The sequence below is a fragment of the Cornus florida genome, unplaced genomic scaffold, assembly GCF_030987335.1.
Source record: "Cornus florida cultivar Cherokee Brave unplaced genomic scaffold, ASM3098733v1 CherokeeBrave_3.0.0_Hap2_Chr01, whole genome shotgun sequence".
Classification (NCBI taxonomy): Eukaryota; Viridiplantae; Streptophyta; class Magnoliopsida; order Cornales; family Cornaceae; genus Cornus; species Cornus florida.
In genome coordinates this window covers 52,062,674-52,134,762 of record NW_026775571.1, presented here as the reverse complement: position 1 = coordinate 52,134,762, position 72,089 = coordinate 52,062,674, and the positions used below count along the sequence as shown (strand labels likewise).

Below are 72,089 nucleotides of genomic sequence, written 5' to 3'. Positions count from 1 at the left end.
TCCTACCACTCCTGACAGCATACCATTTAATATCTAAGTTAATACTGTCTATGCCCATATCCTACACCGAACTTTCTGGCCTCCATTAAAGTATATAAATAATTTATATAACATCCCAAAAGTAATTCGATACCAGTCAGTTTAAGTTATTAAAACAAACTTATTAACTTAAACATTCATCCTTCCTTGACAGCATGCCTATTCCACGTTTCTGTTTCCTGATGCCCCTTAAGATTAGCACCCTAGCATAAACCAACTATTTAAGGGTCTTAATAGGTTAATTTTAACATATTTGAAACCCCCTTTAATTTCCAGTATTTGCGTTTAACCCCAGAACTCCGGAAAAATTACAGAAAACACCCGTAGGGGTTTTTTTTCCATGGGAGCCGGCTCCTAGGCTTCTAGAGCCGGCTCCCCCTCATGGAGAGCCGGCTCTCTCTTCATGGGAGCCGGCTCCCACCATTTAGGAGCCGGCTCTCACCCCTGAGAGCCCCTCTGCCTCGTCTCTACTTCGTCCGATGATTTTTCTGCGTTTCCGGCGAAGTCCGACGTTCCTGTCCCAAGTATTTTAACATTCCTAGGGTTCAATTTAAATTCTTAAAGCCCTAGAAACTTCTCACCATCCAGCATGCATTAATTGACAAAAATCTAAAACAAAAACAAAACCGTATCCAAAAACGCCAATAACAGTTAACTGAACATATGAACAATCTAAAGTCTGATCACCTGTATCAAAATTCCATTATAAAGGTTAATTAACTTCCTAACCATCCTAACAACACCTCACATTGCATTATGAATTAATTTACAGAGGTTTAATACATAATCTAACAATTTATGCGAGGAAAGCCATCTTCAGTTATTATACGTTAACCAAATTTCAGACTAAACTAATATGCATAAAATTTGTTTTAAAAGTTTTAATTAACTTCCTGGAGTCTATTTAGAATGCACAGAACACAAGTTTACAGGAAGGAGAGAATGAAACTTGCCTTTAGATTTCGTTTTGAAACCTTACAGCCGCATCGTCTCTAAGTTTCAGAATTCTCTTATATTGCTCCCACCTCTGACCATTGTTCCATTCCTCTGTTCTTCCTCTTTAGCTTCATAGATTAATACTACGTGAATAATGTTTTATTTTAACCCTTGCAGACTACACAAGAATATACACCTTGAAGTGTATACAACCCTCTCTATGTATCTCTGTTTTTCCTCTTAAATTACTCCTACGTGAATAGGGTTTTCTCCCAAAAACCCTTGCAACATATATCGTTATATATATATGACTCCTCTGAAACCCTAATCCCAAATCCAGTAATCCTTACCCTAAGTCCAGCCCAACTACAAGTCGGCTACCTAATTACTTAATCATAACACCCTAAACCTAATTATCACCCAACATGGTAATAAACAAGTGACCACAACAGTTACGTTCATTATACATATATCTGGAATAAAATTAGCTAACTAATTAATTAATTACCCTTAAACATAATTAAGGAAAATAAATAAATAATTATGACTAAAAACCACACAGAACACACATAAAATTTCAAGTCAAATGAAAAACAAAATAAAACAATATTAATTTAAACACACAAATAATCAAGCAATTAATTTAAACAAATACAATAAACACAACTAGTCAAATAAGTACATAAGTCACTTAGATAATCAAAATTAAATTCCCATTTTATCCTTTTGAAAGCTAGGGGTATTACATTCTTCCCCCCTAACAAAATGAATTCCGTCCTCGGAATTCACAAAAATCTGAATTAATGTCTTTGCAAAAATCATTTCCGTTTTCGTGTGGCACAGCCCCTTTAGATGAGCGCCACCCAAATTCCAACCATATACAAGATTCCTATGTTTAAGAAATAGTATAAATGTGCAACTCCTAGATTGTATCTAGCAACGATCCAATCTTACCCAATATTTAATGAAGGGTAACCATCCCTCGTCCTTCCAATTCCATAGAACTAACACATAAAAGTCCTATGCATCCAGCGCTTAACAAGTTGGTAACGCTAAACAATAGGCTACTGCCGAAACCAATAACCAAAACCCGTGAAGAGTCAGTGCGATACATAAAACTGACTTTCCTCCAAAACACATTGCTTCCGATACAGAAGACCGCTTAAATAACCTTTTCCTGATAGAAAACTCCCATGTACGAGTTCAACTAGCTACAAAATCTAACTGTCGCCTCCAAACCGTGAGCACTCATTACCAAAAGAGAGCATGGTTCTCCAATGTATCCTTACATAAAGTCAAGGTCTTATTAGACAACCTCGCTTCCATGTCGGACCAACCAGTAAGAGATCGACACAATCCTGACTATCTAAAATCCCAAACATTGTCGCACGAACCTCCTTGTGCCAACAATAGCACAGATAATATCTAAAACGGTAAGTAACGCTTTCAATTACCCATGCCAACCTAGGATATATATCCTAAGCATATTTGCCATGATTAAATAGAATATCACGATCCCATTTCCCGTCTAGAGATGCGAAGCATAGTTGTTGCTCCAACACCTTCAGAAAACTCCTTTGACATAGCACCGGTTATCTTCCATATTGAATAACCACATGCTATAACCCCGTTATCAGCGCAATGTACAACTGATAAGAAATGCCAAAGTAAACTCCACTAAAGTGTAGTCCACAAGTGAACTGTCTCTATCCACTACTCTTAAACCATATGGAATTAAAATTCCAACAAATGTCAGTAATTTCTACCAACCATCCCCTCCTGATTAATCCTACTCCCATTTCGACATAAGAAAGGACTAAACCTCCAGTAATATCTAAGTATTAATTTTCCACCTTGTTAGCAGATGATACATTTAGAAACAGTGATATACCTGTCTCTATCCGTACCGGCTCACCAAGACGAACCTGATAAGTCGTACTATACTCCTATCCATTTAACTGTAATGTATAATTTATGAATTTTACACCTCAGTCACTCCGACCTTACTAGAATCAGAAAGACAACCACTCCGCCTCCTTCAGTACCCTAAACTCATCGGAGTAAGGTACTACCTCCTATGGGGTCAGCCCAAACATCCAAAGTTGACCGCCTCCATTTTCCTGGTAATGGCAAGTGTTATTATTTTCACATGTTAAACCGCAACGGATTGCGCAATAACCACCGAATGTTCAATTACCATATCGGTTGATAAGATTACCCTCGTCCCTATTACTTTCACCAGACGAAGCTTAATGCAAAGTGTGAATCACCACATCTATCCATCTAAGGCGTCTCGTGATCCGTGCTATTCGTAGGAACTGATATCTTACTAGTTCCCAAACTAGACAAAATGAAGCTGATTTAATTTTATCAGCCAATGATATCCCAACCAGAATCCTGACCCTTTTATAGAATCGGTAATCTCTCATCTAGATCCGTGGAAACTACTCTGTCAGTCCCGCTCTAGTATAAGAAGTGGCCGCAAGGATCTAATGATCTCTGACGGTCCATCTAGATTATTTACCAGACATCAGACTTCGAGACAGATATTAGATGTTCGGTCTCATCTTCAAGTCTTTGACATCTTACTTTTCTAACACGAGTAAGAGTCTATTAGACATCCCATCTAACTGCCATCGCAAATGGAAATCTTTTTATCCTCCAAATAGTTAACAATTTCCGAGCAACAACTACTTGTTGCGAACGGTCACCTAAAAAAAAAAAATTTCCATATTATTTGTGCAAATGAGTGACTCTACCTCCTCCTTGATATGCATCGCCAGCACCTCCTCCTAATGACACCCCCCCTGATGGGAAAAATTCTTGATTAAGAATTTACTGATGACTAGTAAATTCGTCTACTAACCTCAGTCGGTGTCATTCCAACAAGTACTTAAACCAGTACCAAAATCCTCTTACTGACTTAGGAACACCTGTTTAAAATTTTCCTAGAAGATATTCAGCCAAGCCAGTTCCTTCGACAAACCAGCATGACGTTACAGCTTATCCACTGAATCTATATCATTTGACTCAAAACTGCTGGTTTTTTTTTTTCTTATCCCATCCTGAACACATACTACAACCACGCATGTCTAGGTTCATTTGATTAACTAAAGTTAGATATACTAATCAAATCCTATGATCACATGCCTACAATCTTAGCATAATTAACGCTATTCCTCCAAAACGGTAATTAACTGATACTTGACGAAAAAGAAACATATAAAGCACACACAATAAAACACAATAAACTCCTACGTAAAACATCGTTCCTCCTAGCAAAGAAAATTTCTTTTAGAAATTAACTTTACCCGATTGGTTCACAATCTCCTTTCTACAGTTTCGGAGGTAATCACCCAACCTCAAAATATAGCTCAAAACCAACTCCATTTGCCTCAACAAATGCCAAAGGCTTAACCTTCACCCTCCTTATACACAGGATACAAAACCGTCTAATGTAGCTGTATAAAGCAACTTAGATCGTTATAACCTAATCCCCATACTCCCCGGAACGTGCTATATAATCTTTGCTTCGTTCTAAGAAGAACTTCATCCGATTCCCAAACCCCTGAAGAGGTCCCTTTTCTACCTCGTTTAAAGGTAACACACAAAGTTAACTATCCACCTCAACTCTATGAGTATCGTTCACTATACTATTAGCGAACAAGATCACTTTCACGTGATCCTTGATTTTCAACATTTAATACCCTTTTTCTTGAGTTTGTTGAAATCTCCTCCACTAGAATCCTCTTTGGACTCCTATTCCTCGGTTGTCTCTTTTATGAGAATAACTAAAATCGTGTTAGTCCCTTTATACGGGGACCTAAAACACACTCTTATATCCCTCATTGGCTTATACTTCTAAAAGTAGTGCCAACCGGAACTAAACCTTAAATCCCAAGTTCTGCTTCTGATAGAGAACTTGATAACGTACTCCTCTACTCCTTCGGTCTGATTTGCTATCGCCGCAGACCCCATCCTCCTTCTAGTGTCAACCATTCCATAATTATGGAATATAATTGACATCAGGAGTGCCTCCTAATGAACCGTAAAAGAGTACAACAAATCCTAATATGGCTCTAAGTTTTTAAGAGACGCAACGCGGAAGACTTCTAATGAAAGACACTCCTAAGGACACTAGAACCTGGAGTGCTCTGATACCAACTGTGATACCCCTCGATTCTAGAGCCACGGGTGATCAAGTCCGAGCACAGATCCGAGGGATACCAGACAATCAATATATAAACAAGCAGGAATAAAATTTGAATTAAGAATAAAATAACAAAACGCTGAAAGAATTCTAAAATAAAAAAAATCCTCAACTTAAAAATAATAAATTAATAACATTTAAATCCTTCAAATCCGTACAACTCGGAAATCCATCTAGTGGACCCCTAATAATGCCAACTGGTAAAACATTTACAGAATTAAAATCCAAAACCAAAATAAGAAAGAAAATCCTATGTAGTCGGAAGAGTGAGTGACTGTATCTGCATCACCACGATCAAACCCTAAGCCTGGTACTCACGAACACCTGAAAAATAAAGGTGGGTCAGGCCCACATGCAAGTTCCATCCTACTACAATCCGTACATAAACCCGATACGCAGATACATCCTAGATAGCTCGACAATATCTACAATAGTCCATAGATATATATATACATACTATAGGATGCTCACTAGCCTATAACATAGTTCAGCCTGGGTAGAAGGTGACCTATAAAACACACTTTTCAGCGGCCAAGTACCTAGACCTACCAGGAACATTTGCTATATCTAGCTACTCAACCTTTGCGATATACGCACCCTAACCATGATCAGGAGACTCAAGCTCGTATCACAGTACCATAAATATATATATAAATTCTTTCCTAACGCCGAAAGATAAAACAAGCATCCATTATGTCGTTCAATTGTTTTAGTTGATAGGACATGTATCCATGTAGGAGTTAACTATTTTAGTTAATCCATTCCGTATGTATGAAAGGGGTAGGACTTAGCTTTTTGATCTAATCCATCCCTGATATGTCACCGTCCCATACTGGTACATATAATGCAAATGATCCACAAATGATGCACATTCATTAGAACATCAAATAAATCCAGAAACCAGCATAATAGAAAACAGATATTATTAAGATCCTATTATGCATCCAGTATATGATTATAATCATTAATCCTCCAAATAAATTGTTAAAGTATTGATAAACAATTTATATTATCCACATCCATACAATTGATAAAACAGAAGTTAAACAGTTCATCAATTAACATCCATAACCTGTTATAATGATCAGCCAGAAATATGAACTAAATACATTATATTAGATATCCCAAACCATCCTCTCATACCATATTATTTAAATTGCCAAAACAAAGACAAGTAATGAAATCCTCCACAATCCTTAACAGCATGAAAGTTAGCATTTACACCACATGACGTCCCTTTGATCCTCCACTCCAAAACCTGTGCCTGATATAATATGACACTCTGAATTCCAAACTGCTCATTATATGAAACCCTAACAATATTCCCATACTAGTCCATTTAGTTCGCTAAACCAAAACTAGCAACTAAAATTCCTACCACTCCTGACAGCATACCATTTAATATCTAAGTTAATACTGTCTATGCCCATATCCTACACCGAACTTTCTGGCCTCCATTAAAGTATATAAATAATTTATATAACATCCCAAAAGCAATTCGATACCAGTCAGTTTAAGTTATTAAAACAAACTTATTAACTTAAACATTCATCCTTCCTTGACAGCATGCCTATTCCACGTTTCTGTTTCCTGATGCCCCTTAAGATTAGCACCCTAGCATAAACCAACTATTTAAGGGTCTTAATAGGTTAATTTTAACATATTTGAAACCCCCTTTAATTTCCAGTATTTGCGTTTAACCCCAGAACTCCGAAAAAATTGCAGAAAACACCCGTAGGGGTTTTTTTTCCATGGGAGCCGGCTCCCCTTTATTGGAGCCGGCTCCTAGGCTTCTAGAGCCGGCTCCCCCTCATGGAGAGCTGGCTCTCTCTTCATGGGAGCCGGATCCCACCATTTAGGAGCCGTCTCTCACCCCTGAGAGCCCCTCTGCCTCGTCTCTACTTCGTCCGATGATTTTTCTGCGTTTCCGGCGAAGTCCGACGTTCCTGTCCCAAGTATTTTAACATTCCTAGGGTTCAATTTAAATTCTTAAAGCCCTAGAAACTTCTCACCATCCAGCATGCATTAATTGACAAAAATCTAAAACAAAAACAAAACCGTATCCAAAAACGCCAATAACAGTTAACTGAACATATGAACAATCTAAAGTCTGATCACCTGTATCAAAATTCCATTATAAAGGTTAATTAACTTCCTAACCATCCTAACAACACCTCACATTGCATTATGAATTAATTTACAGAGGTTTAATACATAATCTAACAATTTATGCGAGGAAAGCCATCTTCAGTTATTATACGTTAACCAAATTTCAGACTAAACTAATATGCATAAAATTTGTTTTAAAAGTTTTAATTAACTTCCTGGAGTCTATTTAGAATGCACAGAACACAAGTTTACAGGAAGGAGAGAATGAAACTTGCCTTTAGATTTCGTTTTGAAACCTTACAGCCGCATCGTCTCTAAGTTTCAGAATTCTCTTATACTGCTCCCACCTCTGACCATTGTTCCATTCCTCTGTTCTTCCTCTTTAGCTTCATAGATTAATACTACGTGAATAATGTTTTATTTTAACCCTTGCAGACTACACAAGAATATACACCTTGAAGTGTATACAACCCTCTTTATGTATCTCTGTTTTTCCTCTTAAATTACCCCTACGTGAATAGGGTTTTCTCCCAAAAACCCTTGCAACATATATCGTTATATATATATAGACTCCTCTGAAACCCTAATCCCAAATCCAGTAATCCTAACCCTAAGTCCAGCCCAACTACAAGTCGGCTACCTAATTACTTAATCATAACACCCTAAACCTAATTATCACCCAACATGGTAATAAACAAGTGACCACAACAGTTACGTTCATTATACATATATCTGGAATAAAATTAACTAACTAATTAATTAATTACCCTTAAACATAATTAAGGAAAATAAATAAATAATTATGACTAAAAACCACACAGAACACACATAAAATTTCAAGTCAAATGAAAAACAAAAAAAAAACAATATTAATTTAAACACACAAATAATCAAGCAATTAATTTAAACAAATACAATAAACACAACTAGTCAAATAAGTACATAAGTCACTTAGATAATCAAAATTAAATTCCCATTTTATCCTTTTGAAAACTAGGGGTATTACACCATGTGAAAGACCTTGGTCACATAGACCAACAAGGTATCCTCCACCCTAATGTGCATCATGACAACGCCCAAGTACCGTTAGGCATGCCAAGACCTTTTATTCCACAACAAGGCCATGTTCCGTTGGGAATGCCTCGGCTAATTTTTGCTCCACAACTACCCATTATGCAAGGCCATCAAGGTGTTCATATAGCACTGCCGATTGTGAATCCTCTCATTGCTTTGCGTGATCATTTTGTGCCAAATGAATATAATGCACCTACATGCATTCAATTGCCCCCATTTAGAGCACATCACTATGAGATTAAACCACAGACTATTCAAATGCTTCCTAACTATCATGGACTTCCAAGTGAAGAACCTTACAAGCATTTGGATGAGTTTCTTGAAGTGTGTTCCACCGTGAAATACACGGACATGCAAGAAGAAGTGTTAAGACTCAAACTTTTTCCTTTTACCCTTAAGGACAAGGCAAAATATGGTTCAACAATCTTAAGGCTTTTTCGATAACTTCTTGGGCAAAAATGCAACAAGAGTTCTTGAAGAAGTATTACCCGATATCAAAGACCAATGCTATGAGAACTTCCATTCGTGAATTTTCTCAAGGAGATGGGGAATTGTTTCATAAGGCATGCGAAAGATTTAATGACTTGCTTAGGTAGTGTCCATATCATGACATTCCTAAGTGGCAATTAGTCCAAAACTACTTTGAAAGTTTGCCGGATAACAAAAAAGGAATGGTAGATGCATTCATGGGTGGTTCTTATCTTGATAAACATGAAAATGATGTTTAGCAATTGTATGAAAGTATGAGTTAAAATTCCATGCATAGATCCTTATCTTCCAAAAATGGTAGAATTCTAGGTGGAAGGAAGAGTGTCGGCTTCTATCAAGTTGACAATTCCAATGACATAGCTGCCGAGGTGAAATCCTTAACTCAAAGGTTTGATCAATTTTTGACCAACCAAAATTCGGCAAATCAAATGTCTTCCTCCCCTAATCATGTTCATCATTCATCTTGTATGATTTGTTCTAGTGTCTTACATTCTACTTCCAATTGTCCCCATGGACATGTGCAAAGTGAGCATCATGAACAAGTTAATGCTGCATTTGTTAACCAAGGGAATAATCCCTATGGCACACACTATAATGCCAGGTAGAGGAACCATCCAAACTTCTCTTTGAAAAGTTAAGGGGAAGGCTCAAACCCTCCCCAAGGTGGTTTTTAAGGCAAGTATGTTCCACCCCCAATGCAAAGCCAAAGTTTCGAAGGTTATAGATCTTCTTTTCAATCATCAAATGGAAATCAATTTACTAACTCTCATTTTCCTAATCAATCGTCATATTCTCAAGGAAACTCAAGGAGTCTCGCTTTTGAGGAAAAAGTGTTGACCGCTTTGGGTACTTTGGAGGCAAACACTCAATTGCTTCATTCTCATTCCCAATCCATTGCTAAACTAGAAACCCAAGTAGGGCAAATAGCTAGTACTTTGAATGCTAGAGAGAATGGGAAGATGCCTCTAAATGCCCCACCAAAGCAACAATTTGTTGTGGAAACCAATGAAGGTCACACAATTGAACATGTCAATGCGGTGACAACCTTGAGAAGTGGGAAAATTGTTGATAACCAAGTTGGAGTTCATAATGAAGAGAGTGAACCGGTGCAACCAAAAGTTGACACCCACCCTGTTTCACATTTAATTCCTCCTTTATTGCATGTGCATGATCATCTTGTTGAGAAAGTGGTGAAAAATGATTTGAAAAATGATTTAAAAAATGATTTGAAAACTTCTTATGTTGAAAGTGATCTAAAGAAAGATTTTGAAAAAGGTTTTGAGCTTAAAGCTCCATTTTCGAATGCTTTGAAAGGATCAATTTCTCTTGAAAAAGAAAAGACCAACACTCTCTTAAAGTTTAAGGACCCCGGTTCACCTACTACCTTTTGCATCATTGGTGACCATGTCATTAATTGGGCTCTTTTAGATTTAGGAGCAAGTGTTAACCTTCTTCCATATTCAGTGTATGTCAAATTGGGCTTAGGAGACTTGAAACCGACATCGATAGTTTTGTAACTTGCCGACCGATCCATCAAAAAGCCCAGGGGTATTATTGAGGATTTGTTGATTAAGATTGATAAGTTCTTCTTCCCCATTGATTTCATTGTCACTGACACGGAACCAGTTCCGAACCCCAAGAGCTAAATTCCCGTTATCCTTGGCCGTCCCTTCTTGACAACCGCAAATGCCAACATCAATCGTAGGATGGGGATAATGAAAATATCATTTGGGCATATGAAAGTGAAATTGAACATCTTTAATCCTACCCCGAATTCAGTAGACAAGCATGAAGAAGTGTGTGTTGTGGAAAAGTGTATTGACAATGAACTTGAAAAGCATGAGTTTTTGATTTTTTTTTTTTCCTAAATGAAGGAGTTTCAATAAATTATGAACGAAATAGTACAAGAGAAAAGTAAGTGCATACCCTTACAAAAAGAAAAATTAAAATAATACCATTAAATAAAGGATATACAAAACTCACAATGTAACAAAAAGAAATAGTATTACAAAATGTCCTGAAGGCATACCCCAAGAACATCAAGTACCTCCCAAAAAATACATTTTGCTAAATCCTTAAACTCTCTCATTCTATCATTAAACATTCTGTCGTTTCTTTCCCACCAAAGGAAATATAAAGTAGCTGTAAACATGATCCTTGCCATCTTCTTCCTACCCTTCCCTTGAAATTGCAACTTAAAACATTCTGCTAACTCAAAAATCCCATTACATTTGGGTAAATTCCAAACACAAGTATCAGAAAGAGAATCCCATACCTTCCTAGTATACTTACACCAACAAAACATATAATCAATATTCTCAACTTCTTTGAAACATAGATAACATCTCGATGCTAAGGTAAATCCTTTTCTCTGTAGGTAAGATTGGGTTAAAAGAGCATTCTGCATCACCAAAACAGCATGTACTGACCACCTAGGCCTCCCCCCACTCCAGCACAACTCGGCCCATGTAACCTCCTACAGTCTGTTACGAGAAGCTTCCCAAGCAGCTTTGAAACTAAATGTAGTTACCCTGTGAATTTTGTCATCCCCTCCATGAATCCTTTGACTTTGAAACATCTGTATCATGTCTTAAGTAGTAGTAGACAATTTATCCATATTCCACTGCCCCTCTATAATAAGTTCATTCATAGAGATCTTTTTATCCCTACTCAAGCACCTTAACACCCTAAGATTATATAAGTCACTGAGAAACTTACCTTCACACCATGGATCCAAGAAAACTTTTATATTTTAACCATCCCCAATTTTATACCTGTAGTTTTCTTTAACAATATCTCTGACAGTCAGAATACTTCTCCATACAACAGATAAATTATCTCTTGGAACAACATTCCAAAAAGATGCATTTCTTAAATAGCAGTGCTGAAACCAAGCAACCCAAATCCTATCCTTTAAAAGCAAAAAATCCCAAGCAAGACTTATTTTGCAGCTTTGTTAATATCCATAATTTTTCTTAGCCCCAAACCTCCTTCCTCTTTAAATATAGTAAGATTCTTCCACCTGAGCCCATGTATCTTCTTTCTATTTTCATTATGTCCCCAAACAAAGTTCCTCATTCTCCTCTCAATCAAGTTTGAAACAGCTGCACGTAAGGAAAAAACTGAAGTCCAATATTAAACCATTGGAAAAATCACAGCTTTGCTAAGCTCCAATCTCCCAACCATTGATATATTCATTCCATTCCATCTAGATGTAACCGCGATTACTTTATCAACCAGACTGAGACAATCGACTTTCCTTAATAATTTATCAGAGATAGGAAGCCCCAAATAGATGAAAGGTAATTTACCCACCCTACATCCTAAAGTTCTAACAATAGCATCCCTTCTTCTCACCATTCTAGTAAGATAAAGCTCTGATTTTTCCTTATTGATAGCTAAACCTGAGGTCTTTCCAAATTGAATCAAAAATCATTTGATAGTTAGAATAGAGGCCATGCTAGCTCTTACCACCAACAGCAGGTCATCAGTAAAAAATTGGTGGGTAATTGGAATTCCAGTCTTGACAGCAGCCTCTGAAGGAACCACAGTCCCTTTCCTCACCTCCCTTTCCATCATGCCCAAAAAATATTCAGTAATCAAAGTGAACAATAGAGGGGATAAAGGACATCCCTACCTAAGTCCTCTTTCAGGCTGGAAAAATCCCTAAGGTGAACCATTAACAAGAATAGAAAACCAAAGAGAGGAAATACATTCTTTTATCCATTTAATCCACTGATCACCAAATCCAAATAGTTTCAGCAATTGTAAAAGGAAATTCCAGTTCACAGTATCATATGCCTTTCTCAAATCAATCTTCTAAGCTAAGGTTGGTTTAGCCCTTTTAGAACCAAAACCCCTCAAAAGTTCATTGGCCATTATGATGTTATCTTATATCCTTCTATTCTGTATGAAAGCAGATTATTCACTACCAACAATCCTCCCCAAAACCTTGGACAATCTATTAGCAAGAATCTTGGAAATCACTTTATAAAAAACATTGCATAGAGATATAGGCCTGAAGTCCCCAACTGTAATTGCATCCTTTTTCTTCTGAATTAAAGTAATGAATATACTGTTTGTACCCCTGCCCAGAGCTGGTTGCTTGAAGAATTGCAAAATAGCATCAGTGAAATCCTTCCCCACTATACTCCAATATTGTTGAAAGAAACGGGCTGTGAATCCATCTGGTCTTGGAGCTCTATCAGCTCCCATGCCAAACACTTTCATCTTCACCTCTTTTTTAGAAACATCAGCCTCTAATATACCAATTTCATCCATCTCTAAAGTTTTCCTGATGTACCGAGCCTCAGGATCACAATGCAAACCATTAGTCTCAGCAAAAGCATTCTTAAAGTGCTCCACAAAGGCATTATTCATGACTACAGGATTAGTACTGGTTTCACCCTCAACTTGAATTGCTGTCACATTATTACTTGCCCTGTGTTGTTTGATTTTTTGATAGAAGAACTTAGTACATCTATCATGTTCTTTAACCCAACGAATTATTGATTTTTAAGCCAATGTAATGGTTTCATTAGAAACTGCATTGCCTAAGTTCCTTCGACCTTCATCTTCTTGCTGTATTAATATTTCATTCATTGGATCATTAACCATCAGCTTTTGAATATTTCCCAACTCTTTTCTGCAAGATAAGACTTCTTCATATACAGATCCAAACTTCTCAGTGTTCCATTTTCTCACAGCTTGTTTGCATAGCTTCAATTTGTACAACAGCTTTTTAATAGGATTACCATTAAACTTCACCTTCTAAGTCTCAGCCACCACAACTTTAACTGCCGATTGCTTGTTCCAGACCGTAGCAACCTTCATTGGGAACTTAATACATAACCCCCAATGGTCAGAGGTCAATGGAAGGGTTAAAAAAATATGAGAATCAGGGAAAACAAAAGCCCACTCCTTATTCATAAGACCCTTATCAAGCTTGGCATAAATTCTCCTATCACAAAACCTCTTGTTACACCATTTATATACACCATTTGCAGTAGGCATATCAGCTAAGCATAATTTATCAATTGTATTGTTAAAATCCTGAAAAACCCTAGGAGGATGTACCCTAACCCCTTTCTTTTCATTATTAAATCTAACAATATTCCAATCACCCAACAACAGCCATGGACCATTGATCTTTTGAACAGATTCCTCCAAATCTTTCCACAGCTGGCATCTCTCCTTAGCAGTATTTTTAGCATATACAAAGGTAACAAAAACCTTTGTATTGGTCCATCTGATTCCCACCTCCAATAAAATCATCTGATCCTTTGACTCTAAAATAGACACATTAAGTTTTAAAGGATCCCAACCACTCCAAATACGACCTCCTTCATCTGTATTACAATTATTCACCCAAACCCAATTATTTCTAATTCTATCATTTAGTCTTTGGAACTTCACACTAGAAACCCTTGTTTCCACTAATCCACACAATGAAATAAAGGAACTACTCAACCAGGCTATCATTTCTTTTTGCATTACAAGCCTGTTGAGCCCTTGAACATTCCATATCCCTATCATTAAGGGAGGGAAAGTGGTGGCACAACCCCACCTGCAAGCATTCCTCTGGTTATCCTCACCACTCTAGGATCCATCTCCACTTCTTTCTTCCTACTTTTCTTCTTTTGTTTTTGTGATACCCCTCGAATCCGAAACACGGGTTGATCAGGCCCAGGCCTAAACCCGAGGGAAATATCAACAATCAATATGTAATTGAACACATAAGACAAAATGAAATAAGAAATAAAAATAATAAGCTAAAAGAATGCTAATTGAAAATCCTTAAAATATAATTATTGAAATCCAATACTCCAAAACACCATAAGGTTAATAACTCGGGAATCCATCCAGTAGACCCCTTTAAAAATCCTAATAAAAACTAAAATAACAGAAAGAAAATCTAAAGCTAAACATAGAAAGAATTCCTACGTAGTTGGAAGAATGAATGTCTGTATCTGCACTGCACGTCCAATCTCTAACCCTGGAACTGACAAATACCTGAAAAATAAGAGAGTGGTTCAGGCCCACATGCAAGTCCTATTCTACTACAATCCATACAGTAATCTGATACGCAAATACATCCTAGGAAGACTCAACAATATCTAGAGTAATCCATATGTATATATAGAGTACACACTATAGGACACTCGCTAGTCTAGTAGGTCTGTCTCAGCCTGAGTAGAGATACCATGCAAATCGCACATAATGTGGTCATGTGTACCTAGACCTACCAGGGAACAACACCTATGTCCAGTTATCCATCCTAGGCGATATACGCGCCTTAACCATGGTCCTGAGACTCAAGCTCATACCATGGCACCATAACATAAATATATAAAGTCCGTGTCCTCCTAATATAGAATTTCATCCATCTGATATGGTGACGTGATATCTGTATAACAATTCATCCCAGAAATCCGATTGTGTCATTCAATTATTTACTGACCTGACCAACAGAAGTTAGACTTAACTTTTAGTGTTAATTTGAACCTCAATCCAGATTAGGTAGGCTTAGTGTCTGAACTAGTCCGTACCTAGTATGCCATCGTCCCATACCGGTGCACACCATCCTCTATTTACCATAGTTGACAAAACAATTAAATAGTTATTAACTACATCCCAAAATAAGCACAATTACAATCTAACATGCGTAAAACTGAATCATGCATCAAATAATAGATTTAGAAATCCTGTTCTAATCCTTTAAATTAACGAAGTACAAGTACGCATTTAACTCCTCCAACCAGTCCATAGATTTACATAGTTATGTATATTTCCACATCAAGCACTCCAAATTAAGCATAAATATTTCAAGTAACCAACTATGCTTAGCACAGTGTTACAACACGATTAACAGTATTAAATCATGTAAACATAAATTGCTAAACAAATTTCAATAAGCCATTTAAAGTAACTGTCCAACCTTCCACATGCAAGCTTCCTGTTTAACCCTATGATGTTTCATGCTACAACATAATTATATTAACATGCTTCCCAGTATTTCTACATGCTTATAACAGTTATATAGACCATAAACTGAAATCTAAACAACTTAAAATTAATCCAAACTGCACAACAGAACCCCAAACCATCGAAAAATCACAAAACCGGAGGAAAATAGGGTTGGAGCCGCCTCCAGAACATTGGAGTCGGCTCCCCCCTAGGTGGACACCTTATGTGGAGCCGCCTCCACCTTATGTGAAGCTAGCTCTACCCCTTGTAGAGCCAGCTCTACAAGCCCTAGAGCTGGCTCCACCCTTTTGGTGAGCCGGCTCTCCTCTTTTGAGAGCCGTATCCCCTAACCTGTTCGTCTTCTTCGCCTCCGACGAAGTCCAAAGTCACCATACAGTTTTTAAAACTTATTCCAGGGTTTAATTAATGTCCTAGAATTAATTAAAAGCATGCATTCAATCCTAAATACACAAAGGTTAAGCAAGATTACAACCAGTGCAAACAAATTCTTAAACAAGAATAACTTCTTACACAAAAACAGATTTATGCAACAATTTAAAAATTGATTCAAACATGCTTACAAGATCAATATTAATTTTAATTTAATCTGTTTTAATGCTTGATTAATCCCTGGGGTCTATATAGGCTTGCACAAAACATGAATTAAAGGGAAAGAATAGAATAGTGACTTGCCTTGAGTTTCAGTTTTGAAACTCTAAACCACTGTCTTTGAAACTTCTGTCCACGTTCGAGACTCCTGTTCTAAATATGAAGTGCTCTTGGTTCAATCCAGAAACACTCCATCCAGTGTATCCTTGAACCTCTTCGTCGACCTTACCAGTTTTCACTCTCTGTATCTCTCTGTCTCACGGTATACGTATCAGTGAATAGGGTTTTGTTGTGTAACCCTAAACCAACATATAATACTGTATTTATAGGCTTTAGCACAACCCTAATTCTAATACAAAACCAATCCTAAGTCGGCTACATCCGTGTAAATAAAACCCTGAAATAACTATATGTGTGCCTCCATACAGTCACGTTAAAACAATTTAAATATAATTAACTTAATTCAATTAAAACAACTAAATTACATCAGTTAAACAATTATCTAATAATTAATTCAATATAATTTATGCAAATATAAACAATTTCAAGTAATGCAAATATAAGCAAACAGCCAGTTAAATAAATAAAACAAATAACAACAATTAAATAAAGAAACAAATAAACAATTAAACAAAAATAAATGCAATGTAAAAAATATAATAAATACCAGGACTATCCTTTTGAAATTAGGGGTATTACAGTTTTAAAGAAATTCCTTCCCCAGGTGATTATAAGTTTCCACCTTTGATGATCTCTAAATGCCTTTCTCCCAGCTCATCATTTAATCCTGTACCATTAACCTCTTCCTGTAATGAATCTTCCTATTCTATTTCCTGTAATGAATCTTCCTTCTCTTTAGTAATCTGCACAGACTCTACACCTTCCACCTCTACCATGGAAGAAACAATATTCATCTCAACGTTAGTGGTCGAATCCTCCACCTCCACCTCTTTTTCAGAATTTTCACCAAGCACCTGGAATGCATTCACAGTCATAACCTGTATTTGCTTTTCTGGTTGGCCTATTTTAGATTTACCCTTTGATTTCTTCTGTACTGTAAAACCCTCCATATCATCTATTGCATCTTCTGGATTAACAATACATGGTAATAGCACCAAATCTTTTTGACCTTGATCACTTGGTTTGCTCTTCACCACCCACTTTTCCTTCAGCTTTGAAACTTTAACCTTATTTAGGGGACACATTGCTTTAGTGTGATCCATTTTCTTACATAAAGAACACACATGCGGCTTCCATTCGTATTCAGTCTTCGCTCTACATGAGAAACCATGTAACCTTGTTTGTATAATCTCTGGGAATTTTCCATCTACCTCCATTTCTGCTAACACACGGACAAATAATCCCTTCTCGTGACTGAGGGTTATATCTTCCATATATAATGGTTTAGCAATATTTGACACAAGCTTTGATATTGATACCCCACTTCTTGCATGCACAGGTAGATCACACACCTTCATCCATATGGGAACTGTCTCTAAAATATCTCTTTCCAATTGAATACTCTTAAGCCACTTCTTTACAATAATAGCATGACCTTGGAATGTATGGAATCTTGATAGGACCTGAAGTAAATGCTCCTTTGAAGGAAACCTAACTTGGAAAAAGCCATCCTTCATGGACACCACAACCGCATCCTTGTGCCATCATTTCTGCACATAAGCCTTAAAATATGGATAACAAGGTTTGTTTCCAAGCACATAACAAACAATTGAGTTCATCCAATATTGTAATTCTTCTTCGATATCTTCATCCTCAATAACCACAACTTCCTTATCTTGGCATTCACTATAATACGTCAAAGGAGTAAACCCTTTTGAAGTATTATCCATCAACAGTGAACTCCACGATGGTCGATCCAAAGGGGGAATAACATCCGGTATGACGCTACCCGCCATTGAGAAGGGTTGCCCCTCCTCCATCAAGGCTGCTTCCCCGCACAAGCCTAGGAAACCCTAGTGTTACCCTAGAATCTTTCAGCGTAGAGAGAAAAAGGGTAAAAAAGTCAATTAATGTTAGTTAGCATGAGTTTTTGATTGAAAATGGAATTTCCAAAAGTCCACCTTCCAATTTGATTTCCAAGAAAGTTGTTTCAAAAGCTAGTGTTAAAAGGGCATGGAGGCTCAAAAATTGCATTGACCAAGGATAATCAATCTCTTTTGAGTCAAATCCAACAACTTCTTTAGGGAACAATTTGTTGGGTGGGATTCAAAGTGCCTTTCACCATATTAAGGAGGGGATGCACAACAAGATATTCGATCCGGGCTAAAAAAGCCTAACATCTTGCTAGAGACGTTAAACACTAGTGCTTCGTAAGGTTTACAACCCTATTCCTCCCTCATTTCTATTTTACCTTTCATTTCTTACGTCGTCTAGATATGTTCTGGGTTCATACACATTGTTAAGGACATTGATTGAGAATGCTTGCACTTTTAGTTTCGAATTAGACATTTAGTGTCTGTTCGATTGATCTGAGAATGCTTGCATCCAATCAACTCTCGAAAGAGGGACTTTGATTGAGAATGCGTGCCTTGCCATATTCCAATTAAGCATTTTATGCCTGTTCGATCGATCTCAAAAGAGGTTCGATCGATCGAACATCATCTCTGCATCCAATCATCTCTCTGTCCCCATCGTGTGAAAATTTCCTGCATATTTCAGCTCTATGTATCGTGTGAACTTCATTTCAGATCGATCGAGATTTTCCTTAGATCGATCTTTATTCCATACTTAATTTTTTTTTTTTGAACCCATCAAAAATCACCTGTCTGTGTATTGATCAAACTTATCTACAGGTTTTCACCTGTTAGATCAATCGAGATTTGATCGATCTATGTTCGATCGATCTGAATGCTTCCTGATTGACTTTGACTTCTTTTTAAAATTCAAAAATATTTTATTTTTATTTTTATTTTTATTTTTATTTTATTTTTTATTTTTTATTTTGGTTTTTATCTTTATTTTATTTTATAAAAATATTTTATTTTTAATTTTATTTTTATTTTTTGAAAAATTTAAAAATTTTCAAAAATACTTTGTCGTTTTGTGAGTTCGATCAATCTGATTTCCTAGTGATCGATCGAACATGTCGGAGATCGTTTTTAAAAATATGACCCAAGGGTCATTTGGATCGATTTCATCATCGATCTTGACCCTTTCCTCTCTCCCTTCGCTGTTCCATCATCTCTCCCATCGCTGGCGACTCTCCGGCGACTTCTTCGACACTTCAAATCTCTCCCTTGCTCCTAGATCTACTCTCTCTCTCTCTCTCTCGGTCTCCACTTCTCTCGCTAGATTTGGTAAGTTTTGGGTTTGTTTTTAACTTTGTGCTTCAATCTTGAGTTTTCATGATTACCATGTTTAGAGCTAAGCCTTCAATATTCCATTGTTGCCATTTTTTAAGCTTCAAGGCATGTATATATATATATATATATATATATATATATATATATATTTGTATATATTTTTATTCTGATTTTGATTTAGGGGGTCACATGCCTAGTTAAGTGACCAATATTGACTTGTTGAGGTGTAAAGGGACCCACGAGCTTGCTCGAGTGCCCCCCCGTGTTGTCCACATCACAGATCTGTGACTTTCTCATTTTTGCAAAGTTCGATCGATCACATTTTTCTCTAATCGATCAAAGAAAGATCGATCTCACCATATCCAGATCAATCCAACTTGGTTCGATCTCATCTTTTTCTTGATCGATCGAATTTCAACACTTTGCATATTCATATCTCTGCACCTTCCGTAGTGTTCCTACTAGTTTATTTATGCGCAATGCCTATGTTTTCCACATTGGATGCATTTCATACTTATATTGTTTAGCATGCTTCACTTATTTGAACATTCACTGACCATACCTGGCTACATTATCACTCACATAGATTCATGTGATTCATTTTGAGTTATCTATCTTAACCTGACAAACATGTTTCTATTTGTGTGCTTTCAATTCTATATCTCCTATACCTGTTATTGACTACAATTGTAAGTGTTTCTTGTTTTACAGACCATGGCTCGAGTCAAGACAGTTGTTCGCCGGCAATATGAGCATAGAGTGCGACAGAGAGTGGAGGAGCATCAGGAGCCAGCTCCATCTCAGTCTGAGTGCTCTGTTTCTTTCGCTTCTACATCTTCATATTCTTTATCGGCCGATGAGGCTGAGCATGTACCACCTCCTTCACCACCACCAGCATTGCCCGACCAGGTACGAGATAGACCTACCAGGAGATATTCACGCCTTACAGTGGCGCACGAGTCTATCTTTGACATTACTTTATTCTCCCGGTCGATTTTGACCAAGGTAGCTTTTGATGATATTGACTGCCGAGGCATTTCAGTTATTCTAGCCCCGGTGACCTACTTGGTTTATCCGCGGCTCATCCGATTGTTCTACCAGAACCTCCGGCCAGCCCCGAGTAATTTATCTGAGTTACAGACTCTATTAATGGCTATCCCATCTGCATTACTGTTGAGTCATTGGCCACAGCTTCTCGATGCCCGCACATCTGCCTTCCCGATCTTCATTATCCTTTTCTCCGGAGGCCGTCTGATGCAGATATGGCCGTTGCTCTGACTAGCCATTACAGTGATGGTGAGACATTCGCAACCCAGACTTATTTGCCCGATGATTTATGGTTCTTCGATTCGGTCTTGTACCGAAATGTATTTATGGCGGGCCATAAGATCTAGTGACGGTCAGATTTTCTTGCAGCTCTTTATGCCTTCTATAGAGGCCATTGGTTTTATGTTCCCACACTCTATTAGAGTGTTATGATGAGATTATATGCGAGCTACATCAGTAAGGTCAGCCCAGGCGAGCCACCTTCATTCCCTTCGGACACTTGATTACTCAGATTCTCAGGGACCAGTATTATCCCTTTCACGCGGCCGAGCATACTAAGTTAGGGGCTTGCCACTATGGCAAGAAGGATTGGAACAAGAGCTATAATACTTTTATAAAGAGTTTAGAGCAGGAGGTTATCTTGGCAGCTGAGGATGTTGCAAGGTAGAGTTAGCAGAGATGGAGGAGCAGGTAGCAGCAGCAGTGGCAAATGATCCAGCAGACCCACTAGTGGCTATGAATGAGCATATGGATATAGCTTTGGAGTGGGAGCCTCCAGCAGAGTCACCACATCACTCTTCGGCAGGGTCGCCATTACATTCCTAGGAACAGAGTCAGGACGTACCTCAATTTCATGATCCAGTCATCCCTAAAGCTCCAGTTCAGGCACCCGGCCTAGGAGAGCGTATCTAGACGTTGGAAGATGCGGTAGTCTTTCTTTGATCAGATGTGGCCTCCCTTAGCACTAACGTGACCACTCTTCGTGCGGACGTCTTGGCTACACTACAGGACTTATCCAGAGATATCCGTGGATCCCGCCAACCAGACCGACCTCATCTGCTTGACCTCTATCTCTCTACCCGAATTTTTATATATTTGTGATACTTTATTGTTATTTTGATACTATTATCATATTTTTGCGGCCAATTTGTTGGCCTAGATACTGTGTTGCACCTTATACTGTTTTTATTTTCTTTATCCCATGCATGATATTTTTGGACGTCAGTTATTATATTGATATATTTATCTGTGATTGACTCCATTATCAAGTACCTTCCAGTGACTTCAGTGAGAGAGTGCTGCCCAAAATTTTTCAGGACCATTTTTATTCCTCTCTCTCTCTCTTTATTTCATTTCCTATCCTATTTACACTTGCATGCCCACTATGCACTGTTATTATCCCCTTTGTTATCTAATTAGCTTTTCTCCCAGCACCATCTTTTCAGGACCACAGTTAATCCCAAGTTTGGGGGGGGTTGTACCATCCACTTCGAATACTTGTGTCCTGACCATTCTTTACCTTAGTTGCACTAGTATACTCTTTTTTTTTGTTCTTTTTACACATTAAGGACACTGTGTTGTTTAAGTTTGGGGGTAATGGGTGTTATTTGCAGTATTTGTTTTTAACTCAAAATAATTTCAAGCATGACTTGTGTATTTGAGGAATTTTCTATGATTGGTCCATGACTAACTATGATTTTGATCTTTTGAGGACTATATTGCTTAAAATTTAAAAATTGTTTGACTTGAGATTCCAATACTCCTTGTATGTCTTATGGATGCCATTTAGGAGTAAGTTTTTCAAAAAATTGATATCATGCTTGCATTTATGGTCCACATCATCTTGATTTTGTGATTGTTTTGAGATTCACTCTAGGATTCTACACTAGTACAGGCGCACACTAGCATTCATTTATGGGGTACATGCTTTGTTGATTATTGAATTGGTTATATCCCAATTAAGCTAGTAGTGCATTGAAAGCTTTTATCTTGATAAAAGTGGATAACAAACCCTTTTCACTAAGTAGCCAAGATTCTAGCCTCATCAAGCACTGAATTTCTAGCATCAAAAGGTGGAGGGCCCAAACTCTAGGCTTTTACTTAAAAAAAAAAAAAAAAAAAAAAAGTTGCAAAAGTAATAAAAAAAGTGAGGACTTCTCCCAAAAGGTGAGAAGTGGGAAATGATTAGATGGAGGTTGTTTTGATCAGTAGCCTAGTTGATTTGAGCTTGTAAGTCTTTAAGGGTGTTTAAACACCTAGTGCCCTAAAGTTGTCTGGTTTGGTAGTCATTGACCTAACGCTCGATCTCATGGATCGCTAGAAAGCTTAATTGATCAACACATTACATTATGCTTCCATCTTTAATTCTTAGGATTAAAAAAAAAAAAAAAAAATTTGAGTGAAAAGAATAAGCGCACCTATATCAATAAAGCTTTAATAAAAGGTCCACTATTTGTCTTGATGATCGGTACTAGATTTATATGCTAGTTAGAGGGTATAGATGTGATCATTTCTTTAGTTGGCTTAGATAGTAACATACTTGATGCTGGTCCACTCAAAAAGAATTCTAAAGTTGTTTTAATTTGCATGATCATTTTCTTGATGTGTGGAGGACCATATTTGTTTGCTTGATGTTGAGATTTTGGGAGATTGCTTGGAAATGGTTGAAAAATTGCATACTTGAGGTAGTTTTCTCCCAATGCTTGTTTGCAATATTGGTGCCTCTTTTGTGAGAATGAGCTTAATGTTTGTGGGTATCATTCCTGGAGACCCTCACGAGACTTCACTCGTCCACTAGGGGTAACCTAAGGGTTTAAAAGGCTTGTTGCATATACTAAATGCAATCGTGTTCCATACGAAAGTGGCGTTATCCTTTTATTGCTCTCTAGTTCATAGTTGTATAGTTATTTATTTCATTCATTTACCTTGTAGTTCATTGCTAGGGACAAGTAATATTTAAGTTTGGGGGTGTGATGAGCACTGAAAATTGCGCATTTAAACCCCTTAAGCTTGAACATTCTAGGATCTTTATCTATCTTATTTTCCCGTCTTAGACTAATCTCATGTTATTGTCCTTTTCAGGTGCTTATCCCCAAAATAAGTCAATTAAGCCAAATTAGAACATAAAAGAAGCAATCTCAAGCTGGATGGAAGAAAGGAGCAAAGTGGAAGCAAAGTAATGGAAAACAACAATCTTCGATCGATCTCATCTATCTTCGATCGATCTCAAAGTGATCGATCTCACCTCACTAAGATGGATCAAACCCCTTGTCCTTATCCTCAAGAATTTCCATCTTCAATCGATCCAACTTTTATTCAGATAATCGATCAAACTTTCTTGATCTTACCTCACCTACCACTTTTATCTTTTTTCCCAAAATATCTCAGAGATTTGTCGTATTCCAAAAAGGCGCCACTAAGGATTGATCAATCTGGCCATACATTATGGATTTGGCGATAGTTCGATTGATCTTATCTGGATTCGATCGATCAAACCTCCTCAAGTCCGAAATAAAACAGAGTCCAACTCATGAAAAGATAGCTCGTGGTGTAATCATTAAAGAGGCCCTAATGCACGAGACCTGACCATTGGGTGTGACACTTGAGCTACCTATATAAGGATTTTGAGCCATTTTTTGCATCATATCTCAATACACAATTATAGAAATCTTGGAGAGGAGGCTAAAGATTAGAGAGCTATACACACCATTTGGGAGTTCTTCCATTCATCTAGGGTTTCCATAAAAAAGGAGATCATTCCTACCATAAAGATAGCCCTTAAGGGTTGGATAACTACTTCAATAAGTGGCTAAACATCTACTTAGGGCTAGAGTTAGCCCCTAGGTTTGCTTCCTAGACCTAGTCTTTTGTATATTTTTGGGGATTTAATTGTAATAAATGTTTTGATCTTAGATTTATATATATATATCTTGTGGTTTTTACTTGATGTGTATGGGTTAATGCTTTCAATTGATTATTTATTTCTAACCATATGTCTATGTATGCTAGAATGGATGATTCATGTGCTTTTCTCTAGAGTTAATGGAATTTATGCATGTCTAAGTGTATTGATGAAGTTAATTTAGTGATGATCAAAACATAGTACTTAATTGAACACTCTTGTAATTTATTTGATAGTTCACACTTGTTTCTTGATGGATTGTGCCACATCTTTAGCGTAATTAGTTTAATTTTCATGTCTTTAGTCTAGATGCAGTGTAGTTGCTTTAAATTCCTAGATAGGTGGACAATCTAATTTTATTCCTTGGTGTTCCATACTTATGAATGCAAATGGTATATGTTTTTAGATAGTTGTGTGTGCATAAATTGTGGTTTCACTTAATGGATTTTAGTTTCATTTGATAGGTTATACTTTCCATTTAAATTGGCTAAATAATCTATGCTTATTTGTCATCCATGCTTAGTTTCAATTAATGTCACACACACACACACACATGCACAAAAGTTGCAATTCAATTTCCCCATTGATGTACAATTACTAGTGTCTAGTGAAGTCAAGCTTAGTGGTGAGCTCTAAAACCCCAAGTCCTCTCCTCTATATCTTTTCCCTACTTTCTAAATTATTTCCTTTTTCTTGCTTTAATTTTAATTGCATTATAGTTTAATTAACCAAAAAAATCACATTTTGATCACTCGACTTACTAATCCAACCTTGTTTCCATTTCAAACACGCACTCAATCCCTTGGGACGATCCCTACTCACCCTAGCTATATTATTAGCTAGAGGTAGTAGTGGCAGTTTATAAATTTAAACTTGGCCACACTTTATATTGCTATTTGGGGGTGCCGCGACACACCCACACCAGCCATAAAATGAAGAAATAAGGGAATCATCTCGATCTCCCAAGATATAGAAACAACCACCTTTTAAGGTGCAAATCGATACCATGCCCTTGAAGCAATCGATAACCGCCCGAAAGGACGCCAACCACTCCATCCCAAGAATGACGTCAAAACTTGCCATCTCGAGAAGAATGAGATCAAACTCAAGCACATGTCCTGCAATCGTGATGACATAACCACAACAAACTCTATCAAGAATGACCGAATCACTAACAGGCATGTCTACATAAAACTGTTATCCAACTTACTAACCTCTAATCCTAATGGCCATGCAAATGATAACGCAAAGCACCATAGTCAAATAACACCTTAGCCTATGAATGGAATATAAGAAACATACCCCTGACAACTGCCAGACTGGATGATGGCTCGACTGGAGTAGTAGCTGGAGTAACTGCATACACTCGGCCTTAGGTCCTTTGTCCCTGAGAATTGCCGGCATAATAACCTAACTATTGTGTAGGTGTATTAGATGGAGCTCCCCTACCTAGTCTAGAACCCTGAGATGTCATAGCTAAATGTGATGGCAGTGGTGGTGGTCGGAACCCTGACTGAACTGTAGTAGACTATGTCGGTCTCTGCTATGAACTTCCACCTCTACCTGTACCACTACCTCATCATGGACAATCTCTCTCCATATGAACCTACTGGCCACACCCAAAGCATCCTCCCTGAACTAACCCTATAAAAGTTGTAGTTGCCGGTGTGGACCTAGTAGCCTGGTGTCCCTAAAACCTGGACTCTCAGAAATAGTACCAATAGTGCTGCCCTATCTATAAGACTCTCGTACAACCCGTCTGTCTTTGTTCTCTGCCTCAACTACTAATGCTTTCTCACTGCCCGTGTATACTCTGTCAACTCAACTATGGCCACTGCCAGCGTAATGGTGAAATTAAGACCACCCACAAACTTTAAGGTCTTCTCTTCTTCATAATTTGCTATCTTAGGTGTAAATCTCGGAAGATATGTGAACTTGTTCTCATATTCCGTAACCGTCATGTTTCTTTACTTAAGATTAGCAAACTTAGTCCCTAACTCTCTCTTCTTTGGTTCCAAAAAATACTTCTCATAGTAGAGCTTCTTGAATGTGTTATAAGTTATAGTGTTCACATCATGTGTGTGAGAGATGGTTTTCTACCAAATTTTTGCGTCTCATGCGAAATTATAAGTAGCTAACACAATCTTCAACCTATTTGACGATAGTTCAATAACATTGAGATGCTTCTCCACCCTATCAATAAAGTTATCTGCCACGAGCAGATTTGAACCGCCCTTAAACAAAGTCGGCATCAACTTCATGAACCTAGAAATGAAATTAAGAATCTTTTCTCACTCTTTTCTATTGGTGGAGCCAATTGCCGAACAACATGTGATGAAGACGCCACTGTAGCCCGAAGAACCTCCCGTAAGACCATGGTTAGGGTTTGCCTAACTTGGTCCTTACTTACTTGAATAGGCTGTTCGACATTCTTCATAACTTGTCCTTCTCTAGGAGAGACTAAATCATGCAAAAACATATCTTCCTTAAGTTGCTCCTCAACCCGCTCCATGGGATTAGAGCTAGAACTTTCTCCGGTATCCCTCCTTAGTGGCATGACGCTATAAATGAGAAAAATGGTTCAAAAAAGGCAATAAAATATGATTTGCCCGAAATGACGTCCTCACACAACTCATTCGACTATAATTATAACGGAAAGATAATTAGCATAAAAAAATTAGATCATATCTACATCTATCATACATGAGATACATTATGTTGTCACTTAACATACATGTCCATGCAATAAGAATATTAATTCTAAATGACTACCACATGCGTCAACTTAAAACACGTAAGCACGTAGACAATTAAGCATGTACATTAATAACATCATTATATCAACATGTAAATAATGCAAGTTAACACGTTAACCCATTTAAGTAGGCCTCTAACCCGTTGTCCTCATGGTTTTCGAACCATTGCTCTGATACCAAATCCTTAACGACCCAAATCCGGTTAATCCGGATCGCTAACCGGGTCCTAACCCGACCCGGGACACCCCAACTACGCATTATGAGTCGTGTCGAGGTCACATTAGTCATTTTTAGCCACTTTGGATCATATAAGTAACTTATCTCAAAGTTTGGTTTCATTTCGGGGTCCTTTGGTTAATAGGGGTTAAATAGTCCTTTCATGTAAAAATTATGGGGCGAAACTTACACCATAAGAAAAAGGGTTTAAAATCATACAACTTAGACTCAAGAACGAGTCAATTTGGGTTTGAAACGAACGTGCAATATTTATTTGAAATTCGGTTTGCAACGTGTAAAAAAATTAAATAAATAATAAAATAAAATAAAAATATTGGCCAATGCAATGGGCTACGTCCAGACTTAGGGAGTTATGTTCGATTGTAGAAATGCCAACTCTCTATGCTACAGTAATAATGGCACAAAAATCCCAAATACAATATCTACGTCCGGAAATAAAAAGCTACGTTCGGTTGTAGCAACCTAGAAAATAGTTTTTGGGACATTTTTTGAGAAAACTCCTTTCGATGTAGAAAGTTACGTCCGGTCGTAGCAACCCAGAAAATAGCTTTTGGGATAGTTTTTTAGAAAACTCCTTTCATAACCCAAAACATGGTCACGTGTGCAGTCAATCTATATCAATTACAATTGTAATTATCCAAAACCCAACTATATAACAACAATAAAGTGGTGTATGCCAATATATATATATATGTAATACTCCTAATTTTCAGAGGATTTTTAAAAGATTTATTTAGTTATTTTAATTGCATTTTAATTGATTATGTGGCTATGTGTTTATATGCTTAAATGGTTTAATTGTTTGATGTGTATTGTGTGTTTTATTTGTGTGATGTGATTTACGTGATTAATTGTGTAGTTGTTTGTAACTATGTGTTAACTAAATATTTAATTGTCTGTCTTATTTTATTTTAATTTTTAATTTGAAAGGTATGGATTTGGATAGTAGTAATAGACCAATCAAATGGGTCACATGGACTACTTGGATAGAAATCCAAGATGGGTAAGGACTATGACCCATAGGTTGTGAGTCACAGTTCCCAATACATGACACTCTTTGTGGGACGGAAGGAGTATTATTATTAGCATTAGTACTATAATTATTATTAATAATAATGGAGGAATCAGATATATATATTAATGTGTATATATATGTATGTTTATAGTTATTTGTATTATTACTATTTTTTTTTTCTTTTTTTTTTCCTCTAAGTCATACGTGGACTAGGAATAGTATTAAGGTTAGACATAGTCGATATATATATATGATAGTTTATAGAAGGGTTAGACAATCCCTACACGTAGAGGTATAGAGAGATTTAGAGAGAGAAAGAGAGAGACCGAGAATTAGAGAAAGAAAGGAGGAGCCGCATCAAGGAAGGTGAAGGCCGAACCAAGAAGGAAGAGGCTAGGGTTGTGCATGGGGTTAGGACCAAACCTGTAGAGGATGACGATGGCATCCAGAGGCTACCGACGTTGAGGTTTTGGCTAGAGAAGAATGAGTTGCAAGGTTTTTCAATCTGAAACCTTAAGGAAAGTTCTTGTTCTACTCTTCTCATTTGGCTTCATGTCAGTACATACCTAGGTTAATTCTAGGATAATTATACAGTAAAAATGATCATATTTACATGTTTAGTTGAATTTAAAACAGTGTATATGTTTACTTAATTTTAAAGCTTGATGCATGATAACTTGTTTTAAATTGTTCTAAAGATGCATAATGACTTTAAATAATTAATTGGGATCGTTTGGGACTTAGTACGAATGTTTAGGACCCTTAACGGAGGAGATCAGAGCGTTTTAAGGTGGCCAAAGTCGGAGAAAATGAATGCAGTAGGTCAAGAGCCGGCTCCTTTAGAAAATGAGCCGGATCCCTTTTGAGTTTTCACAGTTCTCAGGTTGAGAACCGGCTCCTTTTCAAGGGAGCCGACTCCCTTGTGAAAAAAATCCAGCTCCCTTACTGGAAAAACTGGCAGAATGTGATTCTTTCGATTAAATTTATTTTCGGGGGTTTCCAAAGCTACATAGCTCGTATTGGGGGATTTAAATGACTAATATGGACGTAATAAACTCCCAGAATACATAATATGTACTAATATGCTAAAGGTTGAAGACATAATGGAATTTTGAATAACTTATTAGTTGATTAATTCCCAGAATGCATAATATACAATAACATGCAATGTCATGGAGGTTTATACAATTTAATCAAGACGTAAGTTAATTACCTATTTTATAAGTTAATTACATGCTACTTAGAATTGCTGTATGTTGCTTAATTAAATACAATGGATATTTGTATGATTGATATCATGTTTATTTCTGAATTATTTGATGTACATACATGCTTGCATCATTTATTGGATTGGGAACCATTGTCAGGATATTGTTTCGGATTTATGCACCATTGTCAAGATATGGGGGCATACTATAGATGAGCTGGCTAATAAGTTTAGTCTCATTCCTTGTCATGCAATTGTCAGGATATGGATGACAGATTTGGATATTTTATGGATGAGTTGGCTAATAAGTCTAGCCTCATACTTCGTGTTAGGTCACGGATTCATATGTGGATGAAATTCTATTGAAAGACTATGGCGGATAAGATGTTTTATGTTTTAGATAGGATATAGATTTATATATATGGATATGAGCCACGATATGAGCTTGAGTTCTCAGAATCGGTGATCAGGGAGCGTATACTGCCATGGGGATGTATAGCTGGATATAGTGGATTGTTGTGTACCCTGGTAGATTAATGGTATTTATGACTACCAACGGGTTTTGCATGTTGTCTACTATCCAGTAGAGTCCGCCCTATATTCCAGTGAGAGTCCTTTAGTGTGTATCTATATGTATACAAACTATGTAGCTATTGCATGAGTTAACTATGATATATTTAATTCCTTAGGTCTTTGTGAGATGTAGTAGAAAGAACTTGTTTGTTGGCCTAACCCACTATTTATTTTTCAGGTCTATGTCAGTACCAGGAGTAAATTTTGTTCGTGTAGAGCAGAGACCAGTCATCATCATTCTTCTAGTTATCTACATAGGAACTTAGTTTATGTTTCAGTATTTAGATGTAGACAGTTATTACTGTTATTTGTTTTAGTTTGGGATTTTCTAGGAGTTCGCATAGTATGGATTCGTGAGTTGTATTCTGAAGGATTATTGGTATTAGAGGAGATTATTATTTAATAAAAGTATGTTTGAGGATTTAATTATTATTTTACTTTTCATTTCAGCATTTTATTTATTTTTATTTATTATTTTGTATTCTGTGTTCGTTTATATCCCCGGGTCTTTGGGCGTGAGCCTGGCCAACCCGCATTCGAAAATTCGGAGGTATCACAGTTGGTATCAGAGCATTCTAGGTTCAAGTGTCCTTAGGAGTGTCTTTCATTATGTGACTTCTACGTCGCGTCTCTTAATACTTAGAACCCATAATAGGATTTGTTATACTCTATTTACGGTCCGTTAGGATTAGCTGACGTCAATTATATTATGTAGTTATAGAATGGTTGGCACTAGGAAGAGATTGGGGTCCAAGGTGAAAGCGATAAAAACCCAAAGAAGTAAAAGAATACGTTATCGATTTCTTTGCCAGAAGGCAGAATTAGGGATCAAAGGTTTAGTTTTGGTTGGCGCTACTTTTAAGTATAAGCCAAGGAAGGATTTCAGTGTACGTGATGGGTCACCGCATATCAGGGCCAACACGACTTCAGTTATTCTCAAAATGGAGAAAAAGTGAAGAGGAGAGATTCTCTAAGAAGAATGTTGTCTTATGTATGAGTACATTTCGTGTAAATTTATATGATATACATATTATTTTATTTGGTATTCAAGATTTTGTATGTAATTTAGTTGGGGACACAAATATGTGATCAGCCACCTAATATTTCTACACCATAGGTAATAGCACTATTTTACGCTAGGGTTGTGAGAATGCGGTCATGGGATTTGGTAGATATATATAATTCTAGTCAATTTATTGGACCTGGACATGTATCAGTATGGTGTGTTATCCAGGATGGGATAGTTAAACCATCATTACGAGTCAAATAATCTAGTTCGATTAGTTTGATATATTTTTACGCTAGGTCTGGATACGTATCTTATTACAATGCCATGATAATAGGGGTTATTAATATTTCCGTATTCGTGAGGTTATGGTAAATAAAGACCATTGTAACGCTAAGATGGTTTACCAGAGGTGTCGGATTTGCAAAACATCTTTTTTGGAAATTCCAGAAGTTGTCACCAAGTTAAAAGGAAGATTTCGTACTGGTTTAGTTACCTATTAGAATGACGCCAAGTGAGGACAGTAGATTGAATAAATCTTCATCAGTCTATTCTTAATCAAGAATTTATTCACGAGGGTATGTCATTAGGAGGAGTTGTCAGTGTTCAACATAGTGGAGGAAACTAAGTCTCTTCACTTGCATAAATAATATAGAAATTTTTTTTAAGGTCACAAGTTGCAACAATTAGCTGTTGCTAGGAAAATGATAACTTGTTTGATGGATGGAAAGGTTCCATATTCTTTTGAAGTTAGATAAGAAGTTTGATTAACACTTACTTGCGTTAAAGAAACAAGGTGTGTGAAAGACAAGATGGTGAGACCGATCACCTATATAACAAGAAGAGGTGCATGGTGTGTATGAGAAAGTTGTAGTTAGTTGACTTTTGATGAATTGATTTACCGCTTGACTTTCATTATCGGTAAGTTTATCATAGATCAGTGGTGCATGGATTCAGTTGTAGAGTTAGGTTTTGAAGATGCTCCAATTTAAACAATGTGTGTAGACGAAGGCTGGTGGTACCAGACTAATGGTACTTTCTACAGACAAATTGGAGGGACGATGCAAGGACTGAGATTCACAACTCTCAATTCTCTATTTATCTAGGTGGTAATACGATGCATCACGATATGAAGTAGAAGTTTGGTGGACAGGCATAAGGAGGGACATATTTAATTTTTATCTCCAAGTCTAATATTTATTAGATAGTTAAGATTGATCATCAGAGATCACCAGATCCTTTGCAGCCATTTCCTATACCAACGTGGAAATAAGAGAGCATTTTCCACGGATTTTGTTAAGGGATTGCTGACTTCACACAAAGGTCATGATTCTGTTTGGGATATTGGTTGATTGATAAATTTAATTAACTTAATTCTTGTCTATTTAGACTGGTATGACATCAGTAAAGTTAACAAATCTTTACATTGCAGAGATAGTAAAGATATATGGCATACCGTGGTCCATTTTACAGTAAGCTTGTGATACAACAACTTAATGAGTATACTAGAAAATTTTGGAGCTTGTAGCAGTGGTATCACCTTATTTAGCAAGGAATGTTATTTTAAGAAACATTTGCAGATAGTTTAATGTCTACCTTAGTTCAAGACATCAGTACATACGAATAGAACTGATCACGAGACGGCTTAGATGGATCAAAGTGGTAACTCACACTTTGCATCAAGTTCCGTCTGGTGGAAGCAAATGTGGAAATGGATGCTCTCAACAACCAATATAGTATTTAATCTTTCAGTTAGTTGTTGAGTTATTAGTTGAATCTATAACATGTATAATAACACTTGTTATTACCAAAGTAATTAAGGAGGTCAACTTAGAATATCGGAGCTGACCCTGGAGTAGGGGTTACCTTACTCAGATAGAGCTTAAGGTACTAGAGAAAGATTAGTAGATTCTGCAAATGATGTTATGGAGGTCAGAGTGATTAAGATGTAAAAATTCATAATTTTTCAGTGCATTCAGACGGTTATAAGTTACATCAAGACATCAAATGTCAGTTTTAGCGAGCAAGTACGGGTAGATACATGTACATAATTGTCTCTAAGTGTAACACCTTTTAAAAAGGTGAAAATTTGATCATTGGATATTATTGAATTTTTTTTTTTTTTTTAGCCACTTCCTATATCGAAATGGGAGTAGGACTAATCAAGAGTGGGCAGTATGTAGGGATTAAGCAAGTTCGCTTGTGAACATTAATTTGAATAGTCTTCACTTTAGAGCTTCATATCAGCTCTACATTGCATTGATATTGGTGTTATAGTAGGTGGATTATACCTTGAAAATTCAAATGGGGTATTGTAGGATACTCTTAATAAGAAGTCACCTACATGAGTGTAAAGTGGGGCCACTTCTATGAGAACTATAAAGGCTAAGTTTTCTGGAGCACTCATTGAATACCAATAGTTGTTCAGGGCCAAAATGAACACAATAATGAGAACCAACTCTGTGAGGAAGGGAACTGTGTGTTTGCTATTATTTTGTTTACATCAATGGCTAAATAGTTTAAGACATCCCGTTCACTGGTTATCCAGTAAATCCGATAATAATATACTAGGGAAGGTTTAAGACCAAAAACTACCTATCCCGATTTTCGACTATACTCTCTCTAGTGTCTATATGATCATCTTTTGCATTTAAGCTGCCAATTTCTATTTATGTGGGGGATTGTTAGAATTTTTGAATTAAAATTGTTTAATCAGTCATCAACAGATGCCTTTGACTGAATATGCCGGTGTGATCACGGGTTGGTTGTGGGATGAAAAATGCAACTCAAAACCAATAGACATAACATATTCAATATGAACCATTACAACCTATTGCAGTGGGTGTGTCCAGTAATGAAGAGACACATATAAATGGTTGTGTCCAGTGATGAATCGACACGTATAAATGGTTGTGTCTAATGATAAATAAATACATATAAATGGTTGTATCCAGTGATAAAAAGACACATATAAATGGTTGTGTCCAATGATGAAGAGACACACCCAATCCGAAAAGACACTTCTATTTCTATAAATACCCCCTTAGGCTGCCATTTGTAATTCGTTTAATTCATTTTCTTCTCTCTCCCTCTCTATACTTGAACCTAACTCAAGTGGGTTTAAATAATAGGTCAAGTGGTCCGACCCACATAGACCCTAATCCAATTTCATCGAGCCATATTAAGATTAGTTCGAACCATTTTGTTCGGATTGCACCAAATTTAACATTTATATAGTATAGATGCATTTTTCAGTCAGAGAGAGTATTACATAGAGAAGGTTCGCAGTATCCTCGAGTTTTTGATGCTACTACTAGTAGATGTAGGCCGTTGTATTCTGATAAACAAACGCTACAGAGTCCGTCAGCACCATGCGGGGTGTGAATTGTCTTAAGGACATACTATTCAACACTAGTCTTGGTCCAGGTTCTTTATTTATTTATTATTATTTTATTACTTTAATTTGTATGTTTAATTAAATATCGAGTTAAATATTTAATTAATTATTTTTTAGCATATTATTAATTATCTCATGCCATATTAGTATAAAGTTAGTTATATATTAAATATCCTATGAAGCATATATATTTTTCAACACATATATGTAATAATTTTTGAAATTTGTCATAATCATTTTTTCAACAAATAGTTCTGAAACCACCACACCCTGTGTGCCAAGGCGAACCAACAATACCAACTCATCATCAAACCTATTAAATTTCTAGTTGCATTAAACTAAAGCTTCAAAATGTGGTGATTTTATTATTATTATTATTATTATTATTATTATCAATGTTAACATTTTGAAGATTGCTTTTATAATAGGGTGAGGTAGGACACTAGAAATGTAGTTTTTTTTTTTTTTTTTTGGTTCTGGGGGGGGGGGGGGGGGGGGGTGTCCCATGCGGTCCCCTGCAGTAAGCTCCTAAGTAGTCTATATTTGACCACGTTCTTCTTCATTTAAGAGCTCTTGAGACCGCGGTTGACAATTACATCATCATTTATACGTAACATTTCACCACCATTTATAAGCAACATCATAGGCGTCTAAAAAGTAACATCACTATTTGTAAGAGAGTAACATCACCACTTAAAAAGTAAAGGTTGTTGACAGCCAAATACCTCATAATCCCTTTCAAAATCCTTTTTAAATTAACATGTGACTATTTTTTTGGATGTTTTATTTTTTTATGATAAAATTTAACTTAAAAAATATATAAATAGTATATTTAATTGAGTTAGATTTATGTGTAACTATTAGTTTTTCAACACTATGTAAATACCTTTTTTTGATGGTGAAGGTGGTTAATGTGGCATTTAATATTAAATTTTGCCAATTTTTTTTCAAAGATATGTTAAATAATTTATACCTAAGTTTGTGTTTTTTTTAATATTTGGAAGACAAAAAAAAAAAAAAAAAAAAAAAAAAAAAAAAAAAAAAAAGATGTGGCTCTTTTCATTATTTTTGGAAACATCAAGTGTTTTGGTTATTGTCTAAAGTTAATCCAAGTGACTTTAATTTTGGTTTAAATTCTTTAAATTAACATATTAAAGTGTTTTTCAAATACTTTAATTTCAAATAATAACATAAATGATATGTTGAATTGAGTAACGTTTATATGTGACATTACTTAGTGTGCATTATGTGCATACCTTTTTTTGAGGGTGAATATGGTCTATTTTGTGAGAGAATTTTGATGGTAATTATGAGGTATTTGGCTGTTAATAACCTTTACTTTTTAAGTGGTAATGTTACTCTCTTACAAATAGTGATGTTACTTTTTAAACTTCTATAATATTACTTATAAATAATGACAAAATGTTACTTATAAATAGTAATGTAATTGTCAAACGAGCACTGTCTATTAAATAAAGAAGACGTGACCAAAATATAGATGACTTAAAACTCACTTTAAGGAACCGTATGAGAATCTCACTTAAGAGCATTTGCGTCCATACATACCAATCAAGTTGAAAAAGGTAAAGGTAAACTCTTTACCAATGTTCTTAAGTGAGATTCCATAAAAACATTGGCATCCAAACTGTGTCGATTAAGCCTTTCATGGTAAAAATAAAAATAAAAAATAAAAAATAAAGAAAACCGAGGATTATCCCATAAAAACAGCTTACGATCATGAACAATATTCAGCTGGGCCCCACACACTAAATATTTTTTTTATTTTTGCCTGTATATTTGTAAAATATTAATAAATGCCCCTTCTGAAATTTATTTTTTTAGAAAAAATCTGTCTATTTTTTTTATTTTTTATTTTTTATTTTTCTCTTTTACTCTTCTTCTTCTATTTCCTTTAACTTCCTTCAAAATTATATATATTCCTCTTCCTCAAGCAAATCTTATTTTTTTTCTCTTTCAAAGTTCTCTCATTTTTTTTTTTTTTTTCTCCCTTCTTCTCCTTTTATTTTTGTTATATCTTTTTCAAATTTCTTATGTATGATGTATTGATGTATGTGCTTTAACATTTTTTTTTTCTTTCCTTATTTAATTTTATTACTTCAGTTTTATAATGTTTGGATTCTATATTTTTCAATTTTTTCTTATTCTAGTTTTTGGGCAAAATTTTTGAATCTTAATTATTACACTTCTATTTTTTTATTATTATTTTTCTATGCAATGAATTATTTGTGTTCTAATGAGAATATGATGGATGAAATTAGTTTATTATGTTCATTGTGAAATTAGTTAATTGTTCCTTCAATTAATGTTTGGATGAACATTACATACAAACATTATAATTTTATTAATGCAGCAGCCAAACATGCCACATATATTATGAACATTACATACAAATATTAAAAGTATTCCAAACAAGAAACCATATTTAAACGGTTGTTCAATGAAAATAATAATAATAATAATAATAACAATAATAATAATAATAAGTTAGGTTTATATGTGCTTCCTCATGAATTATTTATTTATTTATTTATTTGTGCAGACTCCTTTGATCTATATAAGTGGATATAGACACATCTCTCTACCTTGATTGCCTGTCTTGAAAGCAAATGTCTTTGCAGCAGGATTCTATTATAATGAATACGAGGAGCTACAAGGGTTCGATCCTGTCGGAGTCCTACAAGCAATTGCAATAAATCACTTCATTAGCCCATAAAAGTAAACAAGGACTAGACATTTGTTACTCACATTTATTTGGATTTGGATGCCTTCTGAAAGTTAAAAAGTTTAAGCACCACAAACAAAAATTTAATGTAAGAAGAAACTACTTTCATACTTCAAGTCCCTTTGCGATTTGTGAGGAATTGAAGCTTGATCTTCTTGAGTGCAATTAGAGCATCTTTCATGGTGATTCTCTCCTGTGGTGATTCTGCAGAGCAATTCTGAGCCAATTCCATGAGGGATGATACACATTGCAACTTTGCAATGAAGTCTGCTTCGTCTGGCCTTAACAAGTTCGAATCTATAACCTGAATTATTGCATTAGGCAATGACCGGTTAACCCAATTCTTGAGGCTCATATCTCCAGCAAATATTTCATCGGTGGGTTTCCTTCTTGTAAATGTTTCCATCAACATAATACCATAACTATAAATATCGCACTTTGTGGATACTAATCCTTCCATTCCATACTCTACATCCAACATTAAAATATATCAGAAGAATTAATGTGTTTGTGAGGAAAGTAATGACCAATAGAAACTTGGAACTTAAAATTTTGTAAGAAGGAAAAAAAAAAAAAAAAAAAAACTAAATGCTTTACCTGGTGCAATATAACCGAATGTTGCTAGAGTTTTTGTTAATGCAGTACTCTCCCCCTCTCCTAAGAACTTCGCTATGCCAAAGTCGCTCACATGTGCAATCATATCTTCATCTAAAAGGACATTACTCGGTTTTAAATCACAATGAACAACAGGCATTGAATAATCATGGTGGAGATAGTGCAGTGCACATGCCACGTCTATCATTATGTCCAATCTCTGTAAAATATCCAAGAAATAGTTGTGAGAATACAACCACTTTTCAAGGCTTCCATTAGGCATGTACTCAAGTATCAAGGCTTTGAAATCAAAGTTAGAGCAACTGCTGATAACTTTGGTGAGATTTCTATGGCGAATGTTACGCAATATTTCACATTCAACATCGAAACTCTTGAAAGCACCTTCAACCTGCAAATTGAAGACTTTTATTGCCAAGACAGTCCCATCCACTAATGTACCTTTGTAAACTGAACCAAAACTTCCCATGCCAAGCAAGTTGCTTTCTCCAAACCGATTGGTTGCTCGTAGAAGTTCGTGGTATGTAATTCTTTTGAGTGTAATTGCAGATAACACATCTGTTTGAATTGGCATTCTATTTCTTCTCTTTCGACATCTTATGAAAACAAATGCGAAGATCATGACAGCCAGTACTGATGCGATGGGAAACACGATATATATGACTAGAAGCACTCTTTTCTTTCTTGATTTGCCAAGTGAACTATCGCATGGTGGAACTTGGAAACGAGAAACACCGCATAATGCTTTGTTTGACATAAAAGATTGACTTGTGAAGTTTTCAAAAGGTCCTCCAGCGGGAATTTCACCTTTTAGTCTGTTGAAGGATGCATTGAAATATCTAAGATACGACAGTTTCTGTAAGGACGTAGGAATCACACCTGAGAGGCTGTTATGAGATAGATCCAAAAATTCCAAGCTCACCAAGTTTCCAAATGACTCTACAATAGGTCCCTGAAAACTATTATATGCCAAAGAAAGATTAGTTATGCTTTGCAGACCTCCGACTGTGCTTGGAATATCCCCCGAGAATCGATTCATTGATAGATCTATTAGTATTGCAACCTTTAAGTTCCCAATTTCTGGGGATATATGACCACTTAATGAATTTGAGGATAAGTTGAGCAGCAAAAGATCTTTGAGGTTCCACAAGCTTGTTGGTATGCTGGGGCCAAATCTGTTGGAATCTAGAAATAGATATCTTGGGGAAGTTGTATTTCCTAAGCATTCTGGTAAGGGACCAAAAAGTCTATTTCGGCTCAAACGTAGCTCACCCAGGTTCAATAATTGGCACATATACTCTGGGATAGATCCTTTTATTCTGTTGTTCCCAAGACCCAACCTTTGGAGCTTACTCAACGCTCTGAACGTTGTCGGAATAACCCCAGTTAAGCCATTGCGTTGTAGATATAAGAATGCCAAACTGCTCAAGTTACCAATTTCATTAGGAATACTTCCCTCAAGTCCACAAGCACTAGCCTCCACACTTTCAAGAGAAGCAGAGAGATTCCCAATGGAAACCGGAAGAGTACTGTGGATTAAAGGATTCTCAGCTATCCAAAGTCGTCTAAGATGTCTGCAATTAGTCAATGAAGTGATGAAGCTCAGTTCTGGAGTAGAAAATTCATTGACAAAATTGTTGTCAGCCAGGACTAGATCTTCGAGGAGTTGTAAGTAACCAATTGAGTTTGGCATTGAACCAGTGAAGTTGTTAGAGGAAAGGTCCAAAAGTCTGAGTTTTGAAGCATTTGAAATAGAGTCGGGGACAAATCCACTCAGATCATTTCCTCCAAGTAAAAATTCTTCGAGGTTGGGCAGTGCACTGCCTATACTTGATGGAAGATTGCCTGAAAGATGATTATCCACAAGTGAGATCACTAGTAGTGCTGAAATGTTGAAGATGGTTGCAGGGATGTGGCCTGTTAAGCTATTTGTATCTAATACTATACTCATCAAATTGCTAAGCTCTCCAATCTCTTGCGGTATCACACCTGCCAAAATGTAAACACAAATAATTCATTGCCATAACAAAAAACTCTTGTGAACTATTCAAATATGCCTACTTGATTGATCGCGATTTAAAATTACTCAAACCATCTTTGCTTCATTTAAAAATGAAAATTTAAATTTTGAGTGAATTACCCAAAATACAGATTAGTGATCCAATCGGCATAGTTTAATTATTTTTATTTTGAATTATGGAGTATTATTTTTAAGGGTAATTTAGACTAACGCTCCTAAGATTTAGATTTATTACGACGTATTTTTTGAACAATGACCCACCAAGTCAGAAATAAGATCCATACAGGCCCAAAAAAAGGTGTGAAAGTCTAAATTGCCCTTCAATATTGTACGACGTATTACTTTTAATTGTATTATATCAAAAATCTAGAAAGACCATTTCACCCTTTAACTAATACCAACCTTATATTGTGGCACCCCTCCTTTCATCTCTCTACCCTTCTTCTGTCTATCCCCACCATTGTCGCCACCTCCAGTGCCGCCTCACCCCCTCTTTCTTACTTTTTCATTGTATGTTCACAATGAAGGGTGTTGTTTGAGGTTGGAAAGCTACGATGAGATGAGTTAGGGCTTCCGGTTATGATCGGGTCTTGTAGCTAAGGTTCAGTTATGTAACAATGGGGTTTAAAATGTTGTTTGGGTTACGATTGAGCTTAAGGGCTTGTGTTTGACAGTGGTTTTCAACTAGGGTCCCAGATAAGAGGCTAATGGTGGGGTATGTTTAAAATTTGGTTGGATTGAGGTTTGTTGAAGATGTTGGCAATGGCAGCTAGGGCTTGATGGTGTGTTTGGTTGCTGATATTGGTTTTTGGTGAGGGGGAGGCAGCGATGGGGTTAAGGCTTGTGGGTTCGTTTGTCATTGACGGTGAATAGGGTTTGTTTGAATGACCAAGGTTCAGGATTTTGGGTTGATGAATTGTGACAAATGGGTTTAAGTTTGCAATCAATAGTAGATCTCAAAAGTTTCACACAGAAAAGAAGCGTGAATCAGAGCAAAAGCCGGAAAATCCCCCCCCCCCCCCCCCAACCCAATAAAAATTAGCCACATCTTTAAATGAGTTACCATCCTTGTATTCCGATCCACTAGCTCTCCAAAGCCCAATTTTGATAAAGCCCAATAAAGTCATCACTAGCCCAAAAGTATTAATGTCAACTTCTCGGCCCGCCATAAAACCAATCCAATCCCCTTTCCACCCAATACGCATTATGGTCCAAATATAGTCCGGATCAATCAATCGCAGCATAGCAAAAGATCTTATATAGAAAGAAACTCTGCAGATGAAGAATTCTACATGGAAGGAATTACACAAGGAAAGAACTTTGTATATAAGAAACTCTGTATAGGAGAAACGTGAAGGACAAGCATGGCGAATCCTACCATAACTCTACCTCAATTTGTATATAAATAGAGGCATAGACCTCTAATAAAGATCATCGAGTATTACAGACTTTTCTCTGAATTATCTTTATTGAGTAAATTGATCTTTTATTTGAGTGAGTTGCTTTTATTCTTTGAATTAAGTTAACGAAATTTTGCACATACACTTTGGCGCTGTCTGTGGGAATCGTATAGAAATATACCCCCACGAATGATAAGAGATATTTTATGCGACTACGATCCAGGATGTCAATTGGAGGATCTGCATCCGCAGCTAATCAACAGATAGAACTAATGCAGAAAATGCGAGAAAAGTTCTTGCAGCAGTTCAAGACGCTTTGTCAAGCAAACGAGGTCAGCATGGCTCAGATTGCATTGCTCCAACAAAGGAATAACGCTCTCCAAACAGCTATGGAGCAGATAGTGGCACAACCACCACCAAAGAATGCCATTGGAGTCCCCTTCGACCACGTTATACCTCCTGCGGACGAGGCTCAAGTCAATGGGAGTCAACAGGAGCAGAGGACGAGAACCGAGGCAAGAGCTTCGGAGAACCACCCTCAGTGCATACAGGACGAGCAGGCTGAGTCCAACCACAAACTCACAGTATGGCCAAATGGCTGTAGTGTTTCTGAATTTCGTCATTTTCCATTTTTGGGATTTTATGTTTTTCAAGGGCATTTTTGTCTTTTCTCATTTTGCGTGCCAGATACTGTGAGTTGTGCCTGGTGTATTCAAGAGTTGGTTGGGGCATTTCATTGAGTTCAGGACTCTTTGAAATGCAAGGGTTACCATTTCGGCATTTCTCAGTTTTTCGGACCGGAAAATCCTGTGTGGGACCCGCTATCGGAATTTTTGTATATGGGAATTATATCATGGGTCCATTTCATACCATACATAATTATTTTGTACAAAAGTTAATTGTTTAAATGTAAATTGGTGGCTATGGTATGTATTAGTGCATATATATATATATATATACATATTTTTGTAGTGGTAAATTAGAAATTGAAAAGAGATTTTTTTTAAGTGGGACCCACCAATTTTTGGGTTTAGCGGCCTAGAGGCCACCATTGTGGCCTCATTGTTTCTCTCTCCCCGGCACTCTCCTCCTCTCACTCTTCCTTTTCCTTTTTTCTTTTCTTTTTGCTTTAAAATTTCAATCTTAGATCACTTCTCAGCCATTTGGAGTTTTTGGGTGCCGTTTGCGGCAAAACGAAGACCTCGTTGAGATCTACTCATTGATAGGAGCAAATCACACCTTTGGCCAACCCTTGCTTTTCAAAATTTAGGGTTCATAATTGGGGATTTTCTCATTTTGGAGGTAGGGGTCTCTAATCCATTCAATATGCACCTTTGTGAGTTAATTTTACTTGATTTGTGTCCTAACATGCTAAATTGTGTTGGTTGCACTTTAAAGTGATTTGATTGTGTATTTGAAGTATATGATTTTGTGTGTAGTTAATATTGTGTAAATTAACATGCTTAGTTGGTAATATTACTTGTCTATTGTATTTAATATTTGCCAAATTTTATATTGTGAAAGCATGATGTTCTCTTGGGATTTCTTGTCAAATTATGCTATGTGATTTGAGCTTAAATTTGGTGTATCATAATGGATAATGGCATGACATGGAATAGCATGATGCATTCATGCATAACATTGGGTAAGGAAAATGAAAAAATTGTTTTGAAATGGAAAGAAAGAGGTTTTTGGAAAAAAAAGTTTTGATAAAAAGGGTTTTATGAAAACCCGGACTCCAAGGAGGTACCGAGGGTCTGTGGCATTAATGTAGCCTAGAGGGAATTAGGGAAATTACCCTAGCGTGGTTGAGCTAACTGGCCCCAAATGACGTCGTAGGGGTACCAAGGATCAGGGACAGTAGCCAATCATTCTCTCGTGTCGCCGAGGGGGTACCGAGGGACGGGTTATGTTAATGGTTTGAAAAGTGATGAATGGAAGTGATTTTGAGATGGGGAGCAACATAGCACGGCATTGTATTTCATAGCATCATATTGTATTATTTTTTGCCTTGAAAATTGTACAGTATCTTCCCGACATAGCATGATCCCGCTCTCCCAATTTCTATTCGTTGTTTGGATTCATGGGGTCCCAAGAGGTGTGTCTTAGGCACCACATACGGAGCAATTTTGCTCATCCCTTTATAATTAATATTTTTCAGGGCACGGTAAAGAAGTGGCGGACAACAATCCACCACCAGTTTAGTCGGGTTGATAGACTTGGACTTTTTTGTACTCGATGTGTTTTTTACTCCATTTTGTTGTATATAATATTGAGGGACATTTTGTATCACCTACATGGTTGGAAATGGTCTTAAGACCATTTATTTGTATTTTGTGGTTTCATTATGATTTCAATACCCATGTAAGGCCTTAAGGCCATATTTTTTATGTATGACGGATTTGCATAATTTTGATGATGTGTCGGACTCATGTATGACCTTATTTGATTTTAGTACTACTTAGTTGTGTTAGTTGTATCATCAAATGGAAGAATTGGGACAGGTTTGAGCTTTAAGTAAGGTCACTAAAGGACCAAAGAAGTGCCTAAGTGCATAAATGCTTAATCTTAGGCTTTCAGGGCATTTTTTTAGGTTCTGGACATTTGGAACCTGTTCAGTTTTCAGGGAACAGGTTCAGAGGGTATTTTGGCTCAGGTTTAGGCATTCTGCCCATTTGGAACCTGTTCCAAATGTTGGGATCAGGTTCAAGTTCCCCAGTTCTGAAAAAAAAAAAAAAAAAAAACTAGTTTATCAGCTTTGATCACCTAACTTCATTTAACTATTTTGAAGGCAGATTACCCTCTCATATTGTAAAATGACCATTTTACCCCTAGTGTGTCCTCTGGTTTGGGTAAGGACCCGATTAACGATTCGGACCCATGGGTTCGGGTCATTACAATGGCACTTAAGAGACCTTCGATGAAAAGAAACTTTTAAGGATTCAGACACCAGCTGAGATGGCCAAGGAGCATAAGCCCTCTCTGGTGAAGACCCCAGTCACCGATGAGATATACTATGTCGAAAAACCTAAGAAATTCACCATGCCGGCCTTCACACAGTTCAATGGCATGGTAGATCCTTCCTGTCACCTCGATCACTACTCCCAGAAGATGGCTCTGGATAACCACAATGATGCATTCAAGTGTAAAGTTTTCCCAACTAGTCTGACAGGAGCCGCACTAGAGTGGTTCAAGAATAGGCCCCATAAATCAATCCTGAACTACGAAACTTTGTGCGTTATGTTCTTGGCGCAATATTGTGGTAATAAGAAACAGAAAAAGACTATCGCTAGTTTCTTCACTATAAGGCAAAGGCAAGGAGAATCGTTATAAGATTTCCTATCCAGATATAACATGGAAGCTTTGAAGATAGCAGATTTCCACCCTGAAACAGCTGTGAAAGCGTTCAATATCACCATGATCTAGGGGACTAAATTCCATACCTCCATAGTCAAATACTCCCTTCCGGACATGCAGACTCTTAATGCCAAGGTGCAAGTTTACGTCCGACTCAAGGAGAATGTAGCCAATAGAGCCCAGCAGGCCACCCTCGTCATGGTAGAGAATAAGCCTTGGGTAAAAGCCTCAAGTTCAAAAAACCAAAGAAGTTAGCATGCCTCGGTACCAACAGTCCAACTACCTGAGAAAAGACAGAGGACCAAGGAGAGGCTGACCCCTCTCCGTATGACCTTGGCCCAACTACTCCAGGGGAACAAAGCAAGATTCACAGTCCCCCAACCGATACGACAACCTCTGGAGCAAAGGAGGATAAAAGCAAGCATTGCGCCTACCATAGGGATTACGGGCATACCACTAATGATTGCAGGTCCCTTCGGCGACAGGTGGAAACCATGACAGCCAGAGGAGACCTAGCAGACTATGTCGGATCGAAGGAGCAAACAAGGCCGAGGGAGGTAAATCCTCGGAAATTGGAAGGCAATCAAGTGAAGGTCATTCACGCGATATATGGAAAGTCAGAAGAAGATCAAGAGTTAGAAGAGCTGTACCGCTCTAGATTAAGAGTAGTCCACAAGCTAAGGAAGTTATCCTCGGTCAATACTATCAACTCGGGAGGTATCAGGATCGGGTTCGGAGATGAAGATCTTTCAGAGTACGGCTTCCCTACGAAGACCCACTCGTCATTAGCTTCTTGGTAGTAAACTGCATAATTAAAAGAGTCCTGGTAGACCCAAGCAACAACGTTAATATTATAACTAAGGCAGTCTTTGAGCAATTGGAGATCCCATTATCATCAATTAGAACCACTTCTAGCCCTTTGATGGGGTTCGATGGAATAAAGGTAGACCCCATTGGAATAATAGATTTGTCAGTCACTGCTGCAAAGAGGACACTGAAGAAGAACTTCGTTTTGACAAAAATTTACCCTTCCTACAATCTCATCATGGGCAGGGGGTGGATTCACCGAATGAATGGAGTACCATCTACTCTGTACCAGGTGATGCGATGCTTGTCTCCAGATGGAAAAGAAGTCATTAACCCATGGGGAGATCAAGCTACTGCAAAGAAATGCTATATGTTAACATTAAAGGAAGCAAGGAAAGGAACTAAAACACCCAGATTGGATGTAGCCTCCAAGGGTAATGTTAAATAGCACTTACAGAGCCCTCTACCTAAGTATCTGAAAGCAAAGGCAGAAGTAGCAAAATCCACCAAAGAATCTCTTGGAGCTGTCAAAGTTATCCCGGGCAATCCATAGAAAGTCACTTATATAAGATTCTCCCACTCACCAGAAAAGAGGGATAAGTTGGTTGACGTCATCCAAAGAAATACAGATATGTTTGCCTGGACCCACTCGGACATGCCAGGGCTTAATCCTACGATCTCATACCATAACCTCAAAGTGGATCCCTCATTTAAACCAGTCAAACAAAAACATAGAAGTTTCGCTCCTGAAAGAAATCGAATCATTGTCGAAGAAGTAAACAAGTTCCTTCAAGCGGGATTCATCAGAGAAGTGCATTACCCCTAGTGGCTCTCGAACGTGGTGGTGGTCCAAAAGAAGAATGGAAAGTGAAGAGTTTGTATAAATTTCACCAATTTCAACATGGCTTGCCCCAAAGATAGTTTTCCACTACCGAAGATAGATCAAATGGTAGACGCTAACACAGGCTATGAGTGACTCACTTTCATCGACGCATACTCCGGATACAACTAGATTCCTATGAATCTGGAGGATGAGAAAAAAACGTCCTTCATCATAGAGAAGGGAACCTATTGTTACAAAGTGATGCCCTTCGGGCTTAAGAATGCCGGGGCTACTTACCAGCGCCTCATCAATAAGATCTTCGATGAGATGCTGGGGAAGACAGTGAAAACTTATATCGACAACATGATTATCAAAAGTGAGAAGAAGGGAGATCACCCCAGGCACCTCCAAGAGGTATTCGAGACTCTAAAAAAATATAATATGAGATTGAACCCCTCTAAATATTCCATTGCAGTATCTTCGGGACAATTCCTTGGTCATATTGTCAACAAAAGAGGGATATAAGTAAGCCCGGCTCAGGCCCAGGCCTTAATACAAAATCAGGAGCCAAAAACCCGCAGAGAAGTGCAAATCCTAACCGACAAGATAGCAGCTTTCAACCGCTTCATATCCCAGTTGTCCGATATATATAAGTCATTCTTTGATGCCATCGATGCCATACGATCCAAGAACAGAGACATATGGGGACCTTAGTAGCAAGAGGCTCTCACTAGACTGAAGTATAACATGACTAAACCCCCAATTTTGTCTACCCCAAGACCTAATGAAACCCTCACCATGTATTTAGCAATTTCCAGCATAGCCACAAGTACAGTTCTGATCCGAGAGGAATGTGGGAATCAGCATCCAGTCTTCTACACAAGCAAGACAATGACAGATGCGAAAACAAGGTACAGTAAAACAAAGAAGATCAAACTAGCCCTAATGTATGTGCAGAAAAAGCTTCGGCACTACTTCGAGTCTCATCACATTGTAGTCCTCACGAATTATCCTATACGAGCAATCCTATCCAAGCCAGATATGTCAAGAAAAATCACCAAATGGGCAATTGAACTTAGCTCTTTCGATATTGCCTACAAACCAAAGGCGTCACACAAAAGACAGGCCATGGCTGATTTCATCCTTGAATATGAAGATAAGCCCAAAGAACTAGAACCTTCAGAACCACAATGGGAGCTTCATGTAGATGGTTCCTCAAACCTAACCAGCGCAAGAGCAGGGATCATCATCACAACTCCTGAAGGAACTAAGCTACAACAGTCAATCCGTTTGGATTTTCCTGCCACCAACAATGAGGCCGAATGTGAGGCCTTGCTAGTTGGACTTTGGTTGGAAAGCCAACTTCAGGTAAAGTGTTTAAAGTTTTTAGTGACTCACAACTCATTGTGAATCAAGTGACAAGAAAGTATCAACCAAAAGAAGAAATAATGAAGGCATACAAGGAGACCGTAGAAGGTGTTACGCGTGGGTTCGATCAAATCGAATTCCACCAAGTACCAAGAGAGGAAAATTCCAAAGCAAACAAACTGGCTACGACAGCTTTATCTTCGGTTAAAGATTTGATCCAGATCGTACCTATCGACACCTTGGGAGAAGCTAGCTTGAATCCCCAGCTGCAGGTAATGGTGGTCCCAGAAGCTCTGAGGGAGCCATGCTGGATGGATCCACTGGAGAACTATCTCAGAGATGGAATCCTTCCGAATCAAACGGATGACGCCAGAAAAGTGAGCTTTGCAACAGTCAAATATTCCATCACTAATAACCGTCTATACTGAAAGTCATTCCCAGGCCCATACTTAAAGTGTTTGACCCTCATGAAGGCCCTCGAGGTGATGAAGCAAATACATGATGGAGACTGAGGCAACCACTCCGGCAGTAGGTCCCTCACCCATAAGATTTTAACTCAAGGCTACTTCTGGCCGTACCTAACCAGAAACACCGAGGAATATACCAGAAGGTGCGACAAGTGCCAACACTATGGCCCAATAAAGCACCAACCGGCCAAAGATTTACATGCGATGGCAAATCTATGACCATTCGCTCAATGGGGAATAGATGTGGTGAGTCTTTTACCCAAAACTTTGGAGTAAAAGGAGTACGTACTACTAGCCACAGATTACTTCACAAAATGGGTAGAGGCTAAGGCTTACTCAAGTATGACTCACGACCAAGTGAAAAGCTTCTTGTGGAATAATATAATCTACCAGTTCATATTACCGAAGGTTATTATAATGGACAACAAAAAAAACCTGGACAACAGTAGCACAAGGAAGTTCTTTGAAAAGTACGGGATCAGGTAAAATTAGCCGCGGTAAGTCACCCACAAGGGAATGAGCAGGCTAAGATAACTAACTGAACCATCTTTGACTGTCTGAAGAAAAAGCTAGAAAAGCTCAAGTCTAAGTGGTATGAGAATCTTCCCAATGTGCTATGGGCTTATCGAACCACTCCACGAAGGCCAACAGGGGAGAGTCCCTTTACAATGGCTTATGGTTCAGAGGCTGTAATCCCAACAGAATCGGAAGTACCAATGCTTCAAACACACCTGTTACTCGAAGGGGACAATGATCAGTAACTGGAACATAACCTCAACCTCTTATAAGAAAAAAGGGATGCTGCAGCAACAAGGCTCGCCTCATATCAGCAGCAACTACGAAATAGTTACAATAAGCAAGTCAAGCCCAAAAGTTTTACAATGGAAGATTGGGTGCTGAAGCAAGAAACAGCACATGTGAAGAAGTTACAGCCCAACTAGACTGGACTCTATAGGGTTACCAAGGCAGTGGGAAGAGGAGCCTACAGGATAGCTGAAGCCAATGGCCAAGTGATTGCAAGACCATGGAATGCAATACACCTCAAAAGGTACTATCATTGAAATATTAAGTTAATTTATCTCTATTTTTCTTTAAGAAAATAAGGTCAATTATGGCCCTCCGAAAAAAAAATTTCATTATTAGTCTTCTACATCTTTTTGCATCATCTTTATAATATATGATGTAATGATCCTCCAAAAGATGGAAAGTGTCAGATACACGAATGGATCAAGGATCCCGTGTATCCGAAGGTCTCCATTGCGTTAGAAAAAACATTCCCCTAAGTAAGTAAATTAACATCCACACGTCTTTTTTCTCAATGTGGGATATAATTTATTTCAGAACACTGGCCACACAGAAAAGACAAACCATTTTTCAAAAAAAAGATGGATATTTTTCTTTCGTTAATGGGGGCAAGACCAGCACCCTAAAAGATATTAAGAAAAGAAAATATTCTCTCTTTTTCTCTTTTTTTCTATCTTTTTCTGACACAAACAACAATATATATGTTGTCCCACATCGATAAACAACAATATATATGTTGTCCCACATCGATAAAGTACAACCTTAAAAACTCCTTCAGATAAGGAAACACTCAAAAATATAAGCATATTGCAAAGAGGGCCCATTGGTAACAAAGGCGGCCCACAAGCTATATCCAAGCCCTGTCACCAAAGGACACTCTTTGCAATAATCCCCCCATTTTTTACAAACAAAAAGGCCCAAAGTACTTGACCCAATACTTTAACTCGACTCTATTTTGTCCCACATCGAACGAAAATAAGAAAAAAAATATGGTTAATATAACCATAAATCACCACAGGTAAACGCCACAAAAAGAGTCTCTGTGGAATATAGGCTCCCAATCAAATGAATGAGGGACTACCCAGTCACAGTCAGTCTTTTTCATGGCCTTCTCTCATTTTTAAATCTTCGGACCTCAAGAGTCCGAAGGTATACTAAATTCCTCTAAGGCATATACAACTGCTGAGGAACCTAACGCTTCAGACCTCAAAAGTCCGAAGGTATATTTAAATTCCTCTAAGGCATACACAACTGCCGTGGAACCTAACGCTTCGGACCTTAAGAGTTCGAAGGTATTAATAAATTCCTCTAAGGCATAAACAACTACAGAGGAACCTAATGCTTCACATCTCAAGAGTCCGAAGGTATACATAATTCCTCCAAGGTACAAAAAAGTGCCGAGGAACCTAACACTTCTGACCTCAAGAGTCCGAAAATATACATAAATTCCTCCAAGGTACAAAAGAGTGCCGAGGAACAATAATCCTCGGACCTTAAGAGTCCGAAGGCCTGCAATTTTATAAAAATAAGCCTAAGCCCAGTTGGTGGCAAATACTCCTCATGGATATCCTACTCTAAAGCCCAAAGTATTGGCCCAACAGTGCTAGGTCCATCAAATAATTTGTCCGACATTGAAAAATAAATAGGAAAAGCGAATGATTTATATAATCACACCCCATAATTGATCAACACCAGGAAATGTGCTCCCTGATAAACAGATCTTCAAGTGGCGTAACAATTATCCAATTCGTGATCTACATATCAGGGGAAACTCTTTGTTGAACCATATTTTTTTAAATATCTTTGGATCACAAAGGGTCTGAAGGCCTCAAAGAGGCAAAATTTACTCTAAGGCACGAAAAAGTGCCAAGGAACAATAAACATCGGGAGGACCACAAAGGAGACAAAGGCCTCAAAGGCAAAATAAAATTTCCTCTTAGATACAACAAAGTGCCGAGGAACAATAAATATCTGCGGGACCACAAAGGAGCCGAAGGCCTCAAAGGCAAAATTTCCTCTAAGACACAAAAGAATGCCGAGGAACAACAAGTATCTTCGGACCACAAAGAGTCCGAAGACATCAAAGGAGAACAAATTTCCTCTAAGGCATAGCAAAATGCCAAAGCTCAAACTCTCGGACCCAAAAGAGTTCGAAAGATCCAAAAAGCATAGAAATTCTCCAAAGACATGAGAAAATGCAGAGAATAAAGAACAAGGTTGTATTACATTGGTTCAAAATAAATATTGTTCAAAACAAAGATCTAATTATTCAAAAAATTGTTACACCACCAAATGGGTTAAAATCTATTTCCTCTTGGGATTAAAAGGAGCAAGAGCAAAAGCATCCACCACATTCTGGCCTGAAGCCTTAGCCGGAGCAGCTAAAGAACTTGAAGTTGGAAGATCCACTTGGTGACTCTTCACCATCTCAGCAAACAGTACCTCCACTTCTTGGGCCTTTGGACCCTCAGTATAAGTAAAAGGTACCTTCATATCCTTGTCAAAAGACTTTGAATCCTTCATCTTATCACCTGAGCCTTTGGAAAAGCCGAATCTGAAGGCATTAGCACTAGATAAGTGCACCAAAGAGGAATAACATTCCTGCATCTGCTTCCCAACTGTTATGCAAGTTGTGACTAATTCCCTCCAGTGTTGATTCTCGGCCTCCAACTTCCTCACCTTGGCATTAGAGGCTGTAAGCTGACCCTTATATACGTCTCTGGCATCATAAGCCATCTTAACATCCAGAAATGCATTGGAAAGTTTCTTTTCTGCAACAAAAAGGTCCTTCTCCATTTTTTGAATAAAGAGGGACTGGGCCTCGGCAGTTGAACACAAGGCTATGGTATGATACAGATTCTATAGATCAATCAAGATATGAATGAAAAGATAACAGCAATGCAAAATTAAGAAAGAATGAAGCAAAGAGGTGGGACAAACCTCCATAGCACGAACAGGGGCAGATGGAAGAAATTGTTCCAAGCACATGTTTCCTATCAACTCCTCATCCTTTGGGAGCCACATCCCTCGGGTAACAGCCAATGCTGCCAAAGGATCCGTCACCATAAAGTCACCTGAATAAAGAATCGATTTGTCGGCCCTTGAAAAAACTAGCCTCCAGGGTTCTCACTTGTCAACCAGAACATAAGCTTTAACCTCTTCTTCAGCTTCAACGTCACCATTCTTATTTTTTCCCTTATCAAGGTTAATGACCTTAGTCTTAGAGGTTAAAGAAGAATTTTTCTTAGCCTTCTTCTTCAAAGGGAGATCCTCAGCTTCTCTTTCATGTTCGTTGAACGAATAACATTTAAAGGCTCTTCAATCGTTTTTTTCTTGAGCGCTTCTGCTCTCTGTTTTTCCTCGTCAGTCAAAGGGAAAACATCAAAAGAAGGAAGGGACAAATCCATGAGATCGACTGCTGAAGCACCGGAGGAGATTTCCTTAAGATTGGATGAAGTAAGAAGATCCTCTGCAGATGGAGGATTCCGCCGCACCTTTTCTTCGAGGAAAAGAATTTGTTCCTATCCACCAAAGATGGAAACAATGCTGAAAAAATACTAAGAAACTCCTAAATATGACGAAAAAGTAATACCTGACATGGAAAGTAGCCGGAACACTTCGAATGAAAAGAAGAAAGACCCTCTATACCTAAGATCCCAAATTTTTTAGGGATAGGGAGTTTGGCAGTTTGGGGCACAGACCAATTCCCCTAAACAATGATCATCCTCTCTTTCCACTTCTTCTCAAAATTAGGAAGATGAGTACGTAATCTATGTTGTAGAGACGAAGTGAAGAAGTAGCAACCAAGCTCTGTTTGGTGCTTGGAAATGGTGTAGCTGAGTAGCAAATCAATGAGGTTCAGATCAATTCCCTCTAATCTTCGGTAGACAAGGAGAGTCGAGACTATTCTCAGAAAGTTAGGGTTTACATGGAGAGGAGTAATCCCTAACTTATTGAATACTAAATGGTAAAAGGGGTGAAGGGGAAAACGAATGGCATGAAGATGCCCAACGGACGAAAGTAATTCATTCTTGCCAACACCCTCACCGGAACTAAAATCAGCGTCGAAAGGATACCTGGCTATCTCTACACCCTCAGGAATCTCAAACTCCTCCATCACGGAGTCAACAAAAAACTTAATACGATGGATTGATAAAATCATCTTTTTCTCCTCTTGGGTAAAGATCTCCTCATATCCGGAAGTGGATTCATTTGCTTGATGCGAAGAATCATCCCCCCTTACATTCGAATCATCTAAAACACCTAGAGGGTTGGAAACTTTTAGGGGAGGGGTTCTAAGAAGAACAGGAGACGCTAAGGGAGTGGCCTCAGAATCTATATTCTCTACTTGATCGTGAGTAGGTGGAGTGTTCATATTATGAAATCAATAAAAGGGAAGTACAAACTAACCTGAGACGAAGATGAAGCTACAAAGCACAGTGGTGATAGGAATGAACTTTGAAGAGTTTTTTTCGTCAGAACACCAATAGCCAATGCAAAACCGCCTCTTACACTCCTTGCAACCGTGCAAATTCAATTCACTTCTAATTAGGAGCCATGGTTTAATTTAGGAGGGAATTAGGGGCAAAGTGTGGAGGGAAAATCCCCCCCACCAATAAAAATCAGCCACGTCATTAAATGAGTTACCATCCCTCTATTCCGATCCACTAGCTCTCCAAAGCCCAATTTTGATCAAGCCCAATAAAGTCATCACCAGCCCAAAAGTATAAATGTCAACTTCTCGGCCCGCCATAAGACCAATCCAATCCCCTCTCCGCCAAATACGCATTATGATCCAAATATAGTCCGGATTAATCAATCGCAACATAGCAAAAGATCCTATATAAAAAAAAACTCTGCATATGAAGAATTCTACATGGAAGGAATTACACAAGGAAAGAACTTTATATATAAGAAACTCTATATAGAATAAATTGTATATGGGAGAAACGTGGAGGACAAGCATGGCGAATCCTGCCATAACTCTACCTCAATTTGTATATAAATAGAGGTATAGACCTCCAATAAAGATCATCGAGTATTACAGACTTTTCTCTTAATTGTCTTTATTGAGTAAATTGTTCTTTTATTTGAGTGAGTTGCTTTTATTCTTTGGCTTTTTAAAGTTAACAAATTTTTGCACCTACACCCGGCCACTGCGAAAAACAACATAACCAAAACTCATCTCTCGATTCCTCATCAAACCCTAGCTCCAACAACGAAATCCCTAAATCAAAGAACGAATTAGCTGATCTTCCAAAGCCCTAACCGATGAGCAGAAGATTGGTGAACTCAACCTCCCGAAGTAAGAAGTGATTCGCCACCTCCGAGCTCGAACGCATCCTCGAGACCATCTCCTCCAGATTTAGATATACGTATATACATATAGAGATAAAGAAATAGGGAAAGAAAAGAGAAGATAAGGAGAGAGGGAAATTGGGTTCTCAGACCGACCATCTAGAGTTTGGTTTATATATATGTATGTGTGTGTGTATATATATATAGGAGACAGGGGAGAGAAATGAGTCAGGGGTATTTTTGTCCTTAAAAGGAGTAAATAAGGTTAAATTTTTAATTTTATTATTTAAATTGGTCAATTTAAAAGTGAAAGGGAATTCTAGTCATTTGATCATACGTGTGGAGGGTGTCTTTGTTAAACATAACAAACATGAGGGAGTGTCATTGTAAAAAAAATGGTGCTAATTTGTATTTACCTGTAATAAATTCAAACTTCAGGGTGCCAGTGTAAATTATCTTATTTTAAAACAATCACTAACTACGGAGTAATATTTTGCTATGTGCAAAACTTTTTAGCGTTAGAGGAAAAAATTGAAACAGAAAAGAGCCCACAACTCCATAAAACAGCCCCCAACTCCATACTCGATCGCAAATGATATTTGGGCTAAAATCTCAAAATAGATTGTTTGATTTATAGTTTTTTATTGGTCATCTTTACCAAATATATGAAAATTAAGGGTCTCACTTCCACATATTTTGCATACACGACCAATCAAAACTTATAGGTCAAACAAATCACTTTAAGTGGTCGAATCATTTTCTATCTATTAATTGTGAACATAAATCTAACTTCTCTTCTAATAACTTTTTAACACTAAAAACAAAAAAATTGAAAAAGCAAAAGCCCATAAACTCCGTAAAACAGCCCCAACTCCATAGCTCTTATCCGAAGATGGCACTCATACTCATGTTTAAGCTAGGACAGGTAGTTTCCGCTATTGCTGGAGAAGAAAGAATACTGGTGAGTTAGAACTGCCTTAGGGAGTTTCTCGCTCAGATTACTTGAGTCAAAATCTCAAAGTGAATTATTTGATCTTTATCAAATATAAGAAAGTGAAGGATCCCACTTACTTATATTTTGAATACATGACCAATCAAAACTTGTAGGTCAAACAAATCATTTTAAATAATCTGCCTAACAATCATTTTCCATCTATTAATTGCGAACATAAATAAACTACTCTTCTAAGCCATTCAATGGGTTATTTAAAAAATAAAAACAAAAAATTATAGGTAAATTACACAGACACCCCTTTTAGATTAGGTCATATTTCAGTTAAATGAAGATTTTAGTTTTAACTTTCACTTACACCCCAATTTACTTTTTGGCCTCTGACACATGCCAATTGACCCTTTTACCCTCAATTTTTTAATAAAAAATTTATGTAATTTCACCCATATATATATATATATATATATATATATATATATATATATATATTGTTTTGTATTTTGCTTTCTCCCTCCTCTTTGTTTTCTCTCTCATCTCCCTACAGATCAAAAAATATCATCAAAACTCTGTAATCAACAATCCAAATCCACACACCCAATCACTACCCCCACTATCAACACAACTAATTCAACCACCCAATCACCAATTCAGATCACTGCCAACAAACAAATAAACAAACAACTGATTGGGATTTTGGTAAAATTCAATCAAATATTCTACCCATCAAGTGTAATACCCCTATATTTTAAAAGAACTAATTATTGAAATTTATTTATTTTTATTTTTAATTAAAATGACTTGTTTGATTTAATTGGGTTTAATTACTTTTGTTTTGTTTTTTAAATGATTTGTTTTTTTTAATTGAGTACTTAGATTAATTATCTTATTTTAATTAAATTATATTTCGTGATTATATATGATGATTGTTTGTGTGTGTGCTTGATTATTGATCGAATTGTTGGTGTGTTGATTTAATTGGTATAGTGTGACTTAGTTGTAAATTCTTGTTTTGTTTATGTGTTTCGTGTAATTAGTTATTTTAATTTAAGTGTTTATTTAATTATTTTATTTATTTAAATCAATTGGATTAGGCTTAAGGGAAGTTGGACCAAAGGATGTGGGCTTGGATGAAGTCTTGTTGGGTTAATTATTAAAGGCCATTGGTTATGAGATTATTTAAATGATCATTTTTGTATAATTATAAATATATATATATATATATATATAATTATTATGGAAGGATATATATATATAATTAATTAATAATTATTATGGAATGATATATGGATATATATATAATTATTGATATATATATGTGTATATAATTTAATTAATTAAGGTTTAGCATGGAAGGAAATATACATATATATATTATATAATATGTGTATATATATTTTTTTATTTAAGTTTATTATTATTATTATTTTGGTAGTCATAATAGGAATAACATTTGGGTTTTAATGTGTATAAATATACACATAAGGCTTTAGGATTAAAAGGTTTTTACGTTAGAAAAATAAGAGAGAAAAAGAGAAGAAGAATGACTGATAAAGAGGAGGCCGGATCAGAGAAATAAGAAGCCGGATTTGGAAGAGACAGACGAGTTCTTCTCTACTTCTTCTCTTACGACTCATAAGCCTATCACCTTGATTATCAAAATTATAGTTTTATTTTATTTTGTTGATTAGAATAATTTATTAATTGGATTACATGAGCATGTTTATTCTTTGCAAAAATTATAGATTTAAACATGTGAATATATATATATGTGTGGTTATGTTAATTAAATTTTATTTTCTGTAATTTTTATAGTTTGCTTTAATTATGTTTAGCATGATTAATCATTATAAATAGATTAAAATCAACTATTATGCTTGATTTATGACCCAAGAGGTTATTTATGGTTTCTGGAATTTTTTGGTATTTTACTATATTTTTTAGGAATTTATTAAATTTATTTTTCCTATATTTGTTTGGATATATATATATATATATATATATATATATATATATATATACTGTTTATACACACACACACACATACACACTGGTGTTTGTGATTAGCGCATCACTATGGGATTGTGATATAGTGCGACGCAACGTATGGTATTACGGTGCGCGCATATCATGAAGGGCTGTGATGACTTGATGAAGGGGCAGAGGCTCTGATGCGGTGCAGCATAATATGATATGGTGTTCATGCAAATCTGGACCATTGAGGAGGGTAGATTGATTCAGTCCAGCGCATCCACGGGGATTCAATGCAACCAGCCAATGGGGACGCGCTGAGTCACCCAGAAAGACAGCCAGCAAGCGTGGCCACTCCCCAGTGCATGTGGGGGCACGTGGGAAAAGGTGTGGAAGTTCATGCTGGGTGTTTGGGAGAGTGTGAAGGCACGTGGGGGCACGTAAGGGAGGTTTTTGGAGTCCCGGAACGGTCCTGCGAAACCCGGTGATGTTCCAAAATTAATTTCAAGCCTGTTCGGGTTGAAAGCAACCACTAGAGGAGATATTCTTAGAGTTCTGAGAGCCATAGAGTGTTATACAATATTTAGTAGTATTTAATTTGCGTAAATATAATTAATTATTATATTGTTATGGAAGAGAGTATATATATATATATCAACTCATCTATGCCTACAATTCAACCATAACTTTAAACTTAACAATAAGCTAATTCATACATAGACATCTCATGCATATTATACGCATATCATTAATTTAATAACCAGCCTATCAAGGTATACCAAATAAGAATAATAATATTAATTATCTTAAATAATATATACATACATACATATATTATTTAATATATATATATATACACACCTTCCATAATAATCCTTGATTATTTAAAATCATATATACATATATATAATAATATATATGTGTATGTATATATATTTAAGATGATTAATATTATTATTCTTATTTAGTTTACCTTGATAGGCTGGTTGTTAAATTAATGATATGCGTATAATATGCATGAGATGTCTATGTATGAATTAACTTCTTGTTAAATTTAAAGTTAGTATATAGTTGAATTGTAGGCATGGATGAGTTGTCAAAGGCTTAAATATATTGCCTACATATTTGTATGAATAAAATACATACATAGGAAGCACGGATGAGTTGCTAATTTAAAAGTATAAATATCTATACTTGAGAATACATGGTTGAATTTCCAAGGCATAAATAAATAGATTTATAATGGCATGGTTGATTTGCCAAATCATAATTAAATTGTCATGTGTTAGATGATTAAAATTTCATCTAGGGTTATTGTATGTATCAGTTGGATTAGGATTAGATATACTTATATTAGAATAATCTAGTACTTACAAGTTAGTGTATTATTTTATATAAATTAATAAAATATATTGATGGAGACATGGATAATTTGTCAAAGCATAGATATTAGATATATGATTTAAATAATTAAAATCATTGTTGAGTTTTGGATTAAATGAATTATTCCTTTATTTATAATTTATTGTTTAAATGATTAAATAACTGTCTAGGATGAAATTAAGGTTAAAGGAGTTTCTTTTTTAAAGAAAAATAAATTGTGGATTGGTTTAGGAATGATTATTCTTTAATCATTGTTTAATAGTTTTGAAAATTTAATAAACCTAGTAATAGATGTGATTGTTGTATTATATATAATTGTTTATATATATGTGTATCATCCTATATTAAAGTTAAAACTTTATTAGGATTGGTTTTAGTTAAAGATGATCTGTTTATTGGTTTTCAAAGGCTTGGTAGAGAGAGCTTGATCGTGGTTTTAACACACTTTATTTTTATCTTTCAGGTTATAGAGATTTGAGTCTCAAGGTTGAGGATCCGCAACTTGAGGGACTTATCTACTCTTTCTTCCTATTTCAAAGTAGGATATTTATCCATTATTAGATGATAGACTTATTTTATAGTTAATTGGATTATTGGATGATGTTTTTAGGGGTTCTTGAATTACGGGATTCTCGAATTGTAATTTTGGAGAAGTATTAATGAAAGTATTATTTAATTGATTTTCCTTCAGCGAGTTACTTATTCATTTTATCTCTTTTTGTAATCTATCCTTGTTTGAAATACTTTAATTGTTTCTATATCCCCTTGGTTGTGTGCGTGGACTTGATCAACCCGTGTTCTGAAATTAGGGGGTATCACATCAAACCCGCCTCCGACGATTAGGGTGATTGATTTGTGACTTTGTGGACGCGACTGCGATGATCAGCGATGAAATGGCAGTCGGTGCTAACGAGCATGGCTGTGTTCGGCATTGGGCGGACACAAAAGGTGTCACTACAAAGAACAGAAGCTTGAAGAAGAGTGGCTATTCTATGCCCTATCCCGGAGAGTACATCGAGCTTTATGCTCGACTATGGTTGCTGGTTTGTGGATCCAGCGATTTAAGTGGTGGTGATGATGGTAAAGTGGCTATGGAGGACGACAAGATTGGAACGTCGTGAATACGCTTGAATAATTTGTTCACGTGGGTTCTTCCCTCTTTTCCGAGGCCATCATCGTCGGTGATTCGCAGCCGCCGTTCCAAGCTAACCCGGCCATCGCTACCTCTAATCCACAACCCAAAACGATTTAGCCGACCCTAAATTTCGCAGCCGCCATTCCGAGCTCGCCCGACCACCGCCATATCCAATCCACAACCCAAAATCGATCTGGCCGACCTCTGTTTTGTATGTGTGTGTGTGTGTGTGTGTGTGTATAGATAGATATATATGTGTGTGTGTGTGTGTGTATATATATGTGTGTGTGTATGGATGAGATTGATGTGTGTGTGTGTGTGTGTGTATATAGATAGAGATATATATGTGTGTGTATATATATATGGATGAGATTGATGGGTTGGGTTGAGGGGTGAATTGGATGATGGTTTGAGGAGGAGGAAGAAGAAGAAAGGTGTATGTTGGGGGTAGTTTGGTCACAAAAATAGTCAACAACACGTCAAAGGGTAGCATAGTCATTTAACATCTCAAAAGTACTATGATCCCACCAAAAATTGACATTTGGGGTGTAAATGAAATGTTAAACCACTAATTCAAATATAAGTGAAATTTAAAATCAAAATGTTAATCTAGCTGAAAAATGTCCTACCCTTAAGGAGTATGAGTGTAATTTACTCAAAATTTATAGCGCAACAATAACTAAAATAACTTGTGCAGTTGGCCAAACCATAATAAAATATGGCGAAATTGTAATATCTAGCTATTTTTATCAAATATAGAGCCACTTAAAAAAGAATTGATGTTAGAGATTGTATGGTACCAGTGAGGCCAGCACCCTCTATCGCTAATACCTCCAAACTCTGAAGTTTACCCATTTCTTTAGGAATTTCACCTGTAAATAAAATTTCCATCAATGTGTACCCTTTTATTTGAAAGGGAAAAAATCACTAATATCAATAAATTTATAGGTTCCCTGGGAATCACAAAGAAAAAACATTACATTCATAACTAGCACAACACATGCACACACTACCACCAAGGGCTATAGTTAGATTGATATCTCTTTTACTTTTCAAAGTAGAGGTGAGGTTTTCTTATAATTCTTTTTTGTTTTTCTTTATCATGGCAAATAACACATGCACACATTTACCCTTGAACTCTAAACCTTTCACGTTGGAAGATGAGGAACTACCACCCAACTACAATTTCAGAAGTAGATGTGAAATGTTTGAAGCATTAGCCTTCTACTTCCATTGTCAATTTAGGCTTAAATTGGTGTGAAGCAAGTTGAGAATGCTTTCTACTTTCATTTCACTTTTATTAAAGATCCATTCCACAACCCCAAAGCTTTGAGTCACTATGGACATGAGATGCAGTTAAATTTATGATCTGACGATCAGATCTTCCTGAAATGACAATTTTACCCTTGTCCTAGTCAAAATGGATTTGGGGCATGAATTAGACCTGTGGCTAAGTCTATTCCTTAGTTGGCCAATTCCAAAAGGATGGTGCAGTCAGAATTCTTATCGGATAATCAGATTTTCTGTTGTGTAAAATTATGATTTTGTAATTACTCAGTTTTGCTATCTTATGGGGAAAGAACTTGTGCCTATGACGGAAGTTTTTAGACCTTCTTTGTGCAATGGTGAGGTTAGATTTTCAAACTGACGTTTGGATTAAAAGAAGTGTTAAATGACCATTTTATTCCTATGGTGGGATTAGGCCATTTTGAGAGAAAGGATATGTCCAACTATGCATCTCCAAGGCAATATACGCTTCTTTACTTATGAGTGAAAGGAGTGGAAGAAGAGCTACAAGGTGCTACTCAAGATAGCCCCGCCTGAGGTTGACCTTGAGGATGCACCTCCAGTTGTACATCCAGTTCCACCACCAACCTTAGCTGCACAGCATCAGCCACAGGTTGAGCATTAGCCACAGCTGCCTGCACAGGATGAGCCTACCATTTCAGATCCTCAGGCTCCATTTGTCATGATGCAGGCTCACTACCAGTCTCTTCAAGATGACAATGCCAGCATTCAGGCAGGTGTGCAGGAGAATGTTGTTGCCTTAGGTTCAGAGATGCGGGCGATGATGTCTGACTTCCTTCGCCAGTTCCAGGGTTCTCATCCATCATCCTCTGCACTATGGCCATGATCTCCATCTCTCTCTCTCTCTCTCTCTCTCTCTCTATATATATATATATATATATATGTAACTGATACATTTATTCTTTTATTGGCCAGTCTGTTAGCCTTACATTTGGTTTGTACCTTTGGATATTTTATATTCTGTTATCATCTGGATATTTTGCAGTGTGTATATATATATATATATTTGATGACAATTACAAGTACATTGCTGTTTTGGCCCATTTGAGAGGATTTTTCCTCTCTTGCCTCACTTTGATATCCAGGGATATTTCTATCTCTCTCTTTCCCTTACTTCACTTGACTGCACTTTGCACAATCCCATGCCTTATACCATTTATGATCTTGATGATGTTTGTGCCGGTGTGCTCTTTTCAGGACCACTTTTTGAGTACAAGTTTGGGGGTAATTCTATCACCTTTCTGGATCATCACATCCTGTTTCTTCATGGCCAATGCTTCACTGATATACTTTCTCCATCTTTTCCATTGTTCTCATTGCACATTGAGGACAAGGTGCAGTTCAAGTTTGGGGGTAAGGTTGCTTCATTGCATTCATAAATAATGAGATTTGAGATTCTTTGGACCATGATTTTGATCTTTTGAAGCATAGATATTTCCTCGAAATGGCGAGTTTTAGGAGTCTAATATTTCTTGCATGCTTTATGATGCCAATTAGGGGTGAATTCTAAATTTTCAATATCATGCTAGCTTTTGTACTCCACGTCATCTTATTTGTTAAAAATGCTTTGGATATTGATTCTAGAATGCTACATTTGCAAAGGCGCACACTAGAATTCAAATTGTGGGGTACGTGCTTAGATGATTATTGTTTTGGTTATATCACATTTGAGCTAGTAGACTTTGAAGAGTCATCATTCTTAACAAAATGACCTTGCATGCTAAATAACAACCCCTTTTTCACCGAGTAACCGAGATTCTTGCCTCATTAAGCATTGAATTCTCGCGTCAAAAAGTGAAAAGTTGGGAAATGAGAAGTGAGAATTGTTTTGATTTGCAGCCTAGTTAGCTTGAGCTTTTAAGTCCGAAGGGGTGTCTTAACACCTAATGCCCTAAAGTCATCCAGTTTGGAAGTTATTGACCCAACGTTCATTACACAAGTCTTCTAGAGAGCTTAAGAGATCTTAACACCTAATTCCTCAGTAGGATCAACTATCTCTCCCTCCTGGCCTCCTTAAATTGGTGTGTTCTTGAATCAATACCATAATGCTGGTTCTAATGATTTAATTAAGTGGAAGCATGGCCTCTTTTCATTCAAGGTAGTATAGAATGTGTGTAGAGAACATAGTGGTAAAGTCATTTGGTGAATCATACTCTAGAATAATTGCAGACCAAGAGTTTCTCTGCAATCTGTCCTCATCCTGCAGAATTCTTTTCCTTCATTTTTCAACCTTAGGAAGAGAGGTTCATTGGTCCAGCTTTGTGCCACAATTGCTTCTCTGGTGCAAACTCTAGAGATCATCTGTTTTGGTGTTGTGTTTATGCTGCCCAGGTTTGGAAGTGGTTTATTCAACTCTACAAGTGGGAGGATTTGAAGAACTTATTACACTTCTCTGATGTATTGGATTAGTTCAGATCCCTAAAACAAAGGGTAATTCTTTAAAATGTAAATTGATGAGATGATTATTTACCTTTGTTCTCTGATGGATTTCGAACAAGATGAATAGAAGGGTTCATGTTGGCTCGACTTACACTCCTCAGCAACTGACAATAGATGATTGTTTTGAAGGACTATCATCTGCTAGTATATCCATTCAGGATCTTCAACTTATTATGTTTTGAAGGTCTATTGAGGGGAACGAGAGGAATATAAGGCTTCATGGTGGCTCGACTCACACTCCTCGGCAACTAACAATAGATGATTGTTTTGAAGGACTATCATTTACTACTATATTCATATAGGATCTTAAACTTATGTTTTGAAGGTCTATTGAAGGGCTCTATGTTTTTGCCAAATTTTGTTAATGGTAGTCTGTTTTGGATTCATGATGCAGATATTTTTGTGTTTTCCATTGGCTTTCTTTTTCCTTTTTAGTTTGGAGCATACCCTGAACTACTACTCCTCTAGTGATCTTTCCCTTTTTTATTACTTTTCCTGTTGTACTTTGTTGTTTTTTGTGTATCAATAAAATTAAACCATTCAAGAAAAAAAAAAAAAAAAAAAACAATGAATTTATCAAATAGGCCAAGAGTTGGCAAGGTCCATTGGAGGCAAGACAAGGATAGGCCCATCTATATCTCATTTCTACCCTAACTTAGAGAGTAAGCCAAAAATGACATTATGATTGGATAAAGAGAGCTCGGGATGGCAATGGGACAGGTATGACACGGATTTGCCTAAACCAGTCCCGGCCCCATTTAATTGGTGGGAATCCCATACCAACCCCATATCAGGAGGGGGATGATTTCTCAAATTGCATAACCGTCCCGTTAGAAGATAAATGAACAATGTCCGCCAAGTCTTGTTTTGGCAATTTTTTATTGTAGGCCTAAGCCCATTCATTGTTTGGATAATAGTATAAATAGAACCCAATAAATATATATATATATGTAGGTGTCACTTATTAAAAGCTGATGTGGCATGTTGACAAGTCAATACAACCCTAGCCAAATCCTCCGTGGTAATTTGAAAAGTCAAAAGCCTCGAAAGGTCAAATCTCAAACACTCTAAGCCCTGTCATCGCTCCAGGCCCTCAAGCCTCGAAAGGTCAAATCTCGAGCACTCTAAGCCCTGGCATTACTCCAGGCCCTCAAGCCTCGAAAGATCAAATCTCGAGCACTCTAAGCCCTAGCATCGCTCCAGGCCCTCAAGTCTCGAAAGATCAAATCTCGAGCACCCTAAGCCCTGGCATCGCTCTAAGCCCTCAAACCTCGAAAGATCAAATCTCGAGTACCCTAAGCCCTAGCATTGCTCTAGGCCCATCAAGTCTCGAAAGATCAAATCTCGAGTACTCTAAGCCCTGGCATTGCTCTAGGCCCATTAAGCCTCGAAAGATCAAATTTCGAGCACTCTAAAGCCTTGGCACCGCTCTAAGCCCACCAAGCCTCGAAAGATCAAACTTTGAGCATACAAAGCCCGGGGATTGCTCCAGACCCAATAAGTCTCGAGAAGCTGATCCTCGAGCATCCCAAGCCCTGGCACCACACCAGGCCCATCAAGCCTTGAGAAACCAACTCTCGAATACCTCAAACCCGGTGTTACGCCAGATAATACTGCTTTAAAAGGCTGGAGCTCCTTAGCACGAGATGAATGTAGGATCTTCGTGTTATAGGAATCCATATTTGGGAAACATAGAAGGATCTTGGATTGGTGGATGAGAAGTCAAGAGGTCCCTTCACTCTCGGCAAGGCCCAATTAACAAGATGATGGGATTATATTTATTGTGACAGCAAACCTTAAAATCACAATTAATGCTATGTCAGGCTTGACCAACCGACGGCCAATCAACATTTAATGCCCCTGATTAAGGGAGAAGTGACATGGCAACATGGGACAAGGCTTGAGGAAGGATTAGACCCTTCAGACTCCTAAATCTCCAGGATTACTCACGTAATCCAGATTAGGGGTAATGCATGCGAGGGACCATGCATGGAAGGAACTATTGGATAATAACCAATGGAATCCAGATCTATAAATGGCACTATCCTATGAAGAAAGAACTAACCCTGAAAGAAGAAAAGCTGTCATGAAATATTGTATACTCGCCCTACCACTATCTTTATCTTGATAGTTGGTCTTCTTCTCCTCCTTCGACACTGAGCATCTCCTCTGTTTTCCTTCGTATTTGTATTCCTGATATCTTTATTTTATTTTATTGTTATTTTATATATATATATAAATATATATATGTTTGGAAGCCTATTGAAAAGCAACCAAAAAAATATTAATAGTGAAAAGTAGTAAAGCCGACTCATTGAGAGTTTCTTAGGTTAGGTTAGGTTAGGTTAGTTTAGAAAGAAATTAATATATACTACTCGTGTGTGTATGTAATCCGCGATGGGTTCATTCTTTTCCTAATATATCCTAGGAAACAAGAATAATTTCCATACCCATCCCCATACAGAAGCCAGCGGCAAAATTGCCATCCCTATCCTTTCCTCTATATAAAAGGAGTGGAGTGGCCAACTAGGATTTACACAACTAACACACAATTAACACAGTTGTTCTCTCCTTAACCCTAATTCAAAGATGATCTAAAGCCCATTCTTCTTTTGCTTGTGAATTCTATCATAGAAGTGAAGATTTACGGGTGATTATAAGCCAAACAAATGAGATGAAGTTAGAATCAAAAGAAATGGAAAATTTCTGGTTCGAATTTTTCAGAGCAGTGCTACTGTTTTTATAATAACTTTTTCGTAACTAATTGGATGGAACTGAAATTAGCGTCAAAAGAAAGCTGACTCGAAGAGCTTCCATTTGATATATTATTTGCCCTATTTGGGGATCCAAAAACTGGTCAGAACTCTGTTTAAAGCTGCTGCACCTGGGTGCAAAAAATCAGTTGCGGGAATTGAAGTTTTTGCTCAAGGAGTTTCAAAGAGAGTGAAGATTTGCCTCCTCATAGGCCATATACAGGTTTTTTTCCTCTTTGGTAAACATATAATCATGATTGACTTATTAAAACCAGTTGACCGGAACATAGCCAATATTGTAATGGATTCTAAGGTTTTCGAACCTTCTGAACACAATGGCGATGTCCCTTTGACGAAAATTTTTATCGATCTTCCACCGTGCCATGAAAACTTTTGTTTCCCTACACTGAGGACTGGAAGTATCAAGGTACAATCCTTACATGATCTTTGCTAATTCGTAATTTACCAACTCAAACAACCATAATTTTCAAGAAGTCAGCTAATTTTGCAACCCTACATCTGTAATACAAAATTTTTGCATAGAGGCACATAGAGTGAATCAAATGAAAAACCAAGGTAGTATCATACCTTTCAAGTTGTTACCGCCGAGATATAACTCCTTAAGCGTTGTTGAGTTCCAAATCTGTCTAGGAATTTGACCACTGAAGTCATTATACGACAGCGACAAAAAGAGAAGCTCTAAGCATCTATATAAATTTGAATGGATTTGGCCATAAAAGTCATTGAAGGATAAATAAACTTCTTGGAGTTTTGGAAGACGATAGCACAAATCCACGGGAAGCATACCAGATAGGCGATTATTCGTAAAAGAAATTATTTGTAAAGAAGAAATGTTGAAGATGGTGGGTGGAATAGAACCCATAAGCTGGTTTTGTCCCATGCTTAATAACTTTAGGTCATGAAGACTACCAATCTCTGGTGGAATTTTTCCTTGAAGAAAATTGAACCTTAAAGTCAAGGTCTCTAGCTTTGAGATGTTAGAGAGGGAAGATGGGATAGTACCAACAAAACTGTTGTTAGAAAGAAGCAAGGTTTGAAGGTTAGATAAGCCACCCAACCATGGTGGAACATCTCCACTAAAGTTGTTAACTTCAAAATTCAAGAATTTCAATCGACGCAGATGAACCAACTCGTTAGGCAGATGACCACTGAAACTGTTATTACTAAGGTCAAGGGAAGCGAGAAACGAGAGGTTACCCATGTGTGGAGGAATGGTGCCATGAAGAACCATGTTAGAAATATCCAAGGCAGTGACTCTTAGGTGGCGAGTGCCACAAGTAACACCTACCCAGTTACAAATGGAGGTAGTTGTGGACCAATTATTAGCCAAGATGACATTAGGATCAAAAGTGATATGGGATTTCAAGGCTAGAAGAGCATATTGATCACGGGTGATGTTGGTTGGAGTACTCGTAGCTGAGCAAGCCATAAGAAACTGCACCATCAACACTGCAACTGTTGAAAAGAGGTTGGAAGTTTTCTCCATAACTGCAATATGGACTCCGTTTGACAAACAAGGATGGGGGAGGAGACGTATTAACAATGAAATCGTAGCTGGAGAATACAAAGGAACCTTTTTTGTTTTTGTTTTTTTCTTCCTGACAAATGATAATGAGAGAACTTGAACACTGACAAATTAGAATGGTTTTCCACTAGGTTCCGTTTGAGCGGAAAATGAAAATATTATGTGTTTTTTTAGTTGTCCTAAAATATTTATGAAAAAAATATATATTAAAATTTAATAAAAATAATTTATTTATCAATTTTTGACATGTTATTTTATACATTCTACTCGATGGATTTGATCTCAATCTCAATCTCATCCTAAAAAAAAATATTAAAATTTAACAAAAATATATATATTTTCTAAGAAGAACAAAGAGTCTTTTGGCAATGGATGCATAAATCATGTTAAATAATACGCTTTCTTTGGAGGTCATAGTGGATTCTTTGACATTATCATTAAGATATTTTCTTTTGAAATCAAAATTCTGTGGACATCAATTCCCTTCGTCCGGTATTACTTTAGTTCAGCCCCATCAAGAGAGATTGTGTCCTGCATATTAACGTGTATCAATAAAAGGTTGACACCTCTTTTATACTTTAAAAAATACATAACATGGGTTATATCTATTTTTTATAGTTAAACCCGACCGATCTATTTTACTCCTTAATTACTCAACTTTGAATGTTATTTTTAATTAACTCATACAAAATTATATTTTCTACATTTTTCTGTTATTTTTAATTTTCTTAAGATAGAAAACTATTCTTAAAAAAATAAAACTAACCATCTCTATTTTTTCCTTTTTAAAATCTACCTCAACTATTTTTTATGCATGCTATATATGAAAATATATTTTCTACATTTTTCTGTAAATAAGAATGAGAGCAAAAGGAACATAACAGAAACCATTGTCCTTATTTTTTAAAGCGAAAAAAATTCAAAAATTGAACAAAATCTCTCACTCGATTTAAGCTATTTGAAAGAGAGAGAAATTACACGCCGAATAAATATAATGTTTTAACATACCTATTTTAAGAAAACGAATCAATCCTTGCTAGAACCAAATCACCTGTTTTAAGAAAATGAATCAATCCAACTATTTTTTATTGATAAGTTCGAGAAATCAAATAAAAGATTAATTACACAAACCAAACACCCCTCTACTATCATTTGGTTTAAATAGGTCCTATCCGTCCATCTGTCGATACCGAAACTAATAAATGACTAAATTACCCTTGTTATGAAAAAAAAAAAAGAAAAAAAGAAAAAAACCCCACTCAAAATTAAATATAAATCATATATCTTCATACCGTGGTCTCACCATCTTCACCGACTTCCTCACCTCAACCTCTATTGCTACTAATTTGACATGCCACTTCTCCCTTACCCTCATCATCATTCCAAACTCCTTCCTTCATTCCTCCAGTCTGACCAACCACTCCCCCTCTGTAGGTGCAAGAAAACTATATCGACCATGATGGTATTCGGGGAACGATTTCTTATCTAAAACATTTAAGAGAAAAGCGCAAAAAAATTTATAAAGATGAATAAGGAGGAGAATAAAATTTTGCGCACCAAATTGCTTAGCTTTCATTGGGGCCTTTCGCCCTTATTTTTAGGTTACAACCCCTAATTGAGTCCTTCTTTTTCCTTATTATACAAGCTAGTTATTTCTATAATCTTACATGCCTTCCTTATCTTACAAAATCCTTTTCCTAATGGTACAAATATTACACTTGGGCTTGGTGAGCCTTCTCCTTACTAGGCACATGCTGGATTATTAGGACGAATTGGGCATTTCCTTCTTCCAAGCAATCATTCGGCTCACCTAGCAATATCAGACCCATTTCTTTATTCCTCCTAATGTGATTTTGAAGGAGACACGTGCCGTCTTGTATACCAGACACAATATTGTCCTCTTTTGTCTCCCCTAACCCAGACTTCTCAGGAGGTCACCCATCTTGGTACTACTCCAGCATAAGTACGCTTAACTGTGAAGTTATGATGGGTTCATGGGAAGCCACCCATCCTGATACTACTCCAACGTAAGCATGCTTAACTGCGGAGTTCTGATGGATTCACAACCATCATGGCTTTAAAACATGTTGTGTCGTAGAATGGTGTTAAACCTATATATAGCACTTTACTTTTTTTTTCGGAAGGTAAATGTTATAGCACTTCACCTTCACCATCCCCAAGCGATGTGGGATCATGACACTCGTAGCCTGCCAAGTGGTAGCTCGCCTAGTGTCAGGCATTCGCCAACAAAGTTGGCACAATTACCCCTTATGGGGCCCAACATCCTCGTTGAACGCACTTCTGGCTAGGTTCCGACTCTGATACCATTTGTAACAACGTTCACCCTACCCGACATAATATTGTCCACTTTAAGCTCTTCCAGACCAGACCAGACTTCTTAAGAGGTCACCCATCCTGGTACTACTCGAGCATTAGTACGCTTAACTGCAGAGTTTCGATGCGTTCACGACCATCACAGCTTTAAAACGTGTTATGTCATAGAAGGGTGTTGAACCTACATATAGCACTTCACCTTCACCATTCCCAGGCGATGTGAGATCATGACACTGGTAGGCTGCCAGTGTTGTAGCTCGCCCAATATCTAGCTCCTACCCACAGAGATCATCACAATCACCCCCCATGGGGTCCAACATCCTTATTGGCCACACTTCTAGTTGGGTTCCAGCTCTGATAATGTTTGAAATAGCCCTCATCCTACTTGACACAATATTGTTTGCTTTTGACTCTACCATATTAGACTTTCTAAGGTGGCATAAACACGTTTAACTATAGAGTTTTGATAGGCTCATAGTCATCACGACTTTAAAATGAATTGTGTCATAGAAAGGGGTTAAACCTACATATAGCATTTCACCTTCACCATCCCCAGGCGATGTCGTGTCATGACACCCGTAACCTACCAGTGTGGTAGCTCGTCCAGTGTCTCACACACGCCTACACCATACCCGCCCAAAGAGGTCGTCACATATTACGATTGGTGCCTTCTTATTACGATGTCATGTTCTAACTGGTAGGGGTTTTCTCTTCACACTTTGCCTCAATTCCCTCTTTGAATGAAATACACTGAAGAAATTTCAATTGCCATAAAAGTGGAGGAGTTTACACTATTCGTGCCCATAATTGTTTTCCTTAAAATCTGCGTTATGAGGTTATGTGCGGCCTGTTGGGATTTATATGCCCTGGTATAGCAAATTCCTATCTGGATTGTAGTGACATATGTTCCTGACATATCTGAAATATTTATGATTTATATAATTGGTGAATTCAATGTATTATGTTTCGATTCACTATGAAATTGATAGTGTCCATGTAATTACAAGAAATATTTATATATATGTATGTGATGACAATCAATGCATGATATATAAATAGTAATTATAAATTGTTCATAGTCGGTAATTATGGATGGACTCACAATTAATTAAGACTTGAACTGGATCCGCGTTAGGTTGAGATATATTGCGAGAGCCGTCGTATGCAATTACTCCCTATCACCGTCATGGCATTTGACTCTTAAGTATGAGAAAAGTATAGACTCTTTTATTAATTAATAATTACTTTGATTTGTTCGGCGGATTCTTCGGGATCCTTAGACCGACACTTTGGGTAGTTATGTAATTAATAGTTAGAGGGTTATATTTTCAATATTTGCATCATTGCTACTTGTATTTATTTTGTATTGATTATGGTTGATCACAAAGTAAATTCGAAGGCCTTCGTGTGTTTTTAAACAAAATGATTTATTATATATTTATTTATTTAAATTATTATTTTTGTCAAACAAATGTTTTATTGTGATCAAGCCAGAAATAATCAAAGGTACCAAAATAAATATATTAATTAAATAGTCGGATTGATGGCATTAATTATCCGATAACTAATTATGCATAGAGGGGTCAAAGTGCAATATTGACTTAGTGGTTATTTATTATTTAATAGGAGTTCAATTAATTTCTTTTAGTGGAGTAGAAATTAATTTATGAATTAATTG

The 72,089-nt window shown here is 36.9% G+C and overlaps 1 protein-coding gene across 1 annotated transcript; it reads right to left on the bottom strand.

Annotated features, from left to right (window-relative positions):
* Positions 1-36,664: 36,664 nt before the first annotated feature.
* LOC132296812 (probable LRR receptor-like serine/threonine-protein kinase At3g47570) lies at positions 36,665-68,324 on the bottom strand. The gene is made up of 5 exons (XM_059794872.1): positions 67,120-68,324; positions 60,832-60,903; positions 38,235-40,238; positions 37,749-38,105; positions 36,665-37,589 (listed from the first exon to the last, which is right to left on the bottom strand). The coding sequence occupies exons 1-4, from the start codon at positions 68,036-68,038 to the stop codon at positions 37,750-37,752; spliced, it is 3,351 nt and encodes a 1,116-aa protein (XP_059650855.1). The 5' UTR covers positions 68,039-68,324; the 3' UTR covers positions 36,665-37,589; position 37,749.
* Between the last annotated feature and the right edge of the window lie 3,765 nt (positions 68,325-72,089).

Excerpts from the sequence above, each read along its gene's own strand:
- LOC132296812 (XM_059794872.1), bottom strand. The coding sequence starts at position 68,038 with ATGGAGAAAACTTCCAACCTCTTTTCAACAGTTGCAGTGTTGATGGTG. Across the intron at positions 40,239-60,831 it reads AGAGGGTGCTGGCCTCACTG|GTGTGATACCGCAAGAGATT; the intron begins GTACCATACAAT and ends ACATTTTGGCAG. Across the intron at positions 38,106-38,234 it reads ATTCGGTTATATTGCACCAG|AGTATGGAATGGAAGGATTA; the intron begins GTAAAGCATTTA and ends TGTTGGATGTAG.